The sequence below is a fragment of the Nicotiana tabacum genome, chromosome 2, assembly GCF_000715075.1.
Source record: "Nicotiana tabacum cultivar K326 chromosome 2, ASM71507v2, whole genome shotgun sequence".
Lineage (NCBI taxonomy): Eukaryota > Viridiplantae > Streptophyta > Magnoliopsida > Solanales > Solanaceae > Nicotiana > Nicotiana tabacum.
Genome location: NC_134081.1, coordinates 24,766,336 through 24,838,424, shown reverse-complemented (window position 1 = coordinate 24,838,424; position 72,089 = coordinate 24,766,336). Strand labels below are relative to the sequence as shown.

General features: G+C 40.0%; 2 protein-coding genes across 4 annotated transcripts; one reads left to right on the top strand and one right to left on the bottom strand.

Annotated features, from left to right (window-relative positions):
- The first annotated feature begins 44,619 nt into the window (after positions 1–44,619).
- LOC107789017 (uncharacterized) lies at positions 44,620–50,900 on the top strand. 2 transcript variants are annotated; one of them, XM_016610781.2, is made up of 3 exons: positions 44,620–44,808; positions 45,365–45,639; positions 49,608–50,900. In XM_016610781.2, the coding sequence occupies exons 2-3, from the start codon at positions 45,403–45,405 to the stop codon at positions 50,757–50,759; spliced, it is 1,389 nt and encodes a 462-aa protein (XP_016466267.1). In that variant the 5' UTR covers positions 44,620–44,808; positions 45,365–45,402; the 3' UTR covers positions 50,760–50,900. The 2 variants fall into 2 exon arrangements, with proteins under 2 accessions (XP_016466267.1, XP_016466268.1); XM_016610782.2 differs by having other exon boundaries at positions 44,802–44,935.
- Positions 50,901–52,950: 2,050 nt separating this feature from the next.
- Positions 52,951–57,181, bottom strand: LOC107789018 (proteasome subunit alpha type-4). Of its 2 annotated transcripts, XM_075231859.1 has the most exons (3): positions 57,044–57,174; positions 55,811–56,610; positions 52,951–53,943 (listed from the first exon to the last, which is right to left on the bottom strand). In XM_075231859.1, exon 3 carries the CDS (start codon positions 53,933–53,935, stop codon positions 53,189–53,191), a length of 747 nt encoding a protein of 248 aa, XP_075087960.1. In that variant the 5' UTR covers positions 53,936–53,943; positions 55,811–56,610; positions 57,044–57,174; the 3' UTR covers positions 52,951–53,188. The 2 variants fall into 2 exon arrangements, with proteins under 2 accessions (XP_075087960.1, XP_016466269.1); XM_016610783.2 differs by lacking the exon at positions 55,811–56,610 and having other exon boundaries at positions 57,044–57,181.
- Positions 57,182–72,089: the final 14,908 nt, after the last annotated feature.

The window sequence follows — 72,089 nt, the reverse complement described above, 5'->3', positions numbered from 1 at the left end:
GGTTGGTTTGCAGATTGTTTGAATAGTTTTGAATCGACAAGCATCGGTTTGAGGTGTTAGAGTGGGGTTGGAGTCGTCTATGGAACTTCGGAGCGAGGTAAGTCTCTTGTCTAACCCTGTGAGGGGGAAACGACCCCTATGTGTCATTTATTGTTATGTGCAATTAGTTATGGGCGTTGGGTATGCACAAGGTGACAATAGTCCGTACATAGCTATATCATGTTTATGTCCAGGTAGACTTAGGATTGTATCATGAAATATTTGAATTACTTGAACTTGCTCTGCTGGCTTAATTAATTGAAATTATAATTGAACGTGATTTAGAAATGACATATATCTTAGGCCAAGCCTTATCACCTTGAGTTATTGGCTAGCTATTTGAGAAAATGGTAAAAGATTGTATTCATATTAAGCTAATGTGCTATAATATAAATGTAACGACCCGACTTGTCGTTTTGAGCTCTAACATGTTGTTTAGTGGTTTGAGGCCCTGAGCAGCTTCACTTCAAGTATTATGACTTGTACGCATGGTCGGAATTTAATTTCGGGAAGTTCGGAGTTGATTTGGAAAAAAAATTCTAATTTTGGAAGCCTTAAGTTGGAGAAATTGACTAAAGTGATTTTTGAGTAGACGACCTCGGAATCGGGATTTGAAGGTTCCAACAGGTTCGTATGACAATATTCGACTTAGGCGTATATCCGGATCGGGTTTTGGATGTCCCGGGAGCGTTTCGGTGCCTATTGTGAAAGGTTGGCGTTTTGAAAGAATTTCATAAATTTCAGTTGAAGTGCAATTAAATGATATCGACATCCGTTTGGGATTTTGAGTCTAGGAATAGCTCCGTATGATAATTTCAGTCTTAGGAGCGCTTCCGGAAGTGGATTTGGAGGTCCGTAGGTCATTTTGGGGTCATTTGGGCGAAAGTTGGAAATTTGGATAATTTTAAGAAGTGTGACCGGGAGTGGACTTTTTGATATCGGGGTCGGATTCCGATTCCGGGAGTTGGAGTAGGTCCGTAATATCAAATGTGACTTTTGTGAAAAATTTAAGGTCAATCGGACATGATTTGATAGGTTTCGGTATCGATTGTAGAAGTTGAAGTTTCAAAGTTCACTAAGTTTGAATCGGAGGGTGATTCTTGATTTTAGCGTTGTTTGATGTGATTTAAAGGCTCGACTAAGTTTGTGATGTGTTTTGGGACGTGTTGGTATATTTGGTTGCGGTCCCGAGGGGCTCGGGTGGATTCTGTATGGTTAACGGATCGAGTTTCGACTTGGATAAAATGCTAAGGCAGCTGATACCTGGTGCAATCTCACTTGCGTGAAAAGGGCCGCAAATGCAAGCTCGCAGGTGCGAGCCATGAGTCACAGGTGAGAAGGAGAGGAGGCTGGTCAACAACCGCAGGTGCGGAACATTTGGGCGCACCTGCGAAGGCACAGGTGCGAAGTGGGCAACGCGGGAGGGGGCGATGGACGCAGGTGCTGCGCATGGACCGCATAAGTGGACGCGCAGATGCGCTACATGGAGCGCATATGTGGGACTGTTGGGCCAAGTTGGAGCCGCACCTGCAATGGAATTTCCACAGAAGCTGTTATTTGACCGCAGGTGCGAAGGTCGGACTAGGCAGAATATTTTTAAAGCGAGGTTTGGGTTCATTTCACCCATTTTTCATTTGGTTGGGCGATATTTGGAGCTCTTGGAAGGGATATTTGCATCATCTATGTCAAGATAAGTGATTCCCACCTATTGCAAGTTAAATACTTGGATTATATAAGGATTTAGACTTGATAATTTGTGGAAATTTGGGATTTTGATGAAAAACCTAGAAATTGGTATTCTTGGATTTTGATCACGAATTTGGGCACGAAATTGAGAATAAATTATATATTTGAGTTTGTAGTGCTATGGGTAGTGTTTGTCTTCGAAAATTTTTGGAATCCAGGTACGTGGGTTGCTTTATCAATTTTTCGAGTGGAGTTGGAAATTGTTATAAATTGATTAATTATGAGTATTAGAGTACATTTTTATTGGGTTGCATCTTAGTTGACTAGTGTTGGACCGACGGGCATCGGTTTGAGATGTTAGAGGGCTTTGGAGCCGGTTATAGAATTTCGGAGCGAGGTAAATCTCATGTCTAACTCTATGAGGGGAAAATTAACCCTAGGTGTTATATATTGATGTGTGTTACTTGTTGTGGAGGCTACGTACGCGCGAGGTGACGAGAGCCCGTACGTATCTACATTCATGTTATTGTCCGGGTAGGCTTAGGTTCACATCATGCTATAGCTGTATTATTTGAGCAGTCTCTCGCCTATTAAATTCCTCTGTTTTACATTACTACTTGAGGCTAGACTCGTTAGTGTAGAGACTTCACGAGTTCATGATTAGCCACCGAATAATTCTACTCCTCTTACGGCATGTTTCCGCGATATATATACTTCATTGAAAGGTTTTTGTTAAAGAAATTACAACTCACACGTTTATTCGTGGGTGGGGTCAAGGACCCGTCAAAGCTTCTTACACTTATGGGATCGGGCCGTTCGCCTTGGCAGGAATTTGTATTTCACTTCTTATGGGATCGGGACGTTCGCCTCTGTATGATTTATGTACCACACTCTCATGTGAGCGGGTTGTTTACCTCGGCAGGTTAATTGATTTATCATATGGTTCGGGCAGTTCGACCCTCGGCAGTGCATAGTTTTATTATTATGTTGGATCGGGTCGTACGCCTCAACATTTCCTATAACACATTCCCAGGAAATCGTACGTAAAACCTTGGCAAGAAGCCAATGTATCTGTAAATTCTGGATTTGAGTTATGGTAGCCACTTGATGAGTTTCACTATACCTATATATATGCTCCGGTTAAGGAGGGAATTTCTAATGAAGATCTTGAGTTCCTCGTAAAGAGAAGGGATTTGTACCTCATGATCTATATTTGTCTATTTCACTTACTTACTCTGCCTCATATTTGCTACCTCTTTACTGTACCTTATGTTGCTGGACCACTAGTGAGTGCCGATGTCGACCCCTCGTCACTACTTCTCTGTGGTTAGGCTAGATACTTACCGGGTACACGTTTCTTACGTACTAATACTACATTTGCTGCACTTTTTTGTGCAGGTACATAAATGTCTAGAGGCCATGTGAGAGTAGAGGCGTGTATACATGCGGGGACCTAGGTGAGCTGCATTTCATTTGTCGACCCGCAGCCAGCAGAGTCACCTTCAGAATATTTACATTTTTCCTGTCCAATTTGTATTCCGGATAGCTACTGTATTTTATTTTATATTCCTAGTTAATGCTCATGCACTTGTGACATCGGGTTTTGGGATGATTATGGGTTGTTCTATATTGAATTTGCTAAAAGTATTATTATTTACTCAGTAAATCCTCATTCTTTACTATTTAAATTGAAGGAAAAATATGATTTCAAATATAATAAAATGAGAACCCAATTAAGGAATCACTGTTGGCTTGCCTGACAGTGGTGTTCGGCGCCATCACGACCTTTATGGATTTTGGGTCGTGACAACATGATATCAGAGATCTAGGTTCACTTAGGTCTCACGAGTCATGAGCGAGTATAGTAGAGTCTTGCAGATCGGTACGGAGATGTATGTACTTATCTTCGAGAGGCTACAAAGTTGTTAGGATCACTTCCCTTCTTGATTCCTCATCGTACGAATTGATTCTTTTGAGGCTTGTACCTTTATTTCTTTAGTATTCAATCTTATGCAACGTGAAGCGCTTGTTATTGATTGAGAATTGAGGAATTGTCATGGTACTTCGGAGGTGGTGCAGGATGTCTCTGCCTGTGTGTTTGATTGGGCTATTGCCGCCGCCTTGCGGAAGGTCGTCCTGTCGTTTCAGCTCAACATCAGTATTTCCTATGGTTTTGAGATTTGGCATTAATTGTTATGACGATTCATGCATTGTTATCGCACCTTGTTTGTGTAATGGTAGGATGCATGTCTATGTGTTGAGGCAGTGAATGACTTGAAAGGAGGTTTTACTCAGTGTATGATTCAGAAGTATAGCATTTTATTTTCGGTGGAGGAAAGGAAATCGGACTAGGAATGTTTAGATTTAGGTTGGTGGAATAACGGGGCTTGGTATTTTCGAGCGCAGTAGAGTTCTCGATTGTGATGTGGTGTCATCGTCCTTGTTGAACATGTTAAGGTTCGCTTACGTTATGGTCTTCTTCAATTTTCTTTCGGGGCAGGGTGTTGTAAAATGGTGCTTGAGATACGGTTGTCAGAGATAATAGAGTGTAGCGATTTCGGAATCGAATTGGTACTTCTAGTATTGATGGCTCAAGAAAGATGATCTTCTAAGAGGTTTAGAGTTGGTGGCGACTCATGTGATCGGATGTTACAGAAATGGATTCGGGTTTAGAGCAACAATTAGGCAGCGAAGGACGAGGAAGGACATGTGGGAGGTGTCTTGCGGTGGTTGAATTGTCAGGAGGTCAAGTGTGAAAAGTAGAAGTCGAGGAGTTGCCTAAGGGAGAAGGTTTGACCAAAGTGGGAGAGTGGCATAGTAGAATATGGGTTCTGTGGTAGGATAGCCACGCGCCTTGAGTGAAGCTTAGAGCAATTTGGGAATCATGATGGGCAGTGACTAGGACCATGGATTTTATTTGGATGCAACATGACTTCGAATTTGGAATGCGTTGTTGGACTTTTAGCTGATGTCAATGGGGAAAGAGGAACCTTGGCGGGTCCTAGGGTTATGTAATTGTATCTTCAAGCTAAGTGGGAGAGCCCCACCGTCTATGATTGGATTGCGTAGTTGTCAACTTGTGCGGTTTCTGATTATCGGTGTATTGATGGGTTATTAAAACTAAGGAAATAAAACATCAGTGGTAACTTAAGCAAAGGATTTGGGGAATGTGTGCTATCTTTGGCCTTATCGGTTCATGCTCAGGTCTTGGGTAGACTCAGAGTCTATACTTCATGTGGATGTGATGTATAAGGAAAGAGATTCAACCGATTGCTTCTTCAAGAGGGTGATCATGTTCTAGCAGAGCCTTGGAGTTTGATTATATTCGGGGACAAGTCAAAGTGGGTGACTCTCAACAATGGTCCTAGTAGGTTCAAAATTAAAGTGCGGTGCCTAAGGATTTCGAGCTAGTAGTATAGTTAAGTATTTGAGCTTTTGCAGTGGATTATGAAATGTGGCTTAGAGTATTCTACATTATCGCCGGTCTGTGGTGTGGAATTTGAGGAATGGGAGAAAATAACTTCGGATTCATAGAGGGATTTTCAGAATGGGTGTACCAGTTAAAGATGCGAATATGCGCATAAGGAAGGTATGAGATGGTTCGTGGGTTTTGGAGACAATGTGGTGTCATGAAATAAGGTCACTTAGGATGAGTGCAGATTTGGGTTCATGATGTTTTGATTGGAGCTATTATTATTCCTAAGGCAAGTCTAGAGTAAATTAGAAGAAGTCGGATTCGGTTAGCAATGGTTGAACTGGCATGATGGTGACAATGATCAGTTTCTTCAGCGTGTTGAGTTATACATGTGATTTATGGTGGTACGTGTGAGGTTTGACGACCGCCGTAATTGATCTTATTTGGAGGCATTCGAGTAATATGGCCGGTTATGTGTAGATGGATCCCGGAAGAATTATGGTAGTTTAGACCACCACTCGAGGTTTGTATTTTCTACGGTTATGGGAATTCAGTCATGTGTGGCAATGGTTCTCCTGAAATGAGTTACGTGAAAAGTTTTTATATGATGAAGTATGTACCCTATTGGTGGTTCGGGAGTTATGATGAAATTATTGTACTCTTGCGTATTGGTATGTAAGGTGCAGTGAGCGGCATGGGAATTGGAAGTTAAAGATCAAGGTTGCAGTTGATGTTGACAAGAATGTCACGAGCTCGGATAAGCAGGGAAGAATTCAGATGTTTAGAGTAAGTTGGTATTGTCCTTAGTGACACCTGAGATCGGTGTCCTGTGTAAAAGGCTTTATGTACTGATTTGCAGCTTCTTGATTTGCTTTACAACATTAGTGTGACTGGTGGTATGGATGTACAGACTTGTCACCTGGTGCGAAGGGTCGTGGGAGTGTATCCCACGGGAAGATTGTATAAGTGTGACATGTAGTGGTTAAAGATTTAAAACCACGTATGGAGATTGTGGTACTATCGCTAATGTGAGAATTTATGCATATAGGGCGCTCGGTTCATTCGGTTGTGGACTATGGAAGTTCGTTCCGGATTGACGATTATTCTTGTATGTAATGGGAAAAAGGGTTATTGTGGATCCTTGAAAGGTTATTAGCCCAGTGCGGTACGATCAGAATCGGCTTGAGGTCCGTGGATGGATCTAAGTGTGAATGTGGGCTCTATATCAGGCCGGATGTGTTCATTTCAGCATAACATTATTTTCGGAGGGGTCTTCGGGCCTTGGATGTTATTTCTGTTATCAGCTATTTCATGTAATACTCTATTGTGCCATGTGGGCTGTGAGACGGTTTGATTATTCGCACTCGTATTAGGATCCCGTATAGTTTGTGGTATTATGTGAGCAGGATGGCTCTCGTGATATAGATCATATATTGCACCTTAGTTGTGCTTGAGTTTTATAGCGTGTGACGCTACCCGTCTCCCCAAGATTTGTATTATGCACTTGGCGTGCTTATGGTTGATATTCGGGCATTTCGTGAGTATAAGCGTTACATCTCGATGTGTGTTTTCTTTAGATTATTATGTGTGGGCTGGGTGGCACGCCGCCACAGATATGTTGTTTGGATAGGGTGGCATGCCGCCACGGGTATCATGGTTGGATCGGGTGGCACGCCGCAACGGTATCATGTGTGGATCGGGTTGCACGCCACAACAGTGTGATATTGAGTATAGTCACCCATATCTATTATTGTGTGTTTTACTTCTCATTTTCCGAGGAAGGCTTATAATATCTTTTCGGTTGTTTAAATTAGTTACGTGGGTTTAGTAGTTCTTTCCAGAGTTCGCTCCCTTATATATCACATTCGAGCTTGTAGCTTGTTCGCACATTGTGGCATTATATGAAACTTTTGGTAGTGTCTGAGGTGGCTTATTGTCTGAGCAGCTTGTATTGGGTGAGACGAGATTATTGGACCTGGGATCAATGCGATCGGATTTATATATGGCATATTTGAGAGCAAATATCGTTATTTGGTTCATAATGAGGTAATGGTTCTTATCAAGAGGAGAGACTCAAGGATTGTTGACTCGGCAGTTGGTTATGAATTTTTACACATCCCTTCCGTTGTGGCAGTATTGCAAGAGTTGGAACTGGACTTATATATGTTATGGGGTGTGTTGCAGGCATCAGATTCATGGAATTATGGCTATTATCGTCAGAGAGTGTTATTATGGTCAGGTGAATTACGCAGTGCATGGTGTAGATTCAGAACAGGTATACAATCATGCATTGGTACGTCGTGTAGTGATGGGTACGGTGTTCGAATACTGGAAACAGACCTGGAAGGGGATTTAAGATGTTGGAATTTGGTTCTAAGGTTTATTTAACCAGATAAAAGGAAGGATATTAAGGTTCGCTCGAGCTAATGTGCTCAACTAGTTTGTGGTAGCACGGGTAGGTGCATGAGGTGTTAAACATTGATTATGGTCAGCTTTGGGGAAGTTCTTAGCACGTTCGAGGACGAACGTATATTTAAGTCGGAGAGAATGTAACGACCCGACCGGTTGTTTTGAGCTCTAGCGCATCGTTCAACGGTTTGAGGCCCTGAGCAGCTTCACTTTAGGTATTATGACTTGTACGCGTGGTCGGAATTTAATTTCGGAAAGTTCGGAGTTGACTTTGAAGGAAAAATCTAATTTCGAAAGCCTTAAGTTGGAGAAATTAACTAAAAGTGTGATTTTTGAGTAAACGACCTCGGAATAGGGATTTGAAGGTTCCAACAGGTTCGTATGATGATTTTGGACTTAGGCATATGTCCGGATCGGATTTTGGATGACCCGGGAGCTTTTCGGCACCTATTGTGGAATGTTGGCATTTTGAAAGAATTTCATAAATTTGAGTTGAAGTGCATTTCAAAGATATCGACATCTGTTTGGGATTTCGAGTCTGGGAATAGCTCTGTATGATGATTCCGGTCTTAGGAGCGCGTCCGTAAGTGGATTTGGAGGTTCGTATGTCATTTTGGGGTTATTTGGGTGAAATTTGGATAATTTTAAGAAGTTTGACCGGGAGTGGACTTTATGATGTCGGGGTCGAATTCTGATTCCGGGAGTTGGAGTAGGTCCGTAATGTCAAATGTGACTTGTGTGCAAAATTTGAGGTCAATCGAACGTGATTTGATAGGTTTCGGCATCGATTGTAAAAGTTGAAGTTTCAAAGTTCAATAAGTTTTAATTGGAGGGTGATTCGTGTTTTTAGCATTGTTTGATATTTTTAAAGGCTCGACTAAGTTCGTGATGTGTTTTGGGACGTGTTGGTATATTTGGTTGAGGTCCCCGAGGGCCTCGGGTGGATTCCGGATGGTTAACGGATCGAGTTTGGACTTGGATGAAATGTTGAGGCAGCTCATACCTGGTGCAATCGCACCTGCATGAAAAGGGCTGCAGGTGCGAGCTCGTAGGTGCGAGCCACGAGTCGCAGGTGCGAAGGAGAGGAGGCTGGTCAGTAATTGCAGGTGCAGAACATTTGGGCGCACCTGCGAAAGCGCAGGTGCGAAGTGGGCAACGTAGGAGCGGGCGATGGGCGCAGGTGCAGCGCATGGACCGTAGAAGCGTACGCGCAGATGCGCTACATGGAGCGCAGATGTGGGACTGTTGGGCTGAGATGGAGCCGCACCTGCGATTGAATTTAGGTGCGGAGACGCAGAAGCGGCTATTTGACCGCAGGTGCGAAGGTCGGACTGGGCAAAATGTTTTTAAAGCGGGGTTTGGGTTCATTTCACCCGTTTTTCATTTGGTTGGGCAATTGTTGGAGCTCTTGGAAGGGAGATTTTCATCATCTATGTCAAGGTAAGTGATTCCCACCTATTGCAGGTTAAATACTTGGATTATATAAGGATTTAGACTTGAAAATTTGTGGAAATTTGGGATTTTGAAGAAAAACCTAGAAATTGGTATTCTTGGATTTTGATCACGAATTTGGGCATGAAATTGAGAATAAATTATATATTTGAGTTTGTAGTGCTATGGGTAGTGTTTGTCTTCGAAAAGTTTAAGAATTCGGGCACGTGGGCCCGAGGGTTGCTTTATCGATTTTTCGAGCGGAGTTGGAAATTGTTATAAATTGATTAATTTTGAGTATTATAGTACATTTTGATTGGGTTGCATCTTAATTGACTAGTTTTGGAGCAACGAGCATCGGTTTGAGGTATTAGAGTTATTTGGAGCCGGTTATGGAATTTCGAAGCGAGGTAAGTCTCATGTCTAACTCTTTGAGAGGGAAATTATCCCTAGGTGTTGTATATTGATGTGTGCTACTTGTTGTGGGGGCTACGTATGCGCGAGGTGACGAGAGCCCGTACGTAGCTACATTCATGTTATTGTCCGGGTAGGCTTAGGTTCACATCATGTTATAGCTGTACTATATTTAAGTAATCTCTCACCTATTAAATTCCTCTGTTTTACATTACTACTTGAGGCTAGACTCGTTATTGTAGAGACTTCACGAGTTCATGATTAGTCCCCGAATAATTCTACTCCTCTTACGGCATATTTCCGCGATATATATACTTCATTGAAAGGTTTTGTTAAATAAATTACAACTCACACATTTATTCGTGAGTAAGGTCAAGGACTCGTCAAAGCTTCTTACTCTTATGGGATCGGGTCGTTCGCCTCGGCAGGAATTTGTATTTCACTTCTTATGGGATCGGGTTGTTCGCCTCGGCAGGATTTATGTACCACACTCTCATGGGAGTGGGTCGTTCGCCTTGGAAGGTTAATTGATTTATCATATGGTTCGGGCCGTTCAACCCTCGACAGTGCACAGTTTTTATATTATATTGGATCGGGTCGTACGCCTCGGCATTTTCTATATCACATTCCCAGGAAATTGTGCGTAAAACCTTGTCAAGAAGCCAGTGTATCTATAAATTCCGAATTTGAATTATGGTAGCCACTTGATGAGTTTCACTAGACCTATATATATATATGCTCCGGTTAAGGAGGGAATTTCTAATGAAAAGCTTGAGTTCCTTGTAAAGAGAGGGGATTTGTACCCCGTGATCTATATTTGTCTATTTCACTTACTTACTCTGCCTCATATTTGCTACCTTTTTAACTGTACCTTATGTTGTTGGACCACTAGTGAGTGTGAATGTCGACCCCTCGTCACTACTTCTCTGGGGTTAGGCTAGATATTTAATGGGTACACGTTGCTTACGTACTCATACTACACTTGCTGCACATTTTTGTGCAGGTACATATATGTCTAGAGGCCATGTAAGAGCAGACGCGTGTATACGTGCGGGGACCTAGGTGAGATGCATTCCATTTGTCGACCCGCAGCCAGCAGAGTCTCCTTCATAGTATTTACATTTTTCTTGTCTAATTTGTATTCCGGGTAGTTGCTGTATTTTATTTTATATTCCTAGTTAATACCCATGCACTTGTGACATCGGGTTTTGGGATGATTATGTGTTGTTCTGTATTAAATTTGCTAAAAGTATTATTATTTACTATGTAAATCCCCATTCTTTACTATTTAAATTGAAGGAAAAATAAGATTTCAAAAATAATAAAATGAGAACCCAATTAAGGAATCATTGTTGGTTTGCCTGACAGTGATGTCCGGCGCCATCACGACCTTTATAGATTTTGGGTCGTGACAGTAAACACGCGTCTCAAAATTTTGGGAACTTCCTTCCCTTTCTTGTGGAGCGGTTCGAACGCCTCGGCAGTATATAGATGCATCTATGGTTTGTGCCGCTCGACTCTCGACAGTGTACACATTATTCTGGATCGGGCCGAACGGCCTTGGCAGTATCGTGCGTTATATCGCTAGTAGCCGAATATTCATGAGTTAATCTTTCCACTAATTCCCGGCATTTTTTTATGGTATTTATTATTTATTTGGCATTTACACTTGTCTTGTTCTGAGGCATTAAGAAAATAATACAAGATTGAGAAATTATGCTCTAAAGGGAATAATTGGAAAATTGTGAGATTATAGAATTACATCACTACAATTGTACACTTCATATATGTTATGAACTATCTTATTATTTATTCGGACCTCTAGTATGTGTCGATGTCGACCCCTCATCACTATTTCTCTGGGGTTAGGCTTGATACTTACTGGGTACACGTTGATTTACGTACTCATGCTGCACTTCTGCACTAAATGTCAGGATCTGACAAGTTCATTGATGTTCACTTTGGCACGTAGGTGCACCTGTTGAGGAGACCTTGTGTGAGCTGCATTCAGGCTACGCATCACAATCTACCGAGTCTCCATTATACTATTCATTTCATTCTGTTTTATTTTTATTCTGGACAGATGTTGCATTGTTGTTATACTTCCTAGAAAAATGCTCATGTACTTGTGACACCGGGTTTTGGGGTCTCTTTTAGGTTATCTATTATTGTGGTTCGTGTAGATACTTTCATTTACTCTGTAATTTCTATTTTATACTGTCTAATTAAGAAAAAAGATTTGGTTTCAAAATAGTAAAATGGGTAATTATATTGGTAAATCACCGTTGGCTTGCCTGACGGCGAAGTTAGGCACCATCATGACCCATAGTGGCTTTTGGGTCGTGACAGCTTAGTATCAGAGCGTTAGGTTCACTTGGGTCTCACGAGTCATGAGAAAGTCTAGTAGAGTCTTGCGGATTGGTACGGAGACGTATGTACTTATTTTCGAGAGGCTACAAGGTTGTTAGGAGAACTTCCCTTCTTGATTCCTCTTCGTGCGATTTGATTCCTTTGAGGCTTGTGCCTTTATTTCCTTCCTACTCATTCTTATACGATATTGAGCGCTCGTGTTGATTGGGCATCGAGGAGTTATTGTAGTACTACAGACGTGGAGTAGGATGTTTGGCCCTGCGCATTCGAACAAGTTATTATCGTCTTCTTGCGGAATGAGTTTTGTCATTTCAGCTCAGTAGCTGTATTTTCGATGGTTTTGAGGCTACACGCAGATTGCTATGATGTTTAGACATTTTTATCGCACAGTGTTGGTGTAAAGGTATGGTGCTTGTCTATGTGTCGAGACAGTAAATGACTTGGAAGGAGGATTTTTCGGTGCATGATTTAGAGGTTCAGCATTTAATTCCAGCAAAGGAAAGGCAATCAGACTATGAGTGTCCATGTTTGGGTTGATAGAGTAACGAGACTTGGTATTTTCGAGCGTGGTGGAATTTTCATATGTGATGCGGTGTCGTTGTCCTTGTTGAAATGTATTAAGGTTCGTCGGTGTTATGGTCTTCTTCAATCTACCTTCGGGAAAGGTGTTATGAAATGGTGCCTGAGGAGCAGGTATCAGAGATAGTAGTGTGTCGCGGTTTAGAATCGAATCAGTATTTCAAATGTTAATGGCTCGAGAAAGATGATCCTCTAGGAGGTTTAGAGTTTGTGGTGACTCATTTGTTCAGGTGCTACAGTATGGAGTTGATTTGGGGCAATATTCGGGCAGCGAATTATGAGGAAGGACATGGTGGAAGGTGTCTCGCGGTGGTTGAATTACTAGCAGGTCAAGTATGAAAAACAGAGGTCGAGCAGTTACTTAAGGAAGATGGTTTAACCAAAACGGGAGTAGCAGAGTAGCTATGGATTATGTGGTAGGGAGCCACTTGTTTAAAGAAAGTATAGAGCGATTTGGGAATCATGGTGGAAAAGTGACTAGGTCTACGAATTGTATTTGGGATGGTGGCTACTGTACTGAGGAACATTGAATATAGCAGAAAGGAGTTTGCTTGAAATGAAGGGGAACGCAATGTGACTTCGAGTTTGATGTCAATGGAAAATGAACGGACTTATACAGTTAGTGGATGAGCACGGGCTCCGTAGGGCTTACTGATTTCAGAGTAGTTGTACCTAGTGCAGTGCCTTGGAAGATGTTGGCATGGAATTCCACATGTGGGTTATCTCCTGTGAGCAGAGTAGCGGTTGCGCGATTTTGATAAAGTTTCTACGAAGAGTTCTACTTACTATCCACCGGGAGGTCGAACAGGCGATCATGGCTAATAATTCGAAATGTTCATGAAAAGTTTAATAAGAAATTTTGCTGGATAATTGTGCGAGATCATGGTAATTGGGAAGGAGGCATCTTGATGGTTTCCAGGGTTATGTGATTATAGCTTCAAGCTAAGTGGGGGAGCCCCACCGTCTATGATTGGATCACGTGGTTGTCTGCTTGTGCGGTTTCTGGTTATCGGTGTATTGGTGGGCTATTATGACTCAGGAAAGAAAACATCAGTGGTAATTCGGGCAAAGGATTTGAGGAATGTGTGCTATATTTGGCCTTATCAATTCATGTTCAGGTTTTTGGGAAGACTCAAAGTTTATGATTCTAGTGGGTGGGTTATGTACAAGGAAAAGAATCCAGTCGGGCGCTTCTTTGATAGGGTGTTCACGTCCTAGCAGCACACTAGAGTTTGGCCTATATTCAGAGCCAAGTCAGAGTGGGTGACTCTCAACAGTGGTCCTAGTGGGTTCAAGAATTCGAGTCCAGTGCCTAAGGACTTGGAAGGTTCTACGTTATCATTGGGTATAAAGTGCAGTATTGGAGGAAAGGAAGAAATAGTTTCGAGTTCGCGGAAGGTCTTGCAAAATGGGTGTACCGGTTGGAGATGCTATTGTACATGTAAGGATAATATGAGATGATTCATGAGTAATGAGACGATGTGATCTCGTGATACGGTTCACTCGGGATGAGTGCGGATTGAGTTCGTTATATTTTGAATGGAGCTATTATTATTTCTAAGGCAAGTTAAGAGTGAACTGGAAGAAGTTGGTTCGGTTGGTAATGGTTGAGTCAACATGATTGTGGCAATGATCAGTTCCTTCGGCATGTGAAGTTATACATGTGATTTGTGGTTGTACATGAAGGCTCGACAGCCACCACAACTTGATTGATTTGTGAGGTATTTGATTCAAATGGCTTTGTGGTGTAAATGGATTCCGGAAGAGTCATGGCGATTTAGATCACGACTTGAGGTTTGTATTTTTTGTGGTTTGGAAATTCAGTTGCGTGTTGCATTGGCTCTTCTGAAATGAGCTAAGTGAAAGGCTTTCCAGCTAATAAAGTTTTTATTCTACTAATAGTTCAGGAGGTATGATGAATTATGGTATTCTCGCGTAGCGGCATGATAAGTGCAGTGAGCGGCATGGGAACTAGAGGTTAAAGGTCAAGGTTGTGGTTCGGTGTTGATAGAATGTCAAGAGCTCATATGAGCAAGGGTGAATTTAGATGTTCAGAGTAAGCTGGAATTTTCTTTAGTGTCACCTGAGAATGGTGTTCTGTGGAAGAGGCTTTGTGTATTGACTTGCGGATTTTGATTCGTTTTATAGAATTTGAGAGATTGGTGGTATGGATGTGCGGACTTTGCTACCTGAGCGGACGGTTGTGGAAGCGTACCCCACAGGGAGATTTGTATAAGTGTGACATGTTAGTCACTTGATTGTTAAAGATTGAAACCAAGTCTGGAGGTTACAGTAATATCGAAAATGCGGGAGTTTATTCCTGAGAGGCATTTTATTCCTTGAGTTTTGGACCATGTGAGTTTGTTCCCGATTTGACGGTTGTTCTTATGTGTCATGGGAAGGGTTTATTGTGGGTCCTTGAGAGATTATTAGCCCAGTATAGTACGATCAGAATCGGCCTGAGGTCCGTTGATGGGTCTAAATGTGGATATGTGCTCTACACCAAGCCAGGTGTGTTCATTCAGCATAGCATTTCTTATGGACGAATCATCGGGCATTAGATGTTATTTTTGTCGTCAGTTATTTCATGTAATACTCTATTGTGCCATGTAGGTTATGATACGGCTTGATTATTAGCACATTTGTTGAGGTCCCACATAGCGGTTGTGTTATGTGAGCAGGATTGCTCTCGAGATGCATATCATATATCGCACCTTAGTTAAGCTTCGTAGCGTATGGCACTACCCGTCTCCCCAGGATTTGTATTATGCACTTGGCGTGCTTGTGGTTGATATTCGGACATTTCATAAGTATAAGCATTACGGCTTGATGTGTGTTTTCTTTGATTGTTATGTGCGGATCGGATGGCACATCACCACGGGTATATTATTTGGATCGGGTGGCACGCCGCCATGGGTATATGGTTTGGATCGGGTGGCACGCTACCACGGGTATGTTGTGTGGATCGGGTTACACGCCGCAATAGTGTCACATTAGATCGGGTTGCACGCCGCAACAGTGAGATGTTGAACATAGTTCCTTAGACTCATTTTGTGTGCCTTGTTTTCCTCCTTGAAGTAGGTTCATAGCACCTATTCAGTCGTTCTATTCGTTACGGGGGAGGGGTAATTCCCTGTCAGAGTTTGTTCCTCCTTATGTGTCATACTCAAGTTGTAGCTTATCGGTGCATTGATGGCGTCATATGAGATCTGAGTCAGTGTTTAAAGTTGCTTATTGCCTAAGCAGTTTGCATTAGCGAGATAAGGTTATTGGACCCGGGATCAGTGTAATCGGGGTTATGAAGGGTATATTAAAGAGCAAATATCGTTATTCAGTTCAGAATGAGGTAATGGTCCTTGTCTGGAGGAGAGACTCTATGATTTGTGGATTCGGCAGGTGGTTATGAATTTCTACACATCTCTTCCGTCGTGGCAGTATTACAGGAGTTGGAACAGGACTTATATGCGTCATGAGGTGTGTTGTGAGCATCAAATTCGTGGAATTGCGGCTATTGTTGTCAGAGGATATTATTATGGTCATGTTAATTATACGGTGCAGGGTGTGAATTCAGCAAAGGTATAAAATCATGTTTTGGTACAGTGCGTAGTGATTGATACGGTGTTCGTATGTTAGAATCAGGTCTTGTAGAGAAACTCGGAGGTTGGAATTTGGTTCTAAGGCTTATTGACTAAATAAAAGGGAGAATATTTAGTCTAGCTCGAGCTAATGTGATCAACTGGGTTGTGGTGGCACGGGTAGGTACGCGAGATGTCAAACAGTGGTTTTGGACAACTCCGGAGCAGACCTTAACACGTTCGAGGACGAACGTATGTTTAAGTGGGGGAGAATGTAACGACCCAACCGGTCATTTTGAGCCATGGCACATTCTTCAACTGTTTGAGGCCTTGAGTAGCTTCACTTCAGGTACTATGACTTGTACGTGTGGTCGGAATTGAATTTCGGGAAGTTCGGAATTGATTTGGATGGAAAATTCTAATTTCGAAAGCTTTAAGTTGGAAGAATTAACTAAGGTTTGACTTTTGAATAAACGACCTTCGAATCAGGATTTGAAAGTTCCAATAGGTTCGTATGATCATTTCTAACTTGGGCATATGTCCGGATCGAGTTTTGGATGACCCGGGAGCGTTTCAGCACTTATTATGGAAAGTTGACATTTTGGATAAATTTCATAAGTTTGGGTTGAAGTGATTTTGATGTTATCGATGTCCGTTTGGGATTCCGATCCTGTTAATAGTTCCATATGGTAATTTTGGTTTTAGAAGCGTGTCCGAGCGTTTATTTGGAAGTCCGCAGGTCATTTCGGCATCAATTGGCGAAAGTTGGAAATTGGATGATTTTTGGGAAATTTTGATCGGGAGTGGACTTTTTGATATTGGGGTCAAATTTTGATTCTGGAAGTGAGAGTAGGTCTGTTATGTCAATTATGACTTGTGTGCAAATTTTGAGGTCAATAGGGCTTAATTTGATGGGTTTCAGCGTCGAATGTAGAAGCTTGAAGTTCTAAAGTTCACTAAGATTGAATTGGGGTGTGATTCTTGATTGTAGCGTTGTTAGATGTGATTTGAGGCCTCGAGCAAGTTCGTGTTATGTATTGGAACTGTTTGGTGTGATAGGACGAGGTCCCGAGGGCCTCGGGTGTGTTCCAGGGTGGTTTCAGACCAAATTTGGATGAAAAGTTATTGCTGGTGTTACATCCCGCATTTCGTACGTTAAAGTTTCGTCGTAAGTTAATCGACGTACACTCGAGGATGAGGTTATTTTTGAGATTATAAGAATTTATGCTATTTATAACATGCGATAAGTAAGTGTCGTGAAGGTTAAAGGGTAAATGAATCAAAGGAAATGAGTTTCGTTGAGGGTTGTCAATTTGGGATAAAATATGGTCCGAGCTATAATACCCAGTATTTTTAGACTAGTGTCATACAAGATACCACATGACCATGATAGTAAGGTATGTAAAGTATGTTAAAAGTGAGTAGTATTTTAAGTAATTTGAGATAATTCTTAAATATGTGGATAATTGGGTAATTAATGAATTTTAGTGGGAGATAATTAAAAATCCTTGGATAAATAACCTCATGTGGCACCTTTCCTTGGAAACATTGTGACTCTTACATTCATTAAAATAGGTGGCATGAATCAAAATGAGACTTTGAGAAGGGATAGTTGGCGGTGGCAGTATCTAAAGGAAGGAAACATAGGAGTTAATTCCAATTCCTTCCATTCACTTTAAATTTAAGGAACATCTTTTGAAGAAGGGAGATATTGTATTTTCTTGGGTGATCCGCAAAAACTAAGAGCAGACTCGTATCTATCTGCGGATTTCAACAACATCGAGACATTAAATATTGAGGTATGTTAAGGTTAATCCTTCTTTCTTTTCGCATGATCCAAGTAACGATACATAAACGTAATGTTATTTCATAAATGGTTCTACTCTTAGTAACTAAGAAGGTCTACGTTATTCATTCCTGTAAAATGATATTCAAGCATGTCTAAGTATGTATCTAGTTCCCTATTTAGGTATTTGATAAAGATGTTAATGTTCATAATGGTATTATATGCATCATCATTTACCACCGAGCTACGATCGGTTGGAAAGTTACACATTTACTACTGAGCTATGGCCGGTTGGACAGTTACACATTTACCACCGAGCTATGGCCGGTAGGGCAGTCATGCATTTACTACCGCGCTACGGCCGATCGGGAAGTTACCACTGATCAGTTGGGAAGTTAACGTCATGAGAATGATGTAATCAGAACTATTATATTGTAGTTTTATTTATATATACGAGATGGGTCTTATTCGATATGTTATGGCCCTCAGCGGCAAGTCAGAGGTTATAAGTTGACTTTTATCCCTCCCTGAGATAGTATCTTATTATTATGTTTTATTTCTGCCTTACATACTTGGTACATTCTTCGTACTGACGTCCCTTTTCCTGGGGCGTTGTGTTTCATGCCACGCAGGTATAGATAGGCGAGTTGAGGACCATCCACTATAGGCTACCTCCAGATATCAACTTTTGGTTGGTGAGCTCCACTTCTTCCTGGAGTATTGCCGAGTCACGTTCTATATATGTTATTTTGTTTTATGAGGATGTCGGGAACCCTGTCCCGACATATATATTATGGTCATGTTTTCTTAGAGGTTTTGCAGATAGTGTCCTGTGTATAGTTTTAGGTATGACATGTCAACGGCCTTGTCGGCCCCTATGTATCTATATAAATATTTTTGAATTAGTTATGTGAGTTAAGTTCTAATATTGTTAATTATATATATAGATATGGCCTATCTGTGACGAGTCCTATAGTAAAGAAGTATAAGGTACATGGTGCTCGGTTGAGTAGGCATCGGGTGCCAGTCGTGGCCCTCCGATTTGGGTCGTGACAAACTTGGTATCAGAGCATATCTATCGTAGGGTTATCTGTAAGCCGTGTCTAGTAGAGTCTTATTTATAAATGTGTTGTGCACCACATTTAGGGACCAGTTACCCTTCCTTCTTGATATTAGATCGTGCAATAGAGCAAAGTTGTAGGGAATAAAGCCGTTGACCTTTGACTTGGTTTATATATACAGCGATGCCTATGACCAGGAAAGCTACAGCTAGTCAGAAGGGTAACACAGTGGCAGATGAGGGCACGAGTAAAGCATCAATGTCTAGTGAGGGCCAGAGTGAGACCCCGAGAGGAAGTGTAACACCCTCGTATAGTTCTCCGATTTTTCCAGCACCCGAAGTGATTAGGAGGAACCCAGTACCTCCACTTATTGCTCATGATGAGGATATGGATATGCAGAGTACAGTACGGTTGTTGAATAGATTGGTAGCCGCTCAGGCTCAGCACCAGGTAGGTACATGTGTTGGTTACGTTGACAGGGTTATTAGCACGAGAGTTCGAGACTTCATCAACCTGGACCCTCCATTGTTACCGGATCCAACAAGGATGAGGACCCGTAAAACTTTATTGATAGGATGCAGAGGACTTTGAGGGTGATGCATGCATCAGATACTGAGTCAGTAGAGTTGGCCTCTTACCGATTGCGGGATGTTGCGGTTCAGTGGTATGAAACTTGGGAATTTTCTAGAGGAACAAATGCACCTCCAGCGGTATGGGAAGAGTTCTCAGGGGCTTTCTTGCGTCATTACTTGTCGACAGAGATTCGTCAGGCAAGGGTAGACAGGTTCTTGGCTCTTAAACAAGGGAATATGAGTGTGCGGGAGTATAGTCTCCAGTTTGATTCCTTGGCGAGGTATGCCCTCTCGATTGTGGATGAGATGAATGACTAAGTACATCGGTTTGTGGTAGGACTTGGGCCACACCTGATTAATGAGTGTTTCACGGAAGCTCTACTTGATAGTATGGATATTTCCCGCATCCAGACTTATGCTCAGAATTTGGAGGATCGGAAATGGCAGCAATACGAGAATTGTGATGAGGGTCAGCGTAAGAAAGCTAGGTCTGCTAGACAACCTGAGGAGTTTTTGGGCGATCCTATGCCACCATATCCTGTTAATAGTGTACGACAGTTGTAGAGGCCACATTATGAGGGATCTATATATTCTGAATTAGGTCAAGGCTCGAGAATTTTGGGTTTTCGGAGTCGGAGGGATTCATCACAGATGAGGGCGCCTCCTCCGTGGTGCAGTCAGTACGGTAGAGCTCATTCTGGACAATGTCTTCAGGGATCTAATGTATGCTATACCTGTGGAGACCCTAGTCATTACATGAGGGATTGTCAAATCTGCCTTTGCTAGCCAAACCAAAAGACGGTGAAAGGCTTCTCATTTATCTCATTGTGTCAGAAGTGGCGGTAAGTGCGGTGTTGGTCCGAGAGGATAAAGGTAAACAATCCCCAATTTATTATGTTAATAAATCTTTGCTAGATGTTGAGACACGGTATCCCCATTTGAAAAGACTTGTTTTAGCGTTAATTATGGCATCTAGGAAGTTAAGACCTTATTTCCAATGTCATCATATTTCTGTAATAACTGCTTTTCCCCTGAGGAATATACTGCATAAACAGGAACTATCAAATAGATTAGCTAAATAGGCGATAGAACTCAATGAGTACGATATTATATATCAGCCCAGAACTACAATAAAATCACAGATTTTGTAGCGGATTTTAGCACGAATTTAGTTCCTGAAGCAGAAAAGGAACTACAGGTATTTACTGGAGCTAATCCGGGGATGGTTCTTCAAATGTTAAAGGAGCAGGTTTAAGAATTTTTCTAATTCCACCTTCAGGGGAAGTCATAAGACAAGCAATAAAATGTTATTCGATCACTAACAAAGAGGCAGAATATGAAGCTGTGATTGTAGGCTTAGAACTGGCATGAGAACTTGGTATAGAGCAGATTGTGGTCAAAAGTGATTCGCAGTAAGACTGGAAAGTGGGCCGGTCCAGGCCCGGGACCGCGGGCCAAAACGGGCCAGGACCGTTAGGCCCGATTTTAGTGGACCTGCGCCGGTCCTATGCTTTGGGCCCGGAAGGCCTAGGACCATTTGGCCCGCCAGGGACCGGGCCAAAACTGTCCCAACGGCTATATTTAAATAAATATAGTCGTTGGGCTGTCAAAAATAGTCGTTGGGCCGTCAAAAATAGCCGTTAGGCTGTCAAAACTAGTTGTTGGCTATTTATAAAATAGCCATTTAACCCTCCCAACTTTGTTTTAACCCCAAACTTTTTATAATTATATTGTTTCCCTATTTTCAACTATAAATACTCCTTCATTCTTTTATTTTTCTTACAAAATCATCAATCTATCACAATCTCTCTCTAATTTTCTTCTATAATTGCTACTATTGCTTACTTTATTGTTACTAAGTGTATAATATATATATATATATATATATATATATATATATATATATATATATATATATATATATATATATATATATATATATATATATTATATCACTATACTATACTATATGTACATCTTATATAGCTTATATACTATACACTTAGTATATATATACTTTTTAGTAGTAACATGAAATGACCAAAGTATGGTACTTCTTAGCTGGTATAAATATGGAATGATAGAAGATCAAGTTTTAGCTCAACTCAGATTATAGTTTCAACTAAAACTGAGTTGAGCTAAAACTTGATCTTCTATCATTCCATATTTATACTAGCTAAAAAGTACCATACTTTGGTCATTTCATGTTACTACTAAAAAGTATATATATACTAAGTGTATAGTATATAAGCTATATAAGATGTACATATAGTATATTCGATAAGCTATATATACAGCTTTATATATATATATATATAAGTTATATTCGATATTAAATATTGAATATTAAAATTTAGGATGTTAAATAAAATTTAGGTCATAATTCTATAATAAAATTTACAAAGCATTGCTTTAGATATTTTTTAACATCCTTTTGTCTCTAATATCTATTTAATTTTATTTTTTAAAAAATTCGTTGGGCCCACTTAGCCCATTTAGCCCGCGGGCCGGGACCGTTTAGCCCGGGACCAAACAGTCCCGGTCCCTACAAAATGACCGTTTAGCCCGGGACCGTTTGGCCCGTTTAATTTGGGACCGGCCCGGGACCGGGACCGTTTGGACCGGCCCACTTGGCCCATTTAGGCCCGGAACCGGCCCACTTGCTACTATGAATTCGCAGTTGGTAGTTAACCAGATGCAGGGGACTTACGTGGGAAAAAAAATGCAAATACAACAATACCTGGAAAAGGTACGAGAATTGCTTAGACAATTTCAGATATGGAAGGTCGTGCAGATACCAAGGGAAGAAAATGCAGAAGCAAATGCATTGGCAAATCTCACGTCTGTCGGGATGTAACAAATGCAAAAAATGCTATCGTGATACATTTGTTTCATTCGGCACTTGACCAAGACAAGAGCGAGGTAAATTTTAATAATCTAACATGGAATTGGAGAAACGAATTTGTGAACTTTTTGCAGTACGGTATCTTGCATGAGGACAAGAAGAAGTCACAATTGCTTCGACAAAAAGCCGCTTGGTATTGCTTAATTCAAGGAAATTTATATCGAAAGATGTTTGGCGGACCTTTTGCACGGTGCCTCGGTCCTCGCAAATGGAGTATGTGATGAGAGAAGTACATGAGGGACACTGCAGCAATTACGCCGGGGGAAGATCATTGGTAAAGACATTAATAAGAGCAGGATATTATTGGCCGAAAATGGAAGAAGAAGCAGAGAACTTTGTAGCAAGGTGCGATAAATGTCAACGATACGCCAATAACATGCACCGCCCAGCAGAACTATTACATTCAGTTATTTCACAATGGCCCTTCATGAAATGGGGCATGGATATTGTAGGCTTGTTGCCTCAAGCTAAGGGAAAGGTACGGTTTTTATTAGTTTTAACAGATTATTGTTCAAAATGGATAGAAGCAGGTGCTTTCAAACAGGTGTGACAATGGCCCGCAGTTCATAGGCACGAAAATCACAAAATTCTTTCAAAGTTGGCAGATTAAACGGATTACGTCCGTACCTTATCACCGTGTGGCCAACAGACAAGTTGAATCGACGAATAAAGTTATTATTAATAACTTGAAGAAGAGATTAGAATAATCAAAAGGCAAATGGCCAGAAGTATTACCGGGGGTATTATGGGTTTATCGAATGACAGCAAAAACAAGTACGGGTGAGACTCCATTTATGGCATAGAAGCTTTGATTCTAGTAGAGTTAGGTGAACCAAGTATGATATACACACATGCTACTGAGGAAATAAATAAGGAAGAGATGCGAGTAAATTTGGATTTATTAGAAGAAAGGAGAGAAGCAACATTAATTCATATGGCAGCTCAAAAACAGATGATTGAACGATATTACAATAGGAGAGCTAATTTGAGATACTTCAAGATTGGGGACTTCGTCCTCAAAAAGGTGTTTCGATCGACAAAAACAGCTAATACAGGAAAGTTGAGTCCAAATTAGGAAGGCCCTTATAGGGTTCGAGGCATCGCTGGAAAGGGAGCATACAAGTTGAAAACCATGGATGGAAAGGTACTACCATCAAACTGGAACGTTGTTCATTTAAAGACGTATTACTTCTAGATGGGGAAGTACCCATGGTCAGGTATCACGCAGGTTAAATTTTATTTTGTTATTTTGAATTTTACTAACCATTTTAGATGATAGGCAAAAAGTTAGCCCGTACCAAATGATGATATTAAACTTGAAAGGCACGCGGAATATTGAATTATTCCCTGTCTAGGTTGCAACCTTTCTGATGGAAAAAGGGTTATGCAGTCATCATCTAAATAATTATCTCTGAGTCCCGTGCGTATTTTTCTTTTCAGGGAATGGACCAAAATGAAGGAGTAATCCAGTGTTTGAGATTTCATACTCCAAAGCTCCAACATTAGGGGGGCTATGCAGATAGAAGGAAGCAAAAGAGCCAAAAGGGCATAGTTCAGTTCAGCCTGAATCAAAAACCTTGTAGAAACCTTGAATTTTTCAAAGGAGTGTGAACTCGCGAAAATGATGCAAGATATTCCATATTCCTACGAGTTTTAAGTTAAGACCAAAATTAAGTCACGGGTTAATAGACCCGATTTTGAATTTTAAAATCTGCTATAATGAAAGCAGTTATGGGGCCAATCTGGCCAAGACACTCTCTTACTTCTAAGCAGTTTATGGGGCCAAGTATTTTAAACACACTCTAACTTCTAGCCACGAGAGAAAAAACTCTTTCACGAAACAACTTGGGGGAATAAAGATGAAGCAAGTGCCAAAAAGTAAAAGGGGCGGAGACCAGATCTGACAAATAATGAAGGCATGCAATAGCCCTCCACACAATGGGGCCAATCTGGCCAAGACACACGTTGAAGTAACGACAAAACTCAATGATTACTGGATCAATAGGAGGCTTGAGCCCTAAAGTAAAAGGGTAGGCATAAACAACAGAGTAACCGGCATGATAAGAGGTGATTCTCTGGTTGGCACCAAGGACTAAGACTGGGAAATCCGGTTTCCAATAACACTATCATCGAACCAAGGAAAGAAGACCGGTAGTGATTAAACTTGGATAAAGTTCAGCAGGGTTGAGGGAAGCTATAGAAGAGACTTGATTTCTCATGGTTTCACGGTCAGTTACAAAAGAAAATTCTTGAGGAACAACCTCTGCAACTTATAGGTTCACGCACAGGTTCATTTAAATATTTATTCCTAGAAGAGGATCTGGGGTTAGAGGAGCCCTAGATCTAGAAGAAGATGACTTAGTAGAACTACTTTGAGAAGAGGAACCGCGATTAGATAATGAACCAAGGCTACAAAGTCTACCACCTCTCCTACTTCTAGTAGGGGCAGTGGAAGAGCAAGTTCATCAACAATCACAACTTTGTGAGGATCTAACGTTGTCGAAGACATGATTATCCAAGGAAATATAGAAGAAACGATGCAGAAATACAAAGAATGAGTAATATAATGGATACTGGAAAAGAAAGACTCCAAGAAATAAAAAAGAATGAAGTATTTATAAGAAGATACAATCGTCGTTAAAATTGGTCATTATGAAGCGTCATAAAGGAACCGTCACTTCGTGATTGACACAACCGCAGAAAAAACCCCTAAAAGGCACTGAGAAACTGTAGAGCCAATCGTAATAAGCCACGTGGCATGGGCATTAAATAGATGTGACAAATGCCACAACGATTCCGAAAGAGCCATAATGATACTCGAAAAATGGAGGCAAGGAATTCCTGCAATGAAAACTTACCACTCCCGAATATTCAGTTGAGAATATTCATAAAGTGGGTGGACAATCTATATTGGTGTAAAAAATACATGATGCGTGGAACATCAGTAAGCTGATGAGGCATGACGTGTGGAGCGTCGACATAGCGACAAGTGGCACTCTCAATGTGATGACCCAAAAGGTCATCTTATGTTTTAGAACTCGAATCTACGCTCTTAAGCCTTAAAAAACTCATTTTTACCCTCCTTGATTTGCGTGCGTAGTCCGGGCAGGTTTCCGAAAAGCTTTTATGTTAAAAAATGATGAAAATAAGAATTTATGCCTTAAAAGTTGATTTTAGTTGACTTCGGTCAACATTTTTGGTAAACGGGCCCGGATTCATGTTTTGACGGTCCGTGTGGGTCTGTATCGAATTATAGGACCTGGGCGTACGCCCGTAATCGAATTCGGAGGTACCTAGCTCAAGTCATGAATTTTTGATGAAAATTAAAAGTCTAAAAATTAATTATTTTTAAGAATTGATTGATGTTTGGCATTGTTAGTGCCAGGTTCGTATTCTAGTTCCGAAGCCCGGTATAGGTTCATTATGATATTTAAGACTTGTCTGTGAAATTTGGTGAGAAACGGAGTTGGTTTGACGTGATTCGGACGTCCAGTTGAGAAAATAGAAATTTTAAAGTGTTCTTGAGAATTTCATTTGATTTGGTGCTAAATTCGTAGTTTTAGGTGTTATTTTGGCGATTTGATCGCGCGAGCAAGTTTGTATGATGTTTTTAGACTTGTGTGCATGTTTGGTTTGGAGTCCCGAGGGCTCGGGTGAGTTTCGGGTAGGCCACGCGATGTTTTGGACTTTGAAAATCTTATATTTTGCTGCAGCAGGTGTTTTGGCATGTCCTTCTTCGCGTTCGCGAAGGTACTCTCGTGAACGCGAAGAGTAAACTGGGCAGCTGAAGTTTTCTTCTTCACGAATGCGAAGGCCTGGTCGCGAACGCGAAGTGATGGGGGACTTACCCTTCGCAAACGCGAAGCATGTGGGGACCTGGAGGGGGATTGATCGTACCCTTCGCGAACGTGAGTTGTGTCTCGCGAACGCGAAGGCTTGGCAGCCATTACCCATCACGAATGCGACAGTTCTCTCGTAGAATTAGGGGTTAGGGTAGAAACTAGGGATTTCGGGAATTTGAGGTCGGATTCCAAAACTAATTACATATTTGGGCTTGGGGGTGAATGGGTGAAAGGATTTTGGTCCGAACCTTGGGTTTTGACCAAGCGGGCCCGGGGTCGAGTTTTCAACTTTTTGGAGGAAAATCTGGGAAATTTAATTTATGCAATATAATTTATTCCTTTAGCAATATTTGATATTATTGTGTCATTTTTTGAATAGATACGAGTGGTTCGGAGGTGAATTCCAAAGAAAAAGCTGTGATTGAGAATTAAGTGGCTTTCGAAGTGAGGTAAGTGTTGTGTCTAACCCTAAGTGTTAATGTACGAAGGATGATGTCGTGCCATATTATGAGTGATAATGCACGAAGGGTGATGCCATGCCATGATATGAGAGTTAATGCACGAAGGGTGATGCCGTGCCGTTTCTATTTATTTTATGGTGAGATTGAGAGTAAAAGCACGAAGGGTGATGTCGTGCATTTTTCCTTACTGTATTCACTATTCCTGTTGATTCATGGTATATTGATTGGTCCGGTGATCACTCTGTGTAGTTCTTTTTCTTGTATTCCCCTCAGTATGTTCCCATCCCGATATTTCCTGTTTAGTTCTTCATTTCTGTTATTTGCATATACACTATTAAGTTGTACAGGTTGATTTGAAGGTGCCTTGCCTTAGCCTCGTCACTACTTTGTTGAGGTTAGGCTCCACACTTAGCAGTACATGGGGTCGGTTATACTAATAATGCACTCTGCACTTCCTGTGCAGATTTTGATACCGGCTCAGGTTGATCGAGATTTGCTACTGGTCCGCTGTCCAAAGACTAAAGGTATATCTGTCGGCGTTCACAGACCTTGAAGTCCCAGTCTATCCTTTATGTATTACTATTTTCTTTCATTCAGACAGTTTATTTCTTTCAGACTATTACTTGTTATAAATTCTAGAATGCTAGTGAATTGTGACTCCAGATCCGGGTGGTAGTAGTTAATACAGTTTTATGATATTTCGCACTTATTATATTTTATCGTAGTTAATTATTGCTAATTATTGAATGGAAATAAGGAATTGGTAAATGATTCTCTAACATTGGCTTGCCTAGCAAATGAAATGTTAAGCGTCGCCACGGTCTCGTCAGTGGGAAATTTTGGGTCGGGACAGTTGGTATCAGAGCACTAGGTTGCCTAGGTCTCACGATTCACGAGCAAGCTTAGTAGAGTCTGGAGGATCGGTACGAAGACGTCTGTGCTTATCTTCCAGAGGCTATGAAGTTAGGAACAAGTTTCATTTCTTTTCTTCTTTGTCGTGGGATTTTGCTTTCTCAATATTGATTGAACTCTTCTAATCTTATTCTCTCGCAGATGGCGAGAACACGTACCGCTTCCTTAGCTGAGCAGAAGCCAGAGCCTCCAATGACAGCTCCTACGCGGGGCAGAGGTCAAGGCCGAGGTTGTGCCAGAGGTCGAGGCCGAGGCAGGGGCAGGGATCAGCCTAGGGGCCGAGCAATAGCCCCAGCAGTGGAGCCTCAGATAGAGCTTGACGAGGAGGTTCCAGCCCAGATTGTTCCTGCCAGACCAGCTCAGGTTCCGGAGGGGTTCATTACTACCCTAGTACTTCAGGACGTTTTGGTCCGTTTGGTGGGCTTTATGGAGAGTGTGGCCCAGACTAGCGCATTTCCCATGGCACAAGCAGTCTCTCAGGCTGGAGGAGGAGCCCAGACTCCTACCACTCCCGCTCTGGAGCAGATAGCTCCCCAGTATCAGGCTCCAGCAGCTCAGCCAGTTGGATTAGTTCAGCCGGTTATTGCGGCACAGGTCGGAGATGGGCCAGTTATGTCTTCTGAGGCTTTATGGAGATTGGACAGGTTTACCAAGCTCTTTCCTGTTCACTTCAGTGGTGCTCCTTCAGAGGATCCCCAGGAGTATCTTGACAGCTGTCACGAGGTTCTACGAAACATGGGTATAGTGGAGACCAATGGGGTCGATTTTGCTGCATTTCAGATGACTGGTTCTGCCAAGAAATGGTGGAGAGATTACTTGTTGACCAGACCAGCTGGGTCGCCTGCTCTTACTTGGGACCAGTTCTCTCAGCTCTTCATAGAGAAGTTTCTGCCTATCACATTGAGAAAGGAGCATCGCCGTCAGTTTGAGCGTCTCCAGCAGGGCAGTATGACTGTTACTCAGTATGAGACCCGTTTTGTGGATTTGGCCTGTCATGCCATTCTTATGCTTCCCACCGAGAGAGAGATGGTGAGGAGGTTTATTTATGGACTTGCTCAGCCTATCAGATTGCATATGGCTAAGGAGACAGGGAGTGAGATTTATTTTCAGGCGGCTGCTAATGTCGCCAGACGGGTCAAAATGGTTCTTACTCAAGGAGGTCAGGGGTCTGACAAGAGGTCATTCCGATGAGTTCAGCGGTGCCTCATCTAGAGGCAGAAGTATTTTTGGTAGAGGCCATCCTCCCAGGTCATTTCATTCAGCGCTCCAGGCATCCCACGGTGCCTCAGGTGGTCGTGGCCCTCAAATGCATTATTCCGACCAGCTAGCCTACAGTGTATCACCATCTCCTATTAGTGCACCTCCACTCCAGAGTTATCAGGGTGGTTATTCAGGTCGACAGGGTCAGTTTCAGGATCAGCAGTCACAGCAGCCGAGGTTATGTTACACTTGTGGTGATCCGAGGCACATTGCTAGATTTTTCCCTCGAGCAACGGGCAACTCACAGCATCAGAGTTCTCGTGCCATGGTTCCAGCACTAGTTGCTGCACCACCTTCTCAGCCAGCCAGAGGCAGGGGTCAGGCAGCCAGAGGTAGAGGCCAGACTGTTAGAGGTGGAGGTCAGGCCGTTAGAGGTGGAGACTAGCCAGCTAGAGGTCGTCCCAGGGATGTAGTTCAGGGTGGTGGGGCCCAGGCCCGATGCTATGCTTTCCCAGCCAAGCCTGAGGCTGAGTCATCTGACGTTGTTATCACAGGTACTGTTTCAGTTTGCAGTAGAGATGCTTCAGTTCTATTTGATCCAGGATCTACTTACTCCTATGTGTCATCCTATTTTGCTTCCTATTTGGTTGTGCCCCGTGATTCTTTGAGTGCTCCTGTATATGTGTCCACACCAGTGGGAGATGCTATTGTTGTAGATCGTGTGTATCGTTCGTGTATGGACACCATTGGGAGTCTTGAGACTTGTGTAGATCTTCTACTTCTTGACATGGTTGACTTTGATGTCATATTGGGTATGGATTGGTTGTCACCTTATCATGCTATATTATATTGTCATGCCAAGACGGTGACCTTAGCCTTGCAGGGGTTACCTCGGTTAGAGTGGAGAGGGAATCTTGGCCATTCTGGCATCATGGTTATCTCTTATGTAAAGGCTCGGCATATGGTTGAGAAGGGGTGTCTAGTTTATTTGGCTTATGTCCGCGATTCTAGTGCGGAGATTCCTTCCATAGATTTGGTGCCGGTTGTTCGTGAGTTTCCAGAGGTGTTTCCTGCAGACCTGCCGGGGATGCCACCCGACAAGGATATTGATTTCTATATTGATTTGGCTCCAGGAACTCAGCCTATTTCCATTCTGCCATATCGCATGGCCTCGCCAGAGTTGAAAGAATTGAAGGAGAAGTTGCAAGATTTGCTTGATAAGGGCTTCATTAGACCTAGTGTCTCGCCCTAGGGTGCACCTGTGTTGTTTATGAAGAAGAAATATGGATCGATGAGGATGTGTATAGATTATCGACAGTTGAACAAAATCACCATCAAGAACAAATATCCATTGCCGAGAATTGATGATTTATTTGATCAGCTTTAGGGTGCCAAGGTGTTTTCAAAGATTGATTTGAGATTTGGCTACCATCAGTTGAGGATTAGGGCATCCGATGTTCCTAAGACAGCTTTCCGGACTCAGTATGGACATTATGAGTTTCTAGTGATGTCATTTGGGCTGACAAATGCCCTAGCAGCATTCAAGGATTTGATGAACTGGGTGTTCAAACCCTACTTGGATTATTTTGTGGTTGTGTTTATTGATGATATCTTGATCTACTCCCACAGTCAAGAGGAGCATGAGAAGCACCTTCGGATCGTTCTTCAGACTCTGAAAGACAGCCAGTTATATGCTAAGTTCTCAATATACGAGTTTTGGTTGAGTTCAGTTGCTTTCTTGGGTCACGTTGTATCAGCAGAGGGTATTCAGGTGGATCCTAAGAAGATTGAGGCAGTCCAGAACTGGCCTAGACCCACATCAGCTACAGAGATCCGTAGTTTCCTAGGTTTAGCGGGCTATTACCGTCGATTTGTGGAGGGGTTTTCATCCATAGCAACCCCGTTGACCAGATTGACCCAGAAGGGTGCCCCGTTCATGTGGTCAGATGAGTGTGAAGCAAGCTTTCAGAAGCTCAAGACAGCTTTGACTACGGCACCGGTATTGGTGTTACCCACAGGTTCAGGATCTTATACAGTATATTGTGATGCATCTCATATTGGTCTGGGTGCGGTATTGATGCAGGGTGGCAAGGTTATTACATATGTTTCACGAAAGCTGAAGATTCACTAGAAGAATTACCCTGTTCATGATCTAGAGTTGGCAGCCATTGTTCATGCGCTGAAGATTTGGAGACACTACCTTTACGGGGTGCCATGTGAGGTATTCACTAATCATCGGAGCTTGCAGTATTTGTTCAAGCAGAAGGAACTCAATTTGAGGCAGTGAAGGTGGTTGGAGCTATTGAAAGACTATGATATCACCATATTGTATCATCCTAGGAAGGCCAATGTGGTGGCCGATGCTTTTGAGTAGAAAATCAGCTAGTATGGGTAGCCTTGCATATATTCCAGTGGGTGAGATACCGCTTGCATTAGATATTCAGGCCTTGGCCAACCAGTTTGTGAGGTTAGATGTTTCTGAGCACAGTAGTGTTCTAGCTTGTAAAGTTGCTCGGTCATCTTTGTTTGAATGCATCAGAGATCGGCAGGATGACGATCCTTATTTACTTGTCCTTAGATACACAGTGTGGCACGGTGGTGCCAAGCAGGTTACTGTTGGATATGACGAAGTTTTGAGGATGCAAGGTCGTATTTGTGTGCCTAATATGGATGGACTTCATGAGTTGATCCTTGAGGAGTCCCACAGTTCTCGGTATTCTATTTATCCGAGCACCGCCAAGATGTATTAGGACTTGAGGCAGCATTATTGGTGGAGGCGAATGAAGAAGGACATAGTTTCCTATGTAGCTCGGTGCCTAAATTGCCAGCAGGTAAAGTGTGAGCATCAGAGACCTGGTGGTTTACTTCAGAGGTTAGATATTCCTGAGTGGAAGTGGGAGCGTATCACTATGGATTTTGTTGTTGGACTCCCACTGACTTAGAGGAAGTTCGATGCAGTTTAGGTTATTGTGGACAGGCTGACTAAGTCAGCACACTTCATTCCTGTGGCAGTTACCTATTCCTCGGAGCGGTTAGTAAAGATTTATATTCGTGAGATCGTCCATCTTCACGGTGTGCCCGTATCTATCATTTCTAATCGAGGTACGCAGTTTACCTCACACTTTTGGAGGGTAGCTCAGCGTGAGTTTAGTACGCGGGTTGAGTTGAGCACAATATTTCATCCTCGGACGGGCAGTCCAAGCGTACTATTCAGATCTTGGAGGATATGATTTGCGCTTGTGTTATAGACTTGAAGGATCATGGGATAAGTTCTTTTCCCTTGCAGAGTTCGCCTACAACAACAAATACCAGTCGAGCATTCAAATAGCTCCCTATGAGGCATTATATGGTAGGCGGTGTCGGTCGCCAGTTGGGTGGTTCGAGCCGGGAGAGGCTCGGTTGTTGGGCAAAAACTTAGTACAGGATGCCTTGGATAAGGTCAAGATTATTCAGGATCGATTTCGCACAGCTCAGTCCAGGCAGAAGAGTTATGCTGACCGTAGAGTTTGTGATGTTGCATTCATGGTTGGAGAGAGAGTGTTACTTCGGGTATCACCCATGAAGGGTGTAATGAGGTTCGGAAAGAAGGGCAAGTTGAGCCCTAGGTATATCGGACCTTTTGAGATTCTGGAGAGAGTGGGAGAGGTGGCTTACAGGCTTGCGTTGCCACCTAGTTTAGCAGTTGTTCATCCGGTATTCCATGTGTCCATGCTTTGAAAGTATCACGGCGATCCATCCCATGTGTTAGATTTCAGCTCTGTCCAGTTGGACAAGGATTTGACTTACGAGGAGGAGTCGGTGGCAATTTTAGCCTGGCAAGTTCGCCAGTTGAGATCAAAGAATTACCCTTCAGTTCGGGTGCAGTGGAGAGGTCAGCCTCTTGAGGCAGCTACTTGGGAGTCCGATTCTGATATGCAGAGTAGATATCCCCACCTTTTCACCAGGCCAGGTACTTTTCTATGTCCGTTCGAGGACGAACGATTGTTGTAGAGGTGGAGATTGTGATGACCCAAAAGTTCATCTTATGTTTTAGAACTTGAATCTACGCTCTTAAGCCTTAAAAATCTCATGTTTACCCTCATCGATTTGCGTGCACAGTCTGGGCAGGTTTCTGGAAAGCTTTTATGTTGAAAATTGATGAAAATAAGAATTTATGCCTTAAAAGTTGATTTTAGTTGACTTCGGTCAAAATTTTTGGTAAACGGGCCCGGATCCATGTTTTGATGGTCCCTGTGGGTCCGTATCGAATTATGGGACCTGGGCGTATGCCCGTAATCGAATTCGGAGGTACCTAGCTCAAGTTATGAATTTTTGATGAAAATTAAAAGTCTGAAAATTAATTATTTTTAAGAATTGATTGGTGTTTGGCATTGTTAGTGCCGGGTTCATATTCTGGTTTCGGAGCCCGGTACAGGTTCATTATGATATTTAAGAATTGTCTGTGAAATTTGGTGAGAAACGGAGTTGGTTTGACGTGATTCGGACGTCCAGTTGAGAAAATAGAAATTTTAAAGTGTTCTTGAGAATTTCATTTGATTTGGTACTAACTTTGTAGTTCTAAGTGTTATTTTGGCAATTTGATCACGCGAGCAAGTTCGTATGATGTTTTTAGACTTGTGTGCATGTTTGGTTTGGAGCCCCGAGGGCTCGGGTGAGTTTCGGATAGGCCACGAGATGTTTTGGACTTTGAAAATCTGGTATTTTGCTGCAGCAGGTGTTCTGGATGTCCTTCTTCGCGTTCGCGAAGGTACTCTCGCGAACACGAAGAGTACACTGGGCAGCTGAAGTTTTCTTCTTCGTGAACGTGAAGGCCTGGTCACGAACGCGAAGTGATAGGGGACTTAACCTTCGCGAACGCGACTTGCTCAATGCGAAGCATGTGGAGACCTGGGGGGGGATTGATCATTGCTTCATCGCGAACGTGAAGGCCAGGGGGAGTAATCATCGCGAACGCAAAGGCTTGGCATCCATTACCCATCACGAACGCGATAGTGCTCTCGCGAACGCGATGAACATTGTCGCCCAGCACTTAACAGAATCCAAAAACGGGATTTTAGCCAAAAAAACTCATTTTCTCAAAAACCAAACGGTGAGAGGCGATTTTTTAAGAGTCATTCCTTCCCCAAATTGTTGGTAAGTGATTCTAAACCATTTTCTTTCAATTACCCATTACATTTCTTGAAATTTCAACCTAAAATCTAGAGTTTTCATGGTAGAATTTGGGGTTAGGGTAGAAACAAGGGATTTTGAGGATTTAGACCCCAATTTGAGGTCGGATTCCAAAACTAATTACATATTCGGGCTCGGGGGTGAATGGGTGAAAGGATTTTGGTCTGAACCTCGGATTTTGACCAAGCGGGCCCGGGGTCGAGTTTTTGACTTTTTGGAGAAAAATTTGGGAAATTTAATTTATGCAATATAATTGATTCCTTTAGCAATATTTGATATTATTGAGTCATTTTTTGAATAGATACGAGTGGTTTTGAGGTGAATTCCTAAGAAAAAGCTGTGATTGAGAATTAAGTGGCTTTCGGAGCGAGGTAAGTGTTATGTCTAACCCTGACTTGAGGGGATTAGGAACCTTAGATTTCTTGCTAAGTGAAATTCATGTGAGCGGCGTATATATGAGGTGACAAGTACTTATGCGCCGCCAATTTACATGTTTTCCATGTTTCTCTGTTCTTCTTATATTGTCCTATTCCTATGCCAAGTTGCTACGTGTTATACTAGTGTTGTTCAATTTATTGTTCTTACCATGTTTACGGATTTTCTGGTGATAATTGAGTTTTTATTTCAAAGTTGAGATTGATATTTTGGAACCAAATGTTGAGGTAAGATTTGTACTAGTTATTCTATCTCCCTGTTGATATTTATGCATTGCATTATGGTAAGGGAGAGTGATAATGCACGAAGGGTGATGTCGTGCCATATTGTGAATATTAATGCATGAAGGGTGATGTCGTGCCATATTGTGAGTGATAATGCACGAAGGTTGATGTCGTTCCATGATATGAGAGTTAATACACGAAGGGTGATGTCGTGCTGTTTTTATTTATTCTATGGTGAGATTGAGAGTAAAAGCACGAAGGGTGATGTCGTGCATTTTTCCTTACTGTATTTACTATTCCTGTTGATTCATGGTATATTGACTGCTTCGGTGATCATTCTGTGTAGTTCTTTATCTTGTATTCCCCTCAGTATGTTCCCCTCCCGACATTTCCTGTTTAGTTCTTCATTTCTGTTATTTGCATATACATTGTTAAATTGTACAGGTTGATTTGTAGGTGCCTTGCCTTAGCCTTGTCACTACTTCGTCGAGGTTATCCTCGACACTTACCAGTACATGGGGTCAGTTGTACTGATACTGCACTCTGCACTTCCTGTGCAGATTTTGATACCGGCTCAGGTTGATCGAGATTTGCCACTGGTCCGCTGTCCGGAGACTAAAGGTAGATATGTCGGTGTTCACAGACCTTGAAATCCCCGTCTATCCTTTATGTCTTACTGTTTTCTTTCATTCAGACAGTTGTATTTCTTTCAGACTAATACATGTTGCAAATTCTATAATGCTCGTGAATTGTGACTCCAGATCCGGATGGTAGTAGTTAATACAGTTTTATGATATTTCGCACTTATTATATTTCATCGTAGTTAATTATTGCTAATTATTGAATGGAAATAAGGAATTGGTAAATGATTCTCTAACTTTGGCTTGCCTAGCAAGTGAAATGTTAGGCGTCATCACGGTCCCATCGATGGGAAATTTTGGGTCGTGACACTCAATTAACTGAATAAAGAATGTAAGGAAGGTACGGGAGAAAGACCCACGGGATAGCATAAGAGATAAGAACCGGGCCTGGCAGCTATTAAAGGGGAAACGGGAACAAATAAATGAAGGCTGCAAAGAAGGGAAGATACATGAACCAAAAGTAAATAAGGAAGGGGAATCAGAGCAGTTATAAGGAATCTTTAGTCATAAATATGTCAGTTATGGTTATATATGGTAATGGGCAATCAATACAATTAATGCCCTTAATTAGTCCAAATTAAGTATTAGAATCGTTATGATTATATGCTCATATATAAGGATAAGAATTTCATTTGTAAGAAAAAAAGTTACGATTATTACTGAAATACATACTACAATTATGTGCTTTACACTTCATATTTCCAGCCTTAATTTTGGGGAGTGACTGTCAGTTCATTCCTTATTTTTTTCTTTGTTAATCATTCCTTATTTTTTCTTTGTTAATCATCTCCATTATTTCTTTTATTTCTTCTAAGATTATTGGGGAAGTGAAGTAAATCTTGGTTATCAGTAACTCGTTTTCTTCAAAATATTGACTTTGACCGGGAAATCTATTTTTGGTTAAACTTTCAATTTTCTAGAGAGTGAATTAGATAAAAGGCATGCATGATCATGTAGGACCTCTAGAACTGGACTACCTTCAGTTCTGAAATTAAAAAAAATTGAAAACTAATAAAACAAAATCTACAGTTGAACTGGCAATAATTATCTTAATTAGATCACATCATTTACATTGAGGAAAAAGAAAATTAAAGATAATTCAAAGTTCAAAAAAGGTTCAAATATGCCCTTGAACTATGCGAAATTGAGCGGATATGCATGTCGTTAATATTTTGGCACAAACATGCCCTATTGTCCAATATTTGCTCTAGATATGCCTTTATTTTAAACGGCCCCATATGGAGGGCATATTTGGCCCATTAAAGTTCTTAAGCTTTTATGTTATTGAGTTATCTTGTTTGGTTCATGGCAATGTAATGAAAGTTTGTAATAATAAAATTTCCCTAAAATTGTTTGTTTTCCTATGTAAATCTTAAATACGAACAAAGAGAAGCAAAAATTAGAAAACCTAAATTATTTTGTTGGAAGAGAAATATATATAGTGTCCAGCCAATTTGAGAGATTTCTCTTCCAACAGATAGTTTAAGTTTTTGTACACCTTTACTTCTCTTTGTTCCTAAACCACGTGTTACACCCCATGTTTTCGTACGTGAGAGTCCGTCGTAAGTCAATTGATGTAAGCTCAGAAATGAGATCATCTTTGAAAGTACATAAAGTAAGTTAATCATGTTATCTTGGATGTTAAAAATCTTTAAGATCATGAATAACAAATACCAAGAGGTTTGGAAGGCTTAGAAGCTAAACGAATCGAAGAAAATAAGTTTCGTCGAAAGTCGACAAGTTGGGAATGTTATAACATGTATTTTTGGGGTGATACTAGGGTGCTTAAAATGATAAGGAGGTTATACTATGAGTTATATTAGTCGTGTATTACGTTTCGAAGTCAAGCGAGTTGTGGAACAAAAGTTGGCAAAGGTCATCATAAGTTACATTCATAATGTGCTGAACATTAGGTCAAATATAGTAAAACTTTTCTCCTAATATACTTGGTACTACAAAATGATATACATATAAAATTGAAGATCTACGAGTCTAATTTCTAACACATTAAACCGTTTGTCGATACGACATCGGAGTAGAGAGATATTCGCGTTTTCGCAAGACTGTGCAAGCAGCTCCCAATGGGACCTACTTAGGTGGTGGTCGACCTACTTCTTTTAAAACGATTTGGACGCCTATTTTTTGCTCATTTTCGAGTCAACTTCGTCTTCAAACTTCTCCTAACCCTCCTAAACAGATACCATAAGGGTTTGAAGTGATTCCAAAGTGATTACACCATATTTCAACATCAAAAGTTAGTTCTAGTGAAGAACAACACCTCTTTGAGTTGTGTTGTCATTGAGGATGGTTGTGGGTTGTGTTTGGCTGAAATTTCAAGTTTTTGCTACTAGCTAAGGTGAGTATAATATCATACTAATTGTGCTTAAGCTTGCTTGTATGTTGATTAAGTTATTAGGATGATAAACTATAAGATAATACTTGGATTAGCTTAAGTCAATTCTATGGTGTTGTATTGCCATTGCGGACTATTGTGAGCTAAATATAACTTGGATTTCGACTTGAAGCTACTGTAGGAGTTATGTGTATTGTGTTCTTGCAAGTGCTTAAGGTTATCTTGATATTGATTAAGTTAAATGGATGGACTAGCCATGAACTAGTGAATAAAATTGCTAACCGAGGATAGTTGGAGTTGTGGATTATTTCTTTTGTTATAAATATATGGTATAAGGATGGAATCTTTATAATTGATGAATGACTTAATTATCATGTTAATGATACTATTAAGTTAATGTAAGAAGTCTATAAGGGATGATATGGATTATACGGATTCCATCGGAGCTTGCCGCTCGTCGTGACGTAGTTGTGACTTGTTGTTGTTATATGGTGTCTTGTTATTGATATTTATATGTTGCTGGATTTCTCTGGTTGTTGTTGTTGGTATATGGTATTGGAGGAGGCCCTTGTTACAGGGGAGATGTTGACCAAATTTACATAAAAGAGCTACTAATTTAAGTTGCGGACTTAGCCTATACTCAGCACTGATTTAAAATCTCCTTATGCTATGGTAGATTGAGTTGAGTTGTTTGAAGAATTGCTTGGAAGGTATTAAGTATTCAATGGAGTTAAGATATGTTAAAGCACTTCCTTCTTTCTTTTGGCATGATCTAAAGTGAAATAAACGTAAACGATACGCTATTTCACAACGGATCTACTCCTACAAACTAAGGCTCTCCATGTTGTTATTTCCTTATAAAGTTATTCTAATCATGTATGTATGATGCTTAAATTCTATTGAGGTTAATATTGATAGTATGATTTCCATAACATTAATCGAAAGTGCAACGACCTTAGTTACTCCGAAAGGTTTAGAACGTGATTCCATAAGTCCAGCATGCATTATATATATGTATCAATTTTAATCTACCGAGTCGCGCTATAGTCGGCCGAGTATGGTACCTATTGTGCAATCACTGATTATTTGGGTTTTACCGAGCTCTACGTGACCGGGTACGATTCTACCGAGCCTTATGATGGACGGGTATATTTTTACCGAGTCCTCTTCGAGACCGGGTACGATATGATGATGATGATGATGATGCCGACAAAGGAGTATGTTTTTAAGAGTATACGTACTGAATCATGCATTTCATGTCAGTCGCCATCAGAGGCACTCAGATGTTACAGGTTGTATCTTTTCTATCTGTCTTTACATTACTGATCTTATTTATACTTGTTTGCCTTACATACTCGGTACTTTATTCGTACAGACCTCCCTTTTGCCTGGAGACGCTGTGTTTTATGGCCGCAAGGCCCGATAGATAAGTTGACAATCGTCCTAGTAGGCTATCAGGTCAGCGGAAGGTATTGGTACACTCCACTTACTCCGGAGTTGCCTATTTCGTCAATATATTTGGACATGTATTGATTGGTATGGTGGGGCCATGTCTCGGCCTTTATGACGTTTATGTACTCTTGTAGACTTGTAGACATATGTCATGTATATGGACACTTGTATGGCCTTATCGGCATAGTTGAGTATACAAATGATCATGTCGGCCTTATAGGCCCGTATGTCACATGTATAAGTTTCTATGTTGGGTCGTCCTATGAATAGTAATCTCTTATGTTTTATCCTGGTTATCTCATGATGGCCCTTCCGGCCCATTTACCCATGATGGTATGATAAAAAAGATATGTTACGTTGATACTCGGTTGGGTAAGGTACCGGGTGCCCGTCGCGGCACATCTGTTTGGTCGTGACACCACACTTATCTTTGTTCCTAAGAAAAGTGTATCATGTTTTATGCATATGGAGTAAGTAATTTCTTTTTTGCTATTGGATGAGATTCTTCATATTTGATTGATGCAATTGATTCATTTATTGCTTATGGTGGCTAGACTTGTCTATTGTATTAGTTTTATTGTTGTGATACATAATGGCTATTTAGTGGCTTTTTGAGGCATATGAGGCACGGAGAATATTTAATGATATAGGTATTCCAATAAATAGTTTAAGTCTGTTTATGCTTTGCTTCTTTTTGTTCATATTTAAGCTTTACATAAGGAAAGCAATCGGTTTGAGGGAGATTTTATCATTACAAACTTCCATTATATTGTCATGAACCAAACAAGATAACTCAATAATATTAAAACCTAAAATTTTAATGGACCAAAAATGACCGCATAGTATATGTGTGGGACCAAATATGCCCTTCATATGAGGTCATTTAAAATAAAGGTATATTTGGAGCAAATATTAGACAGTGGGGCATATTTATGCCAAAATATTAACAAAGGGAAAATTCACTCAATTTCGCACAGTTCAGGGGCATATTTGGACTTTTTGTTTGATGTTTTAGTTCAATTTATCATCTTCACAATATTTCATCTAGAATTCAATTAGTGATAACATGAGAATGTCACTATCTATTTCTTGTATCTCTATTTGATTTTATTTGAATTTTCTTACCCCTCCTAGGAGCTCCCCTATTTTGCTCTGTTGGTGACTTAAAACCATAACCTTAAGTTGGAAGCGGAGGATATTTATTACTTGACCAATTCTCACTTGTCTATCTCTATTTGATTTAAGAAGTTAGTCTTAACGGGGGAGGGGCAGTTTTGTGGAGCTAGTAAAAGAAAATCCTAATGATCATCAAAACTATGCAAAAAAAGAAAGAAAGTTTGTAATGATAAAATTTCCCTAAAATTATTTGCTTTCCTATGTAAATCTTAAATACGAACAAAGAGAAGAAAAAAATTAGAAAAACCTAAATTATTTTATTTGAAGAGAAATATATATAGTGGCCAGCCAATTTGAGAGATTTCTCTTCCAAGAGATAGTTTAACCTTTGTACACCTTTACTTCTCTTTGTTCCTAAACCACGTGTTACACCCCATATTTTCGTACGTGAGAGTACGTCATAAGTCAATTGATGTAAACTCAGAAATGAGATCGTCTTTGAAAGTACATAAAGTAAGTTAATCATGTTATCTTGGAGGTTAAAAATCTTTAAGATCATGAATAACAAGTACCAAGAGGGTTGGAAGGCTTAGAAGCTAAATGAATTGAAGAAAATAAGTTTCATCGAAAGTCGACAAATTGAGAATGTTATAACATGTACTTTTGAAGTGAGAATAGGCTGCTCAATAGGATAGAGAGGTTATGTTATGAGTTATTTTAGTCGTATGATATTCGTGTGTTATGTTTCGAAGTCAAGCGAGTTGTGGAACAAAAGTTGGCAAAGGTCATCATAAGTTACATTCATAATATGCTAAACATTAGGTCAAATATAGCAGAACGTTTCTCCTAATATACTTGGTACTACAAAATGATATAAATATCAAATTGAATATCTACGAGTCTAGTTTCTAACACATTAAACCATTTGTCGATACGAGATCGGAGTAGAGAGATATTCGTATTTTCGCAAGACTGTGCAATCAGCTTCCAATGGGACCTACTTAGGCGATGGTCGGCCTACTTCTTTTAAAACGATTTGGACGCCTATTTTTTGCTCATTTTCGAGTCAACTTCGTATCCAAACTTATCCTAACCCTCCTAAACAAATACCATAAGGATTTGAAGTGATTTCAAAGTGATTACACCATATTTCAACATCAAAAGTTAGTTCTAGTGAAGAACAACACCTCTTTGAGTTGTGTTGTCATTGAGGATGGTTGTGGGCTGTGTTTGGCTGAAATTTCAAGTTTTTGCTACTGGCTAATGTGAGTATAATATCATACTAATTGTGCTTAAGCTTGCTTGTATGTTGATTAAGTTGTTAGGATGATAAACTACAAGATAATACTTGGATTAGCTTAAGTCAATTCTATGGTGTTGTATTGCCATTGCGGACTGTTGTGAGCTAAATATAACTTGGATTTTGACTTGAAGCTACTGTAGGAGTTATGTGTATTGTGTTCTTGCATGTGCTTAAGGTTATCTTGATATTGATTAAGTTAAATGGATGGACTAGACATGAATTAGTGAATAAAATTGCTAACCGAGGATAATTGGAGTTGTGGATTATTTCTTTTATTATAAATATATGGTATAAGGATGGAATCTTTGATGAATGACTTCATTATCATGTTAATGATACTATTAAGTTAATGTAAGAAGTCTATAAGGGGTGATATGGATTATACGGATTCCATCGGAGCTTGCCGCTCGTCGTGACATAGTTGTGACTTGTTGTTGTTATATGGTGTCTTGTTATTAATATTTATATGTTACTGGATTTCTCTGGTTGTTGTTATTGGTATATGGTATTGGAGGAGTCCCTTGTTACATGGGAGATGCTGACCAAATTTACATAAACGAGCTACTAGTTTAAGTTGCGGACTTAGCCTATACTCAGCACTGATTTAAAATCTCTTTATGCTATGGTAGATTGAGTTGAGTTGTTTGAAGAATTTTTTGGAAGGTATTAAGGATTCAACAGAGTTAAGATATGTTAAAGCACTTCCTTCTTTCTTTTGGCATGATCTAAAGTGAAATAAACGTAAATGATACGCTATTTCATAACGGATCTACTCCTACAAACTAAGGCTCTCCATGTTGTTATTTCCTTATAAAGTTATTCTAAGCATGTATGTATGATGCTTCATTTCTATTGAGGTTAATATTGATAGTATGATTTCCATAACATTAATCGAAAGTGCAACGACCTTACGTTACTCCGAAAGGTTTAGAATGTGATTCCATGAGTCCAACATGCATTATATATATGTATCAATTTTAATCTACCGAGTCGCGCTATAGTCGGCCGAGTATGGTACCTATTATGCAAACACTGATCATTTGGGTTTTACCGAGCTTCACGTAGCCGGGTACGATTCTACCGAGCCTTACGATGGCCGGGTATGTTTTTACCGAGTCCTCTTCGAAACCGGGTACGATATGATGATGATGATATCGAGAGAGGCGTATGTTTTTAAAAGTATATATATATATATATGAATCATGCATTTCATGTCAGTCGCCATCAGAGACACTCAGATGTTACAGGTTGTATCTTTTCTATCTGTCTTTACATTACTGTTCTTATTTATACTTTTCTGTCTTACATACTCGGTACTTTATTCGTACAGACGTCCCTTTTGCCTGGAGACGTTGTGTTTCATGGCTGCAAGTCCCGATAGATAGGTTGACAGTCGTCCTAGTAGGCTATCAGGTCAGCGGAAGGTGTTAGTACACTCCACTTGCTTCGGAGTTGCCTATTTGGTCAATATAATTTGGACATGTATTGATTGGTATGGTGGGGCCATGCCCCGACCTTTATAACGTTTATGTACTCTTATAGACTTGTAGACATATGTCATGTATATGGACACTTGTATGGCCTTGTCGGCATATTTGAGTATACAAATGATCATGTCGGCCTTATAAGCCCGTATGTCACATGTATAAGTTTCTATATATTGTTGGGTCGTCCTATGTCTAGTAATCCCTTATGTTTTATCCTGGTTATCTCATGACGGCCCTTTTGGCCCATTTACCCATGATGGTATGATAAAAAAGATATGTTACGTTGATACTCGGTTGGGTAAAGCACCGAGTGCCTGTCGCGGCCCATCGATTTGGTCGTGACACCACACTTATCTTTGTTCCTAAGAAAAGTGTATCATGTTTTATGCATACAAAGTAAGTAATTTATTTTTTTCTATTGGATGAGATTTTTCATATTTGATTGATGCAATTGATTCATTTATTGCCTATAGTGGCTAGACTTGTCTATTGTATTAGTTTTATTGTTGTGATACATAATGGCTATTTAGTGGCGTTTTGAGGCATATGAGGCACAGAAATATTTAATGATATAGGTATTCCAATAAATAGTTTAAGTCTTTTTATGCTTTGCTTCTTTTTGTTCGTATTTAAGCTTTACATAAGGAAAGCACTCGGTTTGAGAGGGATTTTATCATTATAAATTTTCATTATATTGTCATGAACCAAACAAGATAACTCAATAATATTAAAACCTAAAAATTTAATGGACCAAAAATGACCTCATAGTATATGTGTGGGACCAAATATGCCATTCATATGAGGTCGTTTAAAATAAAGGTATATTTGGAACAAATATTAGACAGTGGGGCATATTTATGCCAAAATATTAACAAAGGGCAAATTCACTCAATTTTGCACAGTTCAAGGGCATATTTGGACTTTTTGTTTGATGTTTTAGTTCAATTTCTCATCTTCACAATATTTCATCTAGAATTCATCTAGTGATAACATGAGAATGGCACTATCTATTTCTTGTATCTCTATTCGATTTTATTTGAATTTGCTTACCCCTCCGAGGAGCTCCCCTATTTTGCTCCCTTGGTGACTTAAACCCATAACCTTAAGTTGGAGGCGGAGGATATTTATTACTTGACCAATTCTCACTAGTCTATCTCTATTTGATTTAAAAAGTTGGTCTTAACAGGGGAGGGGCAGTTTTGTGGAGCTAGTAAAAGAAAATCCTAATGATCATGATAACTATGCAAAAAAAATAATGAGTAACTATCTATTTAAAAAGTTAGTCTTAGGATTTTTTAGCAGTAACAATGCTAAAATATTTCTGACGATCTATTCAATTTTGTGGCAAATCCTGGTGATCGTCGTATGAAAAATTCTGGTGACTACTAGAAACGTTTCCCAAAATTTTGATTAAAGACTAATTTTTTAGGATTTTTTTTTTAACAGAGCTAAAATTTAAATAGCATCACCCAATTAAGTTGAGAACAAAAGCCCAAATTGACCTAATTATCTTAGTTCATCGGGGCAAGTGCATAGATAGCCATTCTTATGGATGATATTTAGATATTAGTCGGTACTTATTTTTTTCTGAAATTATAAACTAAAAATCTTAACTTCATGACAATTCAGGACATATTTATCGTAAAAAATTGAACCGAAAAATTAAAATTCAAGAAACACTGTCAAATTACTAAATAGTTGCCCTTTAAAGTGGCTACCTAGTGTCATTTCTACTAGTTCATCAAACTTTAGACAGGTTGGATCATGATCTACCATTGACCCAACTTATTTTTACCTCTTTAAATTTGATCAAACCACCTGATACTCCTACCCTCTCTTCATAGAAGGAAGAGTTGTTGTAGAATTTTGCTCAAAGACAAAAACTAAAAAAAAAAAAAAAAAAAAAGAGAGAGAGACGGTATTCTTCAAGGCAACAAGCGTCAACAGAAGCAGCAACCAACACCCTTTAAGGTATGTATTACACACATTTGCTATAATATTACAAACGGCTCGCCGATGAACACCTCCGTTATCTAGGGTTAGGGTTATCCTTTTGCCGGTGGAATTTCAGCTCCAGCGCGTGTCAATTTTGATGGATGTACGAATAACTTCCGCGCGTGGGGTTTTAGTTTGGATTCCTGACGATCACTCTGGTCATTGAATGTTTAATAAGCTGATTTGATAATGCAGTTAATGAATGAATTAAAGTTAATTAATCCGGACAATTCTACTGAGCTGAGCTAAAATCGAATTCACAAGTTCTCTAGTATTCAACTGCGTCAGTAAAACCAGTTGTTGATAGCCTAGATCTATCCATGATGCAATTCAAAATTTGAATGTGCTCCGTGTTTACTGAATTTATGATCTGAGTATATAATAATTGTACCTGTTGCATTACTCTTTTATTTTTATTTTTTTATGATGGTGGTGTCTGGGTCAGCTTTTGCCTTTGGTGGGATTTGAAAATGAGAACTCATGATTCCCCTCCCACTTCATTGACCTCACGTTGCATTACTTTCAATTTCAGGGTTGAAATTGGGAAAGGAAACAAATAGTGGAGCTGAAATGGCTCCGTTGGAGGGTGTGAAGAAGGGGGGAAGTATTGAAGAAGTAGCTTTGTGTAACTCACAAGGAAAATTGATATTTGGGAGGTACTCTGATGCAGAAATGTTAACTCAGCTGAAAAAACTTGCTCTAGATCCTTGTGATTCGAATGTATCACGTCAGGGAATTCGACCATTATGGAATCAGATGCTAAGAGTGCGAGATGTTATGGCTCTTGCTGATAATGACTGTTCGTGGGTATGCTCATTTATGAAGTTTCTTTAAATATTTACCTCTATAATAGTAGCGCTTATCTTCTTATCTTCGTGGTGTTGGTTACAGTCTTGCAGATGTGCATCTTTTTTCACCTCTAGGTACTCCTTTTCCGCGGAAGAGACTAAACTAAACATCAATGAACTGTACTGGAGTAATGGAGGGAAATAGTTTAAAACACAAAAATGCAGGAATTAGTATGACTGCAGCTGAAATATATGGAAATTACTTTAGTCGGTGACTTTCTTTTAAGTACTACTCCCTCCGTTTCAATTTATGTGAACTCATTTGACTGGACACGAAATTTAAGAAAAGAGAGAAGACTATTGAATTTGCGGTGTAAAATGAGACACATATATTTTGTGTGGCTATAAATCATTGCATAAAGGTAAATTGTTTCCAAATATGAAAAGAGGTCATTTATTTTGGCACGGACTAAAAAGGAAATAGATTCACATTAATTGAAAGGCACGGAGTATTTGTTCTTTATAATAAAAAGATAATAATGTAGTCCAATTATATTGCTAAACGAAGTTAAATTGTGAATGTCGAATATTTACCAAATTGATATCGAATACAAGTTGGATTAAAGTACATATAGATCATTTTTGAAGTAGATTTTAGAGTAGATTCTGATTAGATGGGATCCCATCTTGATTTCAGAGTCTCCAAACAACCCTCAAACTTGGAGTCTTGTTAAGTACAACAACAACAACCCAGTGTAATCTCACAAGTGGGGTCTGGGGAGGGTAGGATGTATATAGTCTTATCCCTGCCCTAGAAGGGCAGAGAGACTGTTTCCGATAGACCCTCGGCTAAAGAAAGGATGGAAGAAGTATTGATAGCAAGTAATATCAATACAAGGTATTTAGAAAACAAAACCTAAGATAGCAAAAGAGAGTATGAAAGAAGTACTAATAGTCAGTAATACAAGAGATGAAATGATAGCAAACTAAGGGCGTACAGAAGGCAAGTAACAACAGTACAAGATATGTGGTAATAGCAAACTAAGGATAAAAAGGATACTAAACTAACACTAATACTATTGAACTAAGGAAGTCACAGGGAAACGCTCGACTACCTACTAACCTTCTATCCTAATTCTCAACCTTCACACTCTCCTATCAAGGGTCATGTCCTCGGTTAGCTCCAGCTGTGCCATGTCCCGCCTGATCACCTCTTCCCAAGACTTCTTTAGCCTACCTCTACCCTTCCTCTTACCCCCCCCCAAGACCAACTTCTCACACCTCCTGACTGGGGCATCTGTGCTTTTCCTTTTAACATGCCCGACCATCTTAGCCTCGCCTCTCGCATCTTTTCCTCCACAAGGGCCACTCCCACCTTGTCCTGAATAACTTTATTTCTAATTCTATCTAACCTAGTATGTCCACGCATCCATCTCAACATCCTCATTTCATCTACTTTCATCTGTTGGACATGGGAGTTCTTGACTGGCTAGCACTCTGCCCCATACAACATAGTCGGTCTAACCAATACCTTGTAAAACTTACCTTTAAGTCTTAAAAGCACATTCTTGTCACACAAGACACCGGAAGCGAGCCTCCACTTCATCCCCTTGCTGCGATACGATGTGTAACATCCTCATCAATCTCCCCATCATTCTGAATTATAGACCCAAGGTACTTGAAACTCTCTCTCGTGGGAATGACTTGCGTATCAAGCCTCACATCCCCGTCTGCTTCCTGGGTAACACCGCTGAACTTACACTCCAAGTATTCTGTTTTGGTCCTGCTCAACTTGAAACCTTTAGACTCAAGGGTATGTCTCCAGACCTTCGGCCTCTCGTTAACACCACTTCGCGTCTCGTCAATCAGAACTATGTCATCTGCAAATAACATGCAACAAGGCACCTCCCCTTGAATGTGTCGCGTCAATGCGTCCTAGACCCCTAATGTAACCCCATCTCAACCGAATAGTATTCAGAGTTTCCTCCTGCTGCTCTTATCCGTGTCTTCGCTCCATTATACATGTCCTGGATCACTCTAATATACGCTACAGACACTCCTTTAGCCTCCAAACATCTCCATAGAACCTCTCTTGGGACTTTGTCATAAGCTTTCTCTAGGTTAATGAACACCATATACAAGTCCTTCTTCGTCGCCCTATACTACTCCACCAATCTCCTCACAAGGTGAATGGCTTCAGTAGTCGACCGTCTTGGCATGACACCAAATTGGGTCTCGGAAATAGATACACTCCTCCTCATCCTCCCTTCTATCACCCTCTCCCAAACTTTCATCGTATGGCTTAACAACTTGATACCCCTATAGTTGTTGCAGTTTTGGATATCCCCCTTATTCTTGTACAACGGAATCATCGTACTCCACCTCCACTCTTCAGGCATCTTCTTCGTTCTAAAAATGAGGTTAAACAACCTAGAGAAACAAATATATATTAAGTGGAGTCGCATAAAATTGGATGGACACAATATTATTTTTGGGCTAAAGAAATAAATATATATTACATTACAACCCTCTGACATGCTTTATGTTTTGAGTTTGTTTGTCCGCATGCATCATTGCTTCTGATCTGTGTCAATTCTTCCTATGTAAGTACGTTTAAAGTCTAATTTAGCCTTGTATGATTGGGAGTGTTTTGTGGACCAAAAAAGGGATTTGTTGGTTAGCCGTTCCAACTTGTTTGGGACCAGAAGCGTAGTAGTTGTTGTACTGATTTGTTGGTTAGCTGTGCATATTGATGAAAACACTTTTGGCACTATCCAGTACCATGAGTTTCACGTCCATCTGCCTGTTTCTGTAGAATAGTGCATGACCAATGATGATAAATCATAAATGACCAAAAGCAAAGAGACTTGGTCTATTATTTTGCCATTTCATCGTTTCCTGTCCATTATGTAGGTAATTGTACAGCTATGAAGCATGTATTTTTCACTGATTTATTCCTTTCATTTGCCTGCTAAAAGGAAGGCAAAAGAAGTTGTAGATAATAACCATAGATCTTATCAACTTCCATTGGATGCGATCATGTGAAGAACTGAAAGTCTAAAACAAATTAAGATACAATATTGTAAATGCTCATAGATTCTGTATTAAACCACTAAAAGGTACAAGTAATCCAATTGATGGATAAAGCTGCAAGCATGCCTTCCCCTCTGCACTGATGATAGTTTGTTTCTTCCTTGTATAGATAGATGCACATCTGCATCTGTAGATTTGATAAGTTTGTCAAAACAAATGTATGAGGCTAATACTAATTCTCTTTCGCCGTGGAAGTAGTTTGGTTTAGACTTGTACTCCAAATCATTATGCCTCATTGAGAGGCATTTAGTGAATCATTTACTGTGGGTTTTGTATACATTTCCTTGTGAATGAACGAATTATAATTGGATGAGCAAGCACATTTTCCAAAGGGATTGCTGATGAATTTTGAAACAATTGTATGCAAATGCCCATGTACCTCCTTCAGCTCCCAAACATCAATCCACCTTCCTTTCCCTCAGAGACATATTTCGTGAATATTCGGGGTTTAACTGATACTTCTGAAGGTTAGGAGCCATTAGACATTAGCAGTAATCTGAAGTTTGTCACCAGTGCTTGGACAGAATGGATAAGAGGGAAAGGCTGCATACATGAAAATAAATAGGAAATAGAGATTACTTGAGGGTACCACCGCTTTTTACCCCGCCATGTCTTTGCAGTATAGCTGAACAGCAAGATCAATTCCATTTTGTGTTCTTGATGTATCATGAGTGAGTGAGATTGAATATCCATGTTCTTGTGGTTCTCTTGAATTCTTTTAGCGTCTGAAAATTAGTTTCGGAAATTTTCATCCTTCAGGACATCACCCTGATTTAGTTGAAAAAATTATGTTCTAATAAGTTCCTGAACAACATCAAATGGTTCTTTTCCCCTCCCATTTTGCTGTAATTCTGCCATACTATTAATAACATATTTTCTTGATTCGTTTGACAGAAGAAAAGAAAACTTCAACAGTTTCTGAAAGATCAGTTGAGATCTGCTCCTGGACTTCCAGCAGAGAAATTTAACCAGAAAAGTAAATCAAAACTACGTAGAGGACAAGGGCATTTTTCTCATGCCTCCGGTATTTCATGCTTACTTAATTCAGTTAACTCTGCAAAAAGTTCTCGCCAAAAAAATTTCTCAAGTTCGCACAATGCATATAGTTTACTGGCATTTGAGGACAATTTTCAAGAGCAGTTATCTTCAGAATTCTCCCTCCAGAATGATGCAAAAGATTTTGGTCCTACCAGCAAGGATTTATCTTCCTTAGTTGATTCTGATGAGTCAGTAAATGGTTCAGATCTGATGAGTCGTGATAATCGGACCCCTTCCGTTGCCTCCTTGCTGACCTTGGATGATGCAATTCATAATTCAAGCTTGTTGTCTGTGAGAGGATCAAGAAGCAGATCTTTACAACCACCTCGTCAATCCTTCAGGTTGCTGAACTTCATTGGCGACCACCTTCAGAGATTTGTTATTCCAGTGGGGCCTCGTTTCCAAGCTGAAGTTCCAGACTGGACGGAACCAGCAGACAAGGATGACATTAATAGTAAAGCCATTGACTCTGAAGATTCAAGATGGTTAGGCACCCTAGTTTGGCCTATTGAAATCGGGAATATGGAAGTGTCTTCTAGACCAATTGGAAAAGGGAGACCTCACTCCTGCTCTTGTCGGTCTCCAGGAACCACTAACTGTGTCAATCGCCACATTCTTGAGGAAAGGCTAATTCTGCAATGTGACCTTGGCCCTGCTTTCTTCAGTTGGAAATTTGATGAAATGGGAGAGCAAGTTTCGAAGGCATGGTCATCCAAGGAAAAAGCGGCCTTTGAGTCATTGGTCAAAAGGAAACCAGAACCAAGTGGAAAGAACTTTCTGAAGCATGCAGTAAAGTCCTTACCACAAAAGACTGGGAAAACCATCATCAACTATTACTTCAATGTATTCATCCCCCGACAATTGAGCGTACAGAATAGGTCATCCAATAACTTAGTCAATATTAGTGATGATTTTGCTGATGACATTAATGACACAGGCATGCATAAAGGAAGTGAAGGCCAGAGACCTGAGGGTTTGAAAAGCCGATACCTATGTCGGCCAATTTAGTCCCTGGAAGTAGATAATCTAACAGGTTACTTTCCTCCTTTCAGGATGTTTGATAGGAGTGAACCTTTCGATGCAAGTATGATGTTTTAACCATGTTAATATCGGTTCAGTGAAGATCATTTGTTCAGCGCATTTTTGGTCTATGGCGTTTGTTCTACATAGATTTGAGTAAAGAAATGTCTATTTAGTATTAATCCATGCTACTTGTTCTAGCATGAAGTGTTATGTGACTATTGGGTTCAATTTCTACTACTTAGATGATCTACTCCAGCAGTAAACATTGAATGGGAGTTTACTGTACTTTCGTTTAAGAATTGGATTTGTAACTTGCCATGGGCTTATCTCCATTTTTCTTGAACAGGGGAATTCAAGTTAGAATTTTACCAAGTTCAGGTTGATTAAAAAAAAAAAAACTGCTACAATGTTTTCATATTCGTTCTTCCTCCTTTATTTTTTTAATTATTTTTGTTTGCCCTTCTCATCACCCGTATCAGTATTACTAGTATTGTGATTCTTTTCTTTGCACTTTCTAATTCTGTACTTTTTTACTACTACTGTTCCAATGAAAAAGTTTGAGCTGATGTGTCGGCTCAATAAGGATACCCATGTGAATTTCCTCTTGTTCTGTGCTCGCTATGGTCTTACGCCTTAAAAGCATTTTTTTTTTTACCTACGCACAAAGGAAATATTTTGTTGCGAATGAACAAAATATTGAGGAATTGTCCTTGATTAGAATTATAGATACGGGCCTTTTCCACAGGAAAGTGGAATCTTGTATTCCAATAGAAGCAGAAGTGATGTGAATCATTCAAGAATTGAAGTCGATTTACTTTATAAAAAGAAGATATCAATGAACTTCTATGAAATGGTTTCACGGGATTCAACCAATTGTCTTGATCGTGGAATATCATTGAGAAATAGGAATCCGGGTTATCAAAGGATTTCCTGCGATTATTTCTAGTATGGAATGAGTCAATCATCCACTTTGGTATCTTATTGAACAAAAATGGTGATATTGTTCCTCAATTGGACCTTTCAATTCATAGATGTAGATGTCGGACCTATGAATATGATATTTCCGAAACTCACACAGAAAAAAGGAAGTGAGTTAGACAAAAAGAAAAGCAACTTCGACAAAAAGAAACAAAGTAGCTTAGTTGAAGTATAGGTCATCCATCAAATCTATTTTGATGGAGTTTTTCTAGTATGTAATGAGAAGACTAGTAGAGGCAGAACAACTCGCCCTTTTTGAGCTCCTTTTCAACTTGGATATAGTGTATAATATGACCTCCTTTGTCAACTTGGTTATAGTGTATAATATTTGCAAAGAAGAAACAAGGAACAAAAGATATTAGGGTGAGAATACTCGTATAAATAATGCTCTTGAGAGTAGATTTATTTAAGGTATAAGAAAGAAAAAAGAATCCCTATACAAAATTTTGCATGACTATTGTAGTTTTTTTTGTTTTAGAATGATTAGGCATAACTAATATAGGTTTGCTTTGCAACAAGTACTAATTCAACCTCTGTATAATTGATGTTGTGTTTGGTTTCGGCATACCACTCTAATGCAGCATATAGTTTCCATTTTCAAACTCTGCATTACTTGCTGGCATAACTAAGCACCACGTATGTATCATTGTGTTAGATAAAATGTAGAATAAGAATACACGTACAGTCAGACCTCTCTATAACAACATCCTTATATAACAACCATTCGTTATAAAAAGCCATATTTTTCTCGGAACAGATTTTTATGTTATGTTATAATATATATCCTCTATAACATCACTTTACTATAGCAGCCAAAAAATATCGGAACAAATGATGTTGTTGTAGAAGTTTGACTGTATTAACAAAACTTGAATTAGAATATTTAAATATAAAAGTGCCTCTAAAGTAGGCAATCTTTGCATCACAATTCTTCACTGCATAATAATCTTCTATTCTTCTTCACTGCATAACGATCTTTAATTTATAGAAAGGTCAATGATGTGTTCTCGTTCAAATTCATCATTTCCAGAAATTCCAACAAAGCTCCATCACCTGGAGAACTTAATACGATTGGGAATATAATTCTTCCATAACTTCTCAGCTTAGCTCTAGAATTTCTTCTAAACGCAAAGACAACACTGAGCCCAAAGAAACTTTCTAAAAGCTACTGCCCGTCGTATTACAGAAAACAGGATATGAATAACTGAGGATTTAAACCTTAATATCACCTTCAAACATAGAATTTGCATTAGGTCAAGCCACAAAGCAAGTCTGAAAAGGGTTCACCATCTTAGCAAGTGAAATAGAATCAGAAAAATCTCACGGGGTATTTTTAAACACGAATTTTGTAGATGACCTTGCAACATAATTATAGAACTGAAAAAAAAAATATGCAAAAGAGAAAGCCGAACCATGCCCAAATTTGGTGAATGACTCTAGGCATCTGCTGCAGGTTGAGTTAATCCATACTGTACAAGCAATTTGTTCAGGGATTCTGGCGAGTGCACCTGGTATTTGACTTTACCATTGACAAGGAACACCTCTGCTAGCTCAAGCTTCTCTGAAGTAAGACTTGTACTGTCCATAGTCTTACTGAGAACCTTCAGAACAAGTTGAACCGCTTCCTCTCTTGTGATCTCATCCTTGTAGTCCTGCTTCAACATTGACTGTGCTGCTTGATTGTTAGCACCGATGGCTGCTGCCTTCCAACCACCATAGTTACCACTTGGATCACTCATGTACAGTTGGAAACCATAGTTCTTATCCCACCCTGCAAAGAGAAACGAGACACCAAATGGACGAAGCCCACCAAACTGTGTGTAACCTTGTTTGGTATCGCACAGAGACTGAACTAGCTGCTCAACAGGCATTGGTTCTTGATAAGAAAAAGTATACCGTTGAGCTTGTACTCTAGCTGTGTTGATGAGGATGTTGGCATCTGACATTATTCCAGCCACAGCACATGCAACATGGTCATCAATCTTATACATCTTTTCAGTGGATGTTGAAGTCTGAAGAAGCTTTGAGGTAACCTTCTTTTCACCTACCAAAACTACGCCATCTTTAGCTAAGATACCTATTGCACTCCCTGCATTTCCAATCGCTTCCATTGCATATTCGACCTGATATAAACGACCTTCTGGAGAGAAGATAGTTGTGCGGCTATCATATCTTCTAGACATTGTATATTCTGCAGCAAGTAAACCAACATAAGTTCATCCAGTACTTTTTAGATCTAATGACAAATTTATAGTGTATAAATCGAATAAGTTGTAAAAACTTCCAGAACAATAAAAAGACACTAATAGCCTGTTTGGCAAGCTTTTTTTGGGCCAAAAGTGTTTTTTTTGGGGCCAAAAGTGTTTTTTTTGGGCCAAAAATTGAGGTGTTTCGCCAAGCTTTTAGAAGGAAAAAAAGTGCTTTTGAGGAGAAGTAGAAGCATATTTTGAGAAGCAGAAAAATGTAGCTTCTCTCCAGAAGCACTTTTCTGAGAAGAACTTTTGAGAAAAATACACTTAGAAGTAATTTTCAAAAGCTTGGTCAAACACTAATTACTGCTCAAAAGTGCTTTTCAAATTAACTAGCCAAACACAAACCGATTCTCACCAAAAGTACTTTTTTGAAAAGCACTTTTGAAAAAAACACTTCTCAAAATAAGCAGATTTTAGAAGCTCGGCCAAACAGGCTATAAGTTCTGCTCAATCCAAGCTATCAAAAAGAACTTTGCACTCATGAATTGTAAACATTAATGTCCACAAGTGGAAGACCCTGCAGTGACTCACGTGTGAAACAAAATAACTTTGAAGCATAATATCCGAAGGCAAATTGACTGCACATGAAGGGAATATGACAATTAAATAATTCAACTTCTTGGGTGCATTTGCAACTCCGATCTACAAACATGGATATAGATGCATATGATGACTTAAATATATCTTCCCTTTCCTTAAATGTTTTTAGTTTGCTGCACTCATTTGCTGCAAAGCTACCAATTATCTGTCAGCTTATGGAATCACCATTTTAAGATATCATGCATCTCGGTCAAGTTAATGGAGTCATCTAGTTATTTCATTGTTCCCATTGAAGGGGTGGGCATCAGTCGGTTAGGTTTTGCAAAAGTTTACTTTGGTCTTTTGGTTTTTGGTTTGTCGATTTTGATAACCAGAACCGAACAGTAGTAATTTCGGTTTGGTTTGACCTTTTTTCATGTTCGGTTCGGTTTTTCAATTTTTCTTCATCTCACCATCTACACACAATTATTCCACTGCCAGCACCGTCCGTGCACCCGTAACCATCACTATTCACTGGTCAGACCACATTCAATAAAAAATTCACACCAGCCACTGTCCAACTCCACCCAGCTCCATCGCCATTTTCCCAAACTCTCACATCAAACCACTGCAACGCCACCTTCCTTCATTAAGTTGATCACCATCAATTTCTTTCCAAAGCCATTCTACTTCTCATAAACCACCATACCTCTTCTCTGAAACCAGCCACAACCACCATTCAACAAAACTAGTGGCTCTCCAATTCTTTTTCTGCTCGCCCGTCTCTCTCTCTGAACCAATTCCATATGCATCACTGAAATACTCACAGACAGTCTCAAACACTCGCTGCATATATTTTCCATTACTCAGAAGCATCATCTAAAATCACCAAAAACAACCAGTGACATAAGCTTCCTTCTCTCAAAAACCCACTTGACATCCATCTTCAACAGAGGACCACGAAAACCACCAAGCCTCCGCCCTTTCTTGATTAAAACTTTGGTTTTTTGGTTCACCCGAAAAGGGTATCCTTGAAACCGACATCGAACCGACGTTATAGAAAATTAAACGTGAATCGAGAATAAACCGAAAAACCAAAATTTTCAGATTAGCCGGGTTTTTTGCCCCCTTCAGTTTTTCCGGTTTTATACCCATCCCTAGTTCCCAAGGAGTAGACAGAATGGTTAGCTTGGTTTTTGCAGAAGTAACTCATAGGTACGTGCATATGCATGTTGCCAAAAGGAAGCAACAGTAATTAGAGTAAAAAACAAAGTAAATACGGAGTACCATTGCGGCTTTGTCATGCAGCTTCTTCAAAGTTACATTTTCTTGAGACATCCTTTTGGAAGGCAATCTAAAAGTTGTCCTTGTTGCAGCGTTTCAAGGTAAATTGGGGATACATCTTTCAGATGAGAATACAACTGCAGACGAACTTTTAAGACAGGATTTGTATGTTTACTAAAAGGGACACTGGTCACAGCAATCAAACACGCATATCAATAATCTCCTAACGACAGCCCATGTAACCCCCCCCCCTTTCTCGGTCTATCTCTAAGCACATTGGATAGAACCTAGTGCCAAGCAAAAGGTTAACAATTTTCCCTGCTTCCCAAAAGAGAAAATTCCCACCCCATTCCTCTAGCATATCTACTCCTCCTTTTTCCCTATTCTTCTCCATTTAGGCCTATCATTTTTATGAGTGAGAAATATCCAAGTTTCGCCAGTAATATCTTTTAAATTCTACTTTGCATTTAGTTGTAGTTTCTATGTTGTTATTTAAAAAGCCAAAGTGTAAATTCATAAGCAATCCAGAAAGCATCAAGGTTATATGCCAACATGATTGAAGTGCGTTGTCCAGCAATATCACCTTTAACATGATTATCTATTAGTACTTCTTTAAAAGTGAAAACAAATTTCAGAAATTAATTTCCCAAAATCAATGAAAACTTTTTTTCCCTTTGGATTGAGGTGAGCTTAAATGGAACGACATTCAAAATAAGGACACATAGTGAATCCCAACTTCCTCGGGACTGAGGCGCAGTGGTAGTTGCTATTCTTTTCCATTGGGTGACTTGCTTGAATTTAACCTGTTCAATCAACTTTTATAAATCAGCTAATATGCACTTACTATTGTCTCCACTTATCAGTTTCCAGTTAAATATCTTCTACTCCTACCTTTCTCTTTAAGTACTTTCATCTAACGACTGAAGGCATACCCCCCCCCCCCCCAAAGCCTGATTTCAGCACTAAGTAGATGAATAAAAAAGTGATTAATCAGTACAATCAGAACCATCCTACACTACGAAATAGATATGCTCTAAATGAGACCTCACATTTTTGCATACATTTCCAAATTTCACATCTTTTCTTTACAAAAAAATCTGATATACAGAAATTAAAATAAATAAAAAGATATAGGAAAAAAGCTAGTATATTGTAAAACAAGATTTTCACAATAGGAAAAAAAAGAATAATAAATATTGAGATTGTAAGCATTGTCGGGAAAAGATTAAAACTTACAGCTGGATTTCGCCGGAGAAAGAGATGGAAAGAGTATCAAGTGTCGACTTGCCGAAGAAGAAAGAAATTGGGAGTTTGAGACTTTGAGTCCAATTTTTGCTATCCATCTAAAGAGACTTGGGCTTGTGAGTATGTAATCCATAGCACCAAATCAGCCTATATAAATTAGGAATGTTTGCACAAATAGTCGGCTAAATTTATAATTTATTTTTTTTAGTCGATATACAAAATTATATACTAATTATATATAATTATACATGAATTCATATATATATACCTTTGATGTCTATTTTTAGTTTAACTAGTTGGGTGGTGGTTAATTTTTCAAAAATTAAGGAATCTCGAAACTATACTCCATCTTTGAGTTTCAGAGAGTTGTGATCATCACTTTGTGTATTTACATGTGTCCATAATCCAATGTCTCTTATTTGTTGTTCTAATGCAATTGTCGATAACATTATATACATGTGTACGTGTGTATGTGTTAGAAAATGTACAAAAAGTGAAAAAGTAATATTAAACCAACTGCAAAATTTTATCACATGAAAATTACTAGGGGGTGGAGTAGAGTAGATTTAACAAAGCAACGGTGTAGAGTTTGAAAGTTTGATCATAGAGCTCATTGAGAGAAACCAATTACGAATTAATAGGCTATCCTTATAGAGTTTTTTACACGTTTGATCATTTTTTAATTATTATTTAAAAAAATAGCATTATTTATTGTTTATTCCATAAATAGCACCTTTTTTTTATTATTAACATATTATAAAAATTAAGCTCAATATTTAATAAGTTAAATGACTCACTAATCACAGGAAGTATTTTTTTTGTCCATCTCCATTCTTCCTTTCCAACATTCATCTTCTTCACTCCATTTGTGAAAATCTGATGCATATGTGAATGCCACCTAAATTCAAGATATATTGATTTATACGTCTTTTATACCTTGTATATCAAGTATCACTTTAATTCAAAATATATTTTTATGTATATAATTTTTGTATATTTATTTGTGAAGTGCCATCTTATTTTAAGATATATTTTTAATGTATATTTCAAATATATTTTATATGTCAAGTGCCATTTTAATTCAGGATGTATTTTTTATGTATATTTTTTTGTATATTTATATGCCATCTTAATTAAATTTAAGATATATATTTTATGTATATTTCACATGTCTAAGTGTCATATTAATTGAAGATATATTTTTTATGTATATTTTTTATATATTTTATATGTGTTAATTCAATGTATATTTTTTTATATATACGTTTTGTATATATTAACATATATTATTATCGAAGTAAGATCTTTATATTAAGAAAGGAAAAAGAAGGAAGAGAAAAACTTGAGAAAGATAATTAAAAAGAAAACGAATGGAACAAATTTAGAAAATATATTGGTTTCAGCAGAAAATAAAATTAAGAAGATAAAGAAAAAGAAGCAAAGATAATAGATAGAGAGAAAAAAAGGCATGATTTTTGTACAAAGAATTATTGACTTTTCATTCAAATTGCTTATGTTTACGGATTAATAATTAATATTCCTATTTTAATAGAACTATGTGCTACAAATATAAATATTTTCCTGCCACAACTGTAATATTGAGTTTCATGCTAAAAATTTATTATATTTCTTTTAAACTGTGACAGTTATATAATAAAGTTTTTTACACGCTTGATCCTTTTTTAACTATTATTTAAAAAAAATAGCATCATTTATACTTGAAAGTAGAAGTGCTTGTTTTATAAAATATTCACACTTGGGCTTGAGTTGCACTCCCTTAAATAGGTCCAAATATGCAACGAATAGATGATGCAAGCTTCCATCTCTAAAAGGAAAAGAAACAATTTCTAGTTCTTCCTTTCGATTTCACGTTGACACTGTCAAAATAGGACATACATTGTAAAAGCCCCGTTAAAACATGGGCTGGTTTACGCAAATGTCCCCTTTTAACCTTATTTTTAAAAGTTGTGCAAATTTGACTTTTGAGAAATAATAAAATAATTATTTACTAAACAACTAATACAAAAAGGAATAACCAACAAAACTTTCACTAAAATAGGGAGAAAACGATTCTCTATAGCCACTCAAAATTTTATTAGCCCATGTTTTTCTCCATAGACTATAAATGTCCCTCAAGCCCAAACATATTACAACTAGGAGTTTTTACCATCCTATACTATATATGAAACTTTATTACCTTTTCTAATCAAGTTTTAACTTAATTACACAGTCATATATAATTTACCGATTATATACAAATTAATTTTAAATGAGTATCCATTTATATTAGGAATTGAATAAGGAATTAGTTATTTTCCATCCATGTTCTCTCTCTCTCTCTCTCTCTCTCTCTCTCTCTCTCTCTCTCTCTCTCTCTCTCTCTCTCTCTCTCTCTCTCTCTCTCTCGTTCTTCTTTCTTTCTTTCTCTGTTCTTTCTATAATTTTTCTTCCTTTGATGTTCTCTACTTTTTATCCTTTCATGTTGTATATAGTTTTAATAGAATTCATCAATGAATTTTAATCGTTTTATTATAGAGTTTTAACTTAGAAATTTCCTTTCATGTTGCACAAGAGGTATTCAAATTTAAGTTGTCAATCAATAAATTTTGAAGGTGTTTGACTCTCCACTATTGAGAGCTATTAAAAAGCTTTGAAGCTTTGAATTCGAAATTGGGTTTTCAAAAATCATTATTTATTTAGATTGAGTGTTGTTACAAACAATTGGGAATATTGTTTAGAGTTTATATCTCAATTTTGAGAGTGTTTGGTGAAAATTAAACTTGATTTTGGTTGAATTTCAAATTGAAACTCGAAGAAGAAGAAGAAGAACACATGACATACAATATACTTACGAAATTGTATTAAAGTTGTATTATAATTGTATGTAAATTATATTCTTGTAATGATTCGACCGGTCATTTTGAGCATTTGCACTTCGCTCGGTAGTTTGGGGGCATGAGTAGCTCCGTATAATATATTATGACTGGTGTGTATCATCGGTTTTGGTTTCAGGCAATCCGGAGTTTGATTTGGAAGAATAAATTTCATCATTAAAGTTTTAAGTTGGAAGAGTTGACCAAGTTTGACTTTTGTGAATTTGACCCCGGAACGGCATTTTGATGGTTCCATTAGGTCTGGATGGTGATTTTGGACCCGAACGTATGCCCGAATGTGCATTTGGTTGTGACTAGAATGATTCGACATTAATTGGCGAAAGTTAAAAATTTGAAGGTTTGGAAAGTTCATAAGTTTGATAGGATGTTGACTTTGTGGATATCAGATTCAGATTGTGGTTCCGGGAATTGGAATAGCTTCGTTATGTCATTTGGAACTTGTGTGCAAAATTTGAGTTCATTCCGAGTGGATTTGTTATGTTTCGACACGCGTTTTGGAAGTTGAAAGTTCAAAGTTCATTTAAGTTTGATTTGAGGTGCGATTCGTCGTTTTGATATTGTTATGAGTGATTTGAGGCCTTGAATAGGCCCGTGTTATGTCATAGAACTTGTTAGTATATTCGGACGGGGGCCCGAGGGGCTCGGGTGAGTTTCGGACGTGGTTCAGATCATTTTTCATCTTGTTGCATTGTTGAAGATTTGCTGGTACTGGTATGCCGCATTTGCAGAGTCTTGGTCGCATAAGCGACTTCGCAGATGCGGGTTGTCCATCGCAGAAGCGAGAAGATGATGTGTGAGAAAGATCGCAGAAGCGAAGAATTTGGTGCAGATGCGAGTGCACAGGTGCGACGAATTGGAGCTCAGACGCGAAGGTGTTCGCAGAAGTGGAGTCTTGGTACCGTAGCTGCGAGAGGTGCTGGACCAAGCTGGTTTCACAAAAGCGAAGCATTTTACCGCAGAAGCGGGGGTCGCAGATGCGATAGTTTGACCGCATATGCGGAATTTATGGGCAGAAGCTATAAAATTGAGGGTTTTGGTTCTTTTATCATATTTTGATATTTGGGGCTCGGGGTGAAGTGATTTTGGAAGAAAATTTCATCACAAGGATTGGGGTAAGTATTTTATATTCGATTTTGATTATATTTTTTGATTCTATCTTCTTTTTTTGGTAATTGGATTATGAATTTTAAAGAGAAATTAGGGATTTTAGCCTAAAGTTTCATAGAGTGAATTTTTGAGTTTTGAACATTGATTCGGGATCGGATTTGGATGAAATTAGTATGGTTGGACTCGTAATTGAATGAGTTTTCAAATTTTATAAGTTTTGTCGAGTTCCGAGGCGCGAGTCCGAGTTTGACTTTTGGGTTGATTACGGGCTTTTGATTAAAGATTTGACCTTTATCGATTGGATTTATTTTCTTTGGCAGTATTTGATGTATTTGAGTTGCTTTGGGCTAGTTCGAGCCGTTCGTAGGTCGGTACGCACGAGATGGAATATTTGAAGCATCATTTGGCTTGCTTGGTATTGGATTTGGCGTGTTCGAGGGAAGTAACACTTCTAAACTTTGTGCTGAGGGTATGAATCACTGAATATACATGATATGTGTTTAGGTGATGCACATGCTAGGTAACGGACGTGTTGGCGTGCGCAGTGTGAATTATGACTCGCTTATATCTTTGGCACTCTGTAAGTACCTAATCTTGTTTTTATCCATGAGATTTCTATGTGTTAGAGTAATTGAGCTATGATCCATGTTAGAAACTATGTTTAGGCTATATGTTGATTCTGTTGAGACCTGCTGAAATCATATATGCTGTGGAGTTATTTGCTTAAATTGTATCTCAGTCTCTGTTGCTATTTATTAACACATTATATCATCATTTTTGGGTTGATTTTCATGACATTGTGAGCCCGAGAGACTGGAGAGATTGATGACTAAGTGAGGCCAAGGGCCTGTTTGTTAGTAATATTTATGGGAGCGGGTTGCACGTCGCAGCATGTTATTTTGATTTATGCCATGATTGGCTTATTATAGTGCTTAGGCCGAAGGAGCCCCTCCGGAATCTGCACATCCACAGTGAGCGCGGGTACCTATTAAGTGCGAGTGCCGAGCGATTTGGGAGGATTGAGTGACTGTGAGGACTGGGATGAATGAGTGGATTGATACTCTGAGAGTATGTATATGGTTGTTCACTATGTGGTATCGCACTCGACATGCGCACTCGACATGCAGGCATAGAGATACATTTTCCTTATGTTGTACAGTATCACGTCATTCACGACTTCTCATACACATTGACATATAGGCATAGAGATGTACTTTCCTCATGCCATTTGATAATGAAACATTTACATGTGAAAAAGTTTTGGAAATAAAATCAAGGTTTTACAAACTTACTCATGTTTTAAAGCTTTTGGTAAAAGATTTGGGTTTTACTATTATACTTGAAAAAGTATGCCTATTTTTTCGGAATTTTGAATGAGCTGAGCACTATATCTCTGAGTTACTTCTTTTAGCATTTTCATTATGATGTTATGAATTATTTTTGGCTATTGGTGTGGGACTACGATCTTTGTTCTAGCTTGTCACTACTTTCAACCTAAGGTTAGGTTTGTTACTTATTGAGTACATGGGGTCGGTTGTACTCATACTATACTTATGCACCTTGCGTGCAGATGTTGGATGTTGATATTGCTGCGTACGGCGGGAGCTGGATTTGAAGATGTACCTACATTCTAGTTGTGTCTATCACTTGTCCTTGGTAGCATTAGATTCGAATTCTGTTTATTACATTTCAAACAGATGCTGTAATTATCTCAATTTGATTTTGTAAAAACTTAAATCTTAGAAGCTCATGATTTGTACTACCAGTACTTGGGAATTCTTTGTATAATAGTTGAGTTGTATTATCATTCCTTCTCTTAATAAATATCATTTGAACTGGTTTATGGTTAACTAGCTTACCTAGCGGGTTGGGTTAGGTGTCATCACGGCTAGTTAGATTTTGGGTCGTGACAAGTTTGTCTCAGAGCTCTAGGTTCGTAGGTTCTACAAGTCATGAGCAAGTGTCTAGTAAAGTCTTGCGGATCGGTATGATGACGTCCATACCTATCTTCGAGAGGCTACATGGCACTTAGGATAAACCTCTCATCTTTCTTTCCTTATTGTGTGGTATTGATTCAGCTTGAAGCGTAACTCTTTGAATTCCTTCCACGCATTTATATGTGCATGTGAGCACTCGATATCATTTGTGCATCGATGGTTTATGATTTCATGGATGAGGTGCGAGATGTGATTTTGATGTGCTGATGATGGGCTAGTCTGGAGGACGTGAGGCCGGACTTTAGCTTGAGCATGATGATTTCGGTAGTGTCCCTATTAGTGGAACTTGTGGCTCAATGAGTGGTTGGATGGCTATGTGATGAGTATGATATCACTGCTGGATGTGTTCAGATGGATTGAATGTGACGAGGAGAGTCTGCTTGAGATGTAAAAAGGACTATTGGGTGCTTTATTTCTGTCTTGATGTGGCGTATAGTCTCAAATTATGAGTGTATTGGAGGATCTTTCATGTTGTTTAACTGTAGAATGAATTAGATTCTCATGACTTGTTGGTAAGTTTAGACTCACGAAGATTAAGTGATTTTGTAGTAGTTGTCACTGTGAAAGGGTATAAAGAGATGTCCGTTTGAGGCTAAGCAGGTGAGTTATAACCTGCGAAGTAATCTACGTATGTGTGATTTTTATGACGTTGTGTGGAGGCTTTCTCTTCTACCAGTGGGTTATATTGTGCAATTTGAGTTTAGATCGATTGTAATTGTTGACCTAACTGTCACGAGGATGAATACGATATTTGCAGATGATTTGAGGTATTAGACGGTTTATGTTACATGAGCTTATGAAGGTTTTAGTTGAATCTCACTACGGTATTATGGCAGTAATGGGGTATAGTTATTGTAAGTTATCAGATATTTTATTCCATAGTTTTGAGCCAAGTGAGGGAGTCTGCTATCGACGAGTTGGTTGCACGGTTATGTGTTGTATTGGTTTCGGTTAGAGATATACTTGTGAATCAGTTATGACTTGTAGAGGTTGAGATCGAGGATGACTCGAGTAAGGGAATTTCTAGATATGTGTTGTATTACACTCTATGGGTATATGGAAATCATGGAATGATTGAATGGTAATTCGTGAAGGATATAGTGTGCATGGAGTAGGAATTTGCTTGGTTGTGTTAAGGTGGGGTTACTTCTTTGGGTGTCGTCGGGCTAATGGGGCATAGGTCGTTTGGCCTGTTTGGGGGTGCAATTGAGATGTGAGTAGAGTAGATGACTCTCGAGAAGGTTCTAGTGGGTTCAAGATTTATATGTAGCAATTGAGAGTTTTTCAAATTTGTATATGGCTAGAATATGAGATTTACATTGGATGGTGTCGAGACTTGTGGCATTTCTATATCATTACGAACTCTACATTTCAGTATCAGGAAGGTGAAGGAAATGACTTTAGATTCACACAAGATCTCTTCAGAGTAGGCGCCTCGGTTGTGGTAGTTTGGGATGCTTAAGAGGGAATTCAGCGGCTTATGGGCCTTAGGGCGGTGTGATTTTATTCTAGGATCTTGTGGAATGAGTTTTGATTAAGGATCATGGTATTCTAGCAAAGAGAAAGTGTCAATTTGAGGGTAATTTGGAAGGAATTCGGAGAAGTATGACAGTTTGATAGTAGGTTGGACCAGCACGGTAATGGGTACGATTAGTTCCTTTGGGTACTTATGATGTGGTAAGTCTCTATAGATATTTTGTGGTAATGCTCTTGGGTTTTGGCGGCATGCGTGGCTTGGTTTAGTTAGAGAGATTCGGTTCTAATAGCTGGGTTATGTGCAAATGGATTTCAAAGTATTCTCAATGGTTTCTACCACGGTTCGAGGTGTATATTTCCTGCTGGCGTGAGGAGCATGTTGTGTGTTATGATTTTCTCCTAGATGAGATCAACTGGAAGGTTCCTGGCTAATTGAGAATGTAGTTTGCTGGTGACTCAAAGTTGATTATGAGACTCTCGTACTTTTCATATGATGGCATGATAGATACGGTGTATTGTGTAGGGTTAAGATTTGCATGTGCAAGGCTACAGTCCAGATTTAGAGGGAAGGTCATGAATTTCGGATAGCATGGAGAATTTCAAATATTTAGATGAATATTATAACTACTTGATAATTCCTAAGAAGAGTGTGCATTTTAGAAGGAGCACCATGTGTTAGCTTACGAATGCTTCATTGATATTGTGGTACTCGCTTGGTTGATTGACTGTTGATATTCAAATTTTTGTTATGTGGCAGGGAATAATTTTAGAAGTATTCCTTATGGGATGATCCTGTATGAGAGACGTGCTAGACATTTAAGGTGGAGTTGGGATCAAATATAGTGATTCGTGTGTTCTATGGATTTGGAGACCGGGAGTTCTCAGAAGCAGATTATCTCGTGGTTATGGACTGTGAAGGTGTGGATAAAGCTAGCCATATAATAATATGTGTTATGGTTAGTTCATTGTAGACCTTCGGAGGATTATTTATCTATTTGCGGATGACCAGAGTTGATTTGGGGCCTATTTGGTGGACCCAATGAGGGTGTGTATTCTACACCGAGTCAGATTGGTTGATACTGTACTACTATTATTGAGGAATGTGTCATTCGGTAGAGTTGAGCTTATTCGTGTTCTGATATGATCTATGTGTTACTCCTCTATACTACGAGCCGTTGTGATTTGTTGGTTATAAGCTCACATGGTGCGGTTCTGTTTGGGTCTTGTAGCGGGAGTTGAGCGAGATGGTTATTAGAGTGTTGAATGATTGATTTCACATTTGGTTATGTTCTTTCTGGACGATGGTATTGTGTTATTAGTTCCTTCGTGGTTATGGCCATGCACCTCGGGTACTTGACATCGAATTGCATGTGGTTACTGGTTTTGAGCATGGTGGCTTGGGGTATTTCATATGGATCAGTGTTTGGATGGGTTCTTAGCATTTCGTTGTGGCGGTACTTGTTGAGCTTGCAGGAAAGTTCTCTCATCTGAGTCATTTTGTATGTTTGAGGACACTTGAACTGTTGCGTATTGGTGCACGGATTGCACAGTTTATGGCTTAAGGTTGTATTGGTGTGGCATGTCAACATGGCGGTTGTATTTGATAAGACGAGGTCATCAGACCTAAAATGGGTGCTATAGGATCTGATTGCGGTATATTTGGAAGGATAATGTTGCTGGTCGGCTTAGAATTTGGCTATAGTTCTTGTCAAATGAGAGGGAGCTCCAAGACTTGTTGATCCGATGAATGGTTATGAGTTCTGTGTGTTTCTTTCATCATCGGCAGTGTCACGATCCAAAATTCATTGTAGGTCGTGATGGCGCCTAACACCGTCGTCAAGCAAGCCAATCGTGACTAATCAATTAAATTTCTCATTTTAGCATTTTGAAATCATATTTTTTTTGTTAATTAAATAGTAGAAATAGAATTACAGGAAAAAATGATAATGACTACGTGAACTGCAATAACGAACAATCAATAGAAATCCCTAAAATCCGGTGTCACAAGTGCATGAACATTTTCTAAGGAGTACAATAATAATATAACATCCGTCCCGAATGTAATAAGACAGAATAAAATAAGCAATACAATGGAGACTCGGAGGCCCGCGATGCGTAGCCTGGAAATGCAACTCACATAAAGTCTCCTCAACAGATGCGCCTACGCGTCAGGGTGATCATCAAATGAACCTGTCAGATCATGCACATTTAGTGTAGAAGTGCAGTATGAGTACGTAAATCAACGCGTACCCAGTAAGTGTCGAGCCTAACTACGGAGAAGTAGTGACGAGGGGCCGAGATCGACACTTATTAAAGTTCCAATAAAACAGTGTAATAAAACATGAGCAGATACGAAGCATACAACAATGATGGGGTAAATCTGTAAGTTAAATATCTTCCAAATATTTCTTTTTAAAGCATGAATTTCTAAATATTGTATTCTACCTTAACAACTCAGATATGTCAAGTGCCAATATCAAATAAATAAGGGATATCACATAAAAACGTCGGGTATCAATGGACATGTTAGCTCGTGAAATTCAAACTACTAGCGATATAACGTACGATTCTGCCAAGGTCATTCGGTCCGATCTAGAATAACGTGTACACTGCCGAGGGACGTGCGGCATAATCCATAGATGCATCTATATACTGCCGAGGCTTTCGGACCGCTCCACAAGAAATGAAGGAAAAATTACCACATTACGCGGCACGTGCTTATAATGCGGTACTTGTCCACAATAATAATTATACTCATTTACATTTATCAAATATCTTTGGCAACAACTCTAGGCGATAAAGCTCGACCTAATGTGTGTGTGAGTGTGTGTGTGTGTGTGTGTATGTGTGTGTATTTATTCCTAAATCAATTTCAATTATAGCTCTAATTAGTTAAGCGAGCAGAACGAGTTCAAATAATTCAATTAACACATGATAAAGACCTAAGTCTACCCGGACAAAAACATGCTTTATGTCACAACTCGCAATTTGGAGTTGTGATTTCGGCCAAGAACTGGTGAGAAAAGGTCCTTCTGATGGTCCGATGTAGAACTATCTACTCAGAAAACTTGGGCTTTTTAATTTTAAGCATATATAAGGGGGGTATAGGTGATGAAAGCTCCGACCTGCCTCCCCCATGCGTGCTGCCACCGAGCCGTATAGAACGAGCTACCTTGGGGGCAGCCTCAAGGGCCTGCCTAGATGACTCAAAAGGAGTGTCAAAGGTACCCATACGAGTTAGGGAAACTCTATGGGTGGCACAACTCCTTCGGGCTAGCGTTGGGCATCAAAGTGGTGCTAGAGGCTCGATATATGGAACGGCCAACCCCGCGGGCTGCCGAATGTTGGAACGAGACCTCCGTGCCGATTGGATACTTGACGCGCCTGTCATAGGGGCATCATGTGTCGACTTGTGAGCATGGCTTGGGTTCAACCATGCAAGCAAAGGGTCCGTTGGCCTAAAAGTGCAGTTGTGGGGCGACACTGCACCATTCGGGATGGAAGCGTGTCGCGAGGGCAATGTATGGGCATGGCACGAAAGACGCGCATGACAATGGCCAAGGGCTAAAGGTTGCCTTACTCGGGCGAGGCACGAGCTAGTCGCGGATGCACTAGGCGAGTGTCAAGCTTGAGGATTGGGCTGTGCACACAGGAGTGATGCTTAGTCTTGGGCGAGGGACAAGACATGTCCTAAGCCAATCCCCCATCGCGTGCATGGATTGTGATCCTAAGATGAAGCGCCACGACATGTCTAGGGCCAAGAGCCTAGACATCTTACGGGCGGCACAAGTTGGGGCGAGCCTACGGGCGAGTCCTACCAACAAGCACAGGATCGTGCTTGGGAATCCTAGGAAAGGAGACAGGCTAGCCTGCAGCGAGGGGAGCTGCAGGCGCCGCACGGGCGAGCAGGTGTCGCTACCCAATGTAAGGATTTGGGCCCGTGACACTTGGTATCAGAGCTGATTAAGGCCATACTATGCCATGGCACAACGTCAAGGCAAAGGGTGGATATGGCGAGCGCATTTTGGATGTCAGTGCAGAGATCACATCAAAGCAGAGATTGATGTACCTATGCCACCAAAGATCGAGAACCCGATACTAATGGTCGACGAAAGAAATGGGTGATTCAATTGTCTTTCGTGAGTCTAAGGTGCTACTGAGTGAGGTGATATGCCGATGAGTCGGATGGCCAAGAGGAAGCCATGTTTGCTAGGTCGTGCAACCATATTGCGAAGAGTGGGAGCCATGGACTATAAACTTGGGCATGATCATAGCATTGATCTTGCCAAGGATGCGTGCAACGCATCAAGTTGAGTGTCTTTCCTACGGGATAAGACCTTTGGGTTGCCTGAGGGCATTGCCAAGGTGAGGAAACGAATTCGGGGGTATAGCAAAGCTTCGGAACTGGGCGGATTTCTAAGTTAGAAGGTGTCATTCTGGAAAAGGGTACGTCGAATGATCGGGGACCGTGAGTGTCCAGGAGCGAGGCACACCGAACCGGGAAGCCATGCTAGCAGGGCCAAAAGGGTGCCTGTCTATAGGGCGAGTATTGAAGTACTACCGGGAGCATTGGCTACTTGCTGAGGAAGTGACACCTGGAAAACAAAGAGCTTTGTTCGGAAATGCGGCGATGCTATGACTTTGGGAATGTAGTACTCACCAAAGGTCGTCCCAAGTGTTGGCCGAATGCCAAGTGGGATGACAGATCTAAGATGTATCCTCCACATTGAGTGTGGGAGGATCCCGCCTATGCAAGAGGCATATGGGCGAAGTCATGGGTCTAGAAGCGAACACATCTTCAAGGTAGTGAGGGCAATTAAAATCTACGAGAGCAGAATGCTACGTGAGCTATGCCAAGAGGGCGTCTTAATGCTACAGGAGCGAAAGGCTATGGGAGCGACGTCAAAAGAGCACATTGATGTGCTAACCTGTGAAGGAAAACTTTAGACGGACATGAAGGCCGTGAGGGTCATGGTGTGATTGACTAGTGTGGGTCAATCACAAAGTTAGACACCGGAGGGTGCAAGTGCAGAGGCACTTTCCAAGTGAACATCAAAAGGCGATGAAGTGCAGAGGAACGCTTGGAAGATACTTGGGGGAGAAGTGCATGGGGCACGACTGCTTTTTAGAAAGGACTTCGAGGAAGTCCAACCCACAGGACAAAGGGAGCTGAAATGGGCATACCTGAGGGGGCAGACTTCGGGATGTCTTAAGCCATGATGTGTCACCGGGGACGATGACATTATGAGTGTGGGAGGATGTCACAACTCGCAATTTGGAGTTGTGATTTTGGCCAAGAACTGGTGAGAAGAGGTCCTTCTAATGGTCTGACGTAGAACTGTCTACTCGGGCAACTTGGGCTTTTTAATTTTAAGCATATATAAGGGGGGTATAGGTGATGAAAGCTCCGACCTGCCTCCCCAATGCGTGCTGCCACCGAGCCGTATAGAACGAGCTACCTTGGGGGCAGCCTCAAGGGCCTGCCTAGATGACTCAAAAGGAGTGTCAAAGGTACCCATATGAGTTAGGGAAACTCTATGGGTGGCGCAACGCCTTCGGGCTAGCGTTGGGCATCAAAGTGGTGCTAGAGGCTCGATATGTGGAACGGCCAACCTCGCGGGCTGCCGAATGTTGGAATGAGACCTCCGTGCCAATTGGATACTTGACGCGCCTATCATAAGGGCATCATGTGTCGACTTGTGAGCATGGCTTGGGTTCAACCATGCAAGCAAGGGCCCGTTGGCCTAAAAGTGCAGTTGTAGGGCGACACTGCACCATTCGGGATGGAAGCGTGTCGCGAGGGCAATGTATGGGCATGGCACGAAAGACGCGTATGACAATGGCCAAGGGTTAAAGGTTGCCTTACTCGGGCAAGGCACGAGCTAGTCGCGGATGCACTAGGCGAGTGTCAAGCTTGAGGATTAGGCTGTGCACGCAGGAGCGATGCTCAGTCTTGGGTGAGGGACAAGACATGTCCTAAGCCAATCCCCCAGGGCGTGTATGGATTGTGATCCTAAGATGAAGCGCCACGATATGTCTAGGGCCAAGAGCCTAGACATCTTACGGGCGGCACAAGTTGGGGCGAGCCTACGGGCGAGTCCCACCAACAAGCACAAGATCATGCTTGGGAATCCTAGGAAAGGAAACAGGCTGGCCTGCAGCGAGGGAAGCTGCAGGCGCTGCACGGGCGAGCAGGTGCCACTACCCAATGTAAGGATTTGGGCCCGTGACATTTAGCTACGTACGGACTCTCGTCACCTCGTGCATACGCACATAATAATAAATATCACCTAGGGGTAGTTTTCCCCTCACAAGGTTAGACAGGAGACTTATCTCACTCCGAAGTTTCGCAACCGGCTCCAAGTCTCTCTTACATTTCAAACCAAAGTCCGTCGATCCAAAACTATTTAAACAATGTGCAACCCAATCAAAATATACCCTAATACCCATAATTGACCAATTTAAACAATTTCCAGCTCCGCTCGAAAAATCTATAAAATCAACCCTCGGGCCCACGTGCCCAGATTTTGAAAATATTTGAAGATAAACTTTAACCATAATACCACAAACCCAAATATATAACTTATTCCAAATTCCACGTCCAATTTCGTGGTTAAAATTCAAAAATACCAATTCTAGGTTTTTTACCAAAATCCCATAATTTTTACTAATTTCCATGTTCTAATCCACATATAAATCATGTATTTAACTTGTAATAGGTGGGAATCACTTACCTTGTGTTGCTTGAAGAAAATCTCCCCTTGAAGCCCTCCAAAATCACCCCAACCAAGTGAAAAATGAGAGAAAATGGGTTAAATCCCGCTTTTATAAAAACACATCTGCACAGACGACTTTTCGCATCTGCGGGTCAGTAGCTGCTTCTGTGGGCCCGCTTCTGCGGGAAAAATCTCACTTCTGAGGAAGCCCACTGTCAACAGCCCTTCGCACCTGCAGACATTCCTCCGCTCCTGCGCAACCGCAGGTGCGACATAACCTCGCGCATTTGCCCAAATTCCCGCACCTGCGGCTAGGGTTGCTTAGCGGGCGGATTGAGCGGTTAATTACTCTTAACGATTTGGCTTAACGGTTATCGGCTATTAAATATATTAATCCGCTAGCCACCCGATAAGATATCGGGCGGATTGGTATCGGTTTAGCTCTTATCGGGCAGTTATCGAGCGGTTATCGGCCTAATTCAATCTATATTGCGTGCATTAATTGTTTGCTGACCGTCTCGCATACAAATTCAGAATAGGAAATTACACATTGAGTCCAGACATACATGTCTGTTAACGCCTACAAAAGAATGAGGTAGTGTGTCATGTGTTATAGAGTGAAAAAAGTTGTGGCATAGCACTATTGTTCTTCTATTAAACATAGACAGCAGGCATTAGTTTTAAAAAAACAAAAGCAGAGGTGAACCATAGACAGCAGCTTAAACAATCTTGTTGTAAGGTGGGAGAATAAGCTAAGTTAAGCCAAGCCTGGGATCTTCTGATGCATAGTACATAAGGGTACTGATTATTTAGGAATTAGGCGTTAGAACTTAGAGATAGAGTACTG

What these genes read in the sequence shown, in the direction of transcription:
- LOC107789018 (XM_016610783.2), bottom strand. Translation starts at nt 53,935, where the DNA reads ATGTCTAGAAGATATGATAGCCGCACAACTATCTTCTCTCCAGAAGGT.
- LOC107789017 (XM_016610781.2), top strand. Translation starts at nt 45,403, where the DNA reads ATGGCTCCGTTGGAGGGTGTGAAGAAGGGGGGAAGTATTGAAGAAGTA. An exon ending in CTGATAATGACTGTTCGTGG is followed by an intron (nt 45,640 to 49,607) that starts GTATGCTCATTT and finishes TTCGTTTGACAG; the next exon opens with AAGAAAAGAAAACTTCAACA.